Source organism: Cyprinodon tularosa, unplaced genomic scaffold (assembly GCF_016077235.1).
Source record: "Cyprinodon tularosa strain WSP-4 unplaced genomic scaffold, ASM1607723v1 ctg753, whole genome shotgun sequence".
NCBI classification, from domain to species: Eukaryota; Metazoa; Chordata; class Actinopteri; order Cyprinodontiformes; family Cyprinodontidae; genus Cyprinodon; species Cyprinodon tularosa.
This window is the reverse complement of record NW_024039511.1, coordinates 181,237-253,325: the sequence shown is the minus strand read 5'-3', so window position 1 is coordinate 253,325 and position 72,089 is coordinate 181,237. Positions and strand designations below refer to the sequence as shown.

General features: G+C 38.5%; 1 protein-coding gene across 1 annotated transcript; it reads right to left on the bottom strand.

Annotated features, from left to right (window-relative positions):
* Positions 1–25,158: 25,158 nt before the first annotated feature.
* On the bottom strand, positions 25,159–62,726 carry LOC119773256 (vasorin-like). Its single transcript, XM_038270172.1, has 2 exons — positions 62,503–62,726; positions 25,159–31,281 (listed from the first exon to the last, which is right to left on the bottom strand). Exon 2 carries the CDS (start codon positions 31,262–31,264, stop codon positions 29,141–29,143), a length of 2,124 nt encoding a protein of 707 aa, XP_038126100.1. The 5' UTR covers positions 31,265–31,281; positions 62,503–62,726; the 3' UTR covers positions 25,159–29,140.
* Positions 62,727–72,089: the final 9,363 nt, after the last annotated feature.

Here is a 72,089-nt window from a genome sequence, read left to right as displayed (position 1 = left end):
CAACTTGCAGCAGCCAGAGCACGCAGAGGAACCGAAGGATCCAGGAGGGTAAATCCAAGCCGTGGTCAGAAGACAGGTCCAAGGTTGGCAACAGGCGAAACCCAGGTAACAGCGTGGGAAACAAAGGACAGGCAAAACTGAGCGGAACAGGGGCATCCAATATTCAGTAGTCCGTGGGCAGAAATAGGTCGTGAACAGGCAGAACAAAACACAGGGAATGCAAGAGTTACTCTTGCTAGACGCTTGAATAATGTGGCACCAATGACTGGGATCCGGAGGCTTAAATAGCGGGCCAGACAGCTTACCAGAACGGGCGATTTTTGCCAATGGAAAGGGACTCCAAGGCAGTTGTTAGCGGGTCGACAAATGTATGAATAACCCTGTTAATCCACCTGACAACCCCTCTTTATGTTTTAAAAAACATTTTTAACTGTTGGTTATTTTTCATGTGACTGTAAAATTTATCACGGACACTGATTATGACTGAAGGCAGAAACACATTGATATGTTTTTTATTTGAAACATTTCAAATCAACTTGGTTTGATATCAGGTTTCATGAATTTTGTTTTGTTTTGTTAAAAGTTGACATTGTCTTCCATAAAACCTACATCTTCTTTGACCTTAAATGCATCTTTCTCTGATTTCTACATTGTATATTTTATCCCTAAATACCGACTTTGCAACTGCAATTTCCTAGACAACCTACCAAACATATGTTGAGATTTTTATGGCATTTTACATCTACAGAATAATGGCTGATCTTCTTTTACAGAGAAGAGGAGCTAGACAGGTTAAATAAGCACAGCCCTGAAAGAGAGACCAGGAGAGTGGGAAAGGAAAGTTACGATAGCTTTGGACTTGTGATGTTATTTTCAAAGGGGAGTTTGATTTCATCTTACAAGTATTTGGAAAGTAGAGAGAGGCAGGCTCCGGGGATAAATGCTCTCCTTTGTGTAAACTTTCCGCTGTATGAAAAAAGGGCTTTAAAAGTGCTTTAATTCGTTTCTGGGCACACGGGAGGAGCTGCGGTGAAAAGTCTGGGGCAAGTCCCAAGCATGGTTTTGATTAAAAGTTACGAGGTACTTGTAGGAAAGGTTGCCAGAGTTTTTGCACATTCATAATTCCGGCCGTCACTCAGCTCTCTGCTTGCTCATTCCTCCAAGGGGGAAAACACAAAGACACAAAATGAGAAAAGCATATCTGAAATTAGGTGCAGAAACACCATGCAGTAATTTAATCTTGGTGAATTTAAAAAGCTCTGTGAGAAGCACATGTTAAACAGAGGTTCTCGATACGCCTTAAAAATGCCTGACAGGTTCTGTAAGTCTGCATAAGATGTCTACAGTTTAACGCTTGAGAAGTCTTTCACATAGACATCTTAGGGAAAAAAATTAAGTTCTGCTTTCCTCTATTGAGGCAAAACCCTGTGACCTGGAGTATCAAGAGTCAGGGTGCCAGTATTCGAGAAAGCAGACATGAACTATATAGTAAAAAAGGCAAGAATTTATTATTAATTTTAAAGTTTGTTTGTTCCAGGTTATGCAAGAACCTGATCCGAAGCTCATAAAGACAGCTGAATTTCAGCTTTTTTTGATAATAGTTTCAAAATAATGTGTATTTGTTTTGAAGAGCAAGATTTCTAACCAAGTTATACAGAAAAAAAAAAATCTAATATGCAAGTTTTGAGAAAGCATCTATCTCACACAACCAAAAACAGGGTATATTCTTTAAGACATTTTCTTCACATATTAATCACATTTTGATCTGTTTTATTTGGATTTGATGTGAGAGGTTGACAAAAACTTGCAAAAGGGACATAATAGTTTTTTTCAATCAAAATCAGAAAATTTAATGTTAAGAATTGCCTTCAGACGTCACCTTTTGAGTTCCTTTTGTTGAATTTAATAAGAGTACAAACCCAGCTGTTCTGTAAAGGCATCAGTGGTTTGTTAAAGAACTTTAATATGAAAAAAACAGCATCATGATGAAATATGTATTATATGTTTTTGGAGAAGGGGTTTAAACCAGTAACTAGGTAAGTAATGTTTATTTATATAGCACCTTTCACATGCATAGAAGTTACAAAGTGCCTGAAAAAATGGCAATACAAATAAAAATACATTTACAGTCAAAAAAAGACATGATACTAAAACAACCCTTAATCTACTAGAATTAAACTGGGTCTAGGTTCTATAGCAATATCTCAAGCTTTTCACAAAGCACTGATAAATCCATCATCTGAAAATGTGAAGATCATGGCGCAAATGTGACCCTACCCAATTCCATGTGCTTAAACTGACTGGGAATGGAAACATTCATCAGATAAACAACCAACAGGACCATTGTAGCCGTGAAGGAGCTGCAGAGATTAAGGTGGGAGAACCTTAAGCATGACAGCATGAATGTGGCTTTAATGCAGGAGTGGGAAAAGACAAGTGTGGAACAAGAAACCATAATTTGCTGTTTTCCATAAACCATAAAGAATACACAGCAAATAGAGGATGTTTATGAAGGCACTTTGATCAGATAAGACCAAAACTAACCATAATTTGCTACTTCTATATACAAAATGCAATACCTGGTGGAAAATGTGGGATGTACTGTAAACACAATATGACAGGAAAACATGGTGGTAGGAGCATCTTGCTACAAGTAAGCTCTCCCTAATGGATATGCATCTAGGTGTACCGATACATGAAAAGTATGATGTAGGTCTAGAGTTACCGCATCATTAAGTTCTCAAACTTTTCAGGTTGTCTGCCTCAGATAAAATCTCTTATCTGATCTATTTTCAAGACTCAAGCAATTAAGCAACTTTCTTCACAAAGTAAGTTAAATTTATCAGCATGGAAATTAAGAAGTTTATTTGTCTTTTATTTATTAGTTTTATTTGACTTTAGATAGGCTTATATTGCTGCAGTCTCTTGTTTCGCCTTAAGCCACCCACCTTGTCTCAAATATTTCCTCATATGTAATCAGTTGACTTTGTGTGCAGAATGAAACAAAACTAATATCTGCAGTCATCAATGAACATGCAAATCAGAAATTAAATTTTTTGGGGGTGGGCATACATGCAAGAAGATATGAGAAAACAAAAATGAATGCATGACTTCTTGAGCAAATAGCTAGTTTTATAAATTTTGAATGATTGATATTAGTTCAGATTCAAGGGAGCCAATATAGGACAGCATGATGACAGCAGACTATTTAATTTCATCACAATATGCAGCCACACTTCAATAAATCCTTAAAAAATCTATGTATTAGGGAATTACAACCAATGAAACTGAATGAAAAATGGAAGCTGGGAAAGAGTAAATGAAGTGACTCATTATAAACATTTTCTACCATAGCATATTATAAGGAAAAAATTCCTTTGTCTTGTTCTTCTGTCCTTTTTGTTAAACTAAATGCGTTTTGTAAAATCAAATTGTTCTGTGTTACTTAAACACAGTTGTGTTGCCATGAGTTTTGTTATAACTGTGGAAACATCCTAATAAATGATATTGCTTTTGCTCAGTATGAAGCTCTTTTATTTCTCTTCTCTGCTGGGGTCTGTTTCACAAAGAAAATTGTCCAAGCCTAGAATCAGGGAAAATCTTGAGTTTTTCCATTTCACAAAGAGAGTGTACTCAACCTCTGTTTCAATTACCATAGTAACATTCTCCCAACAGCCCACCTGGTAGGGAGCAGGTTTTTCTCGGTAAACTTTCCTTAAAGTCATTCATGTTGTTTTATTTGCTGATAGACACTCGGTATTCCCTATATAATGTAAAACTGATGAGATTATGTACAAGTTCTACCTGTTTGAACAATGTTTTCATATTTCATCTTCACCTGCTGACAGGTGCATATGGTATATTTCTAAGTGTAATTGGTCAAACCATTTCAGATTTAATCTTCACCTTGTGAGATTGCATCAGAATTCTCAGGAGGTGTTACCAGCATATCTCACTGTGAGGAGGCCCAGGGTACAGACCAGGAAACACTGGAGACTATTTCTCTGTGTTGGCCTGAGGACCTTGATCAGGTGTCTGAGAAGATCGAAGTCTTGGAATCTCTGATGGGAATGCTGCCCTCACAACCAAGCCCCGGACAAGCTGAAGATGACAACGATGACCATAAAGGATCAATATTTGACTTTGATCTAAAATAAAATAATTCAGACCAGTTACAAATCCCTTTGCATGGATTTTACTTTTAGGGGGGCTTCACGAACTAATTTAGATCAATGATTAAAAAAAGAAGAGCAATGGACAAAATATAAATTAGTGACCCTAATGTGGTCCTTTGTGATCTCCAAAATACATTGCCTCGCTCATGAACAGAAATCTCCTTACATCTAACTGTATATTTTTTCCTAAGTTTCTAGATAAATCCCCTTGAATCACTAAATTCTACAACCAGCTCTTGCTTATTTTTTATGTAAAACACACTGCTTACTAAAACCCTTTTGTGTGCTTGTCTGATTAATGGGCTCTTGAAGGGGGTTACTAGTTTCGGTGGACATCATTGTGTTGGTAGGTTTGTAGTTGTGTCAAACTCAGTTATCTTTAATATAATAAAGTCTAGTTCAGTACTTGATTGTTTCCACCATGACCGTTTGTTTTTATAATTTATATGTTTTTTTGGTATATTTATAAGTGTAATTCATTAAACCATTTCAAAACTTTTAGGCAGAGATGGCAAAAGTACTCACTTTCCGTACTTGAGTAAAAGTACAGATACTTGTGTTAAAAAATACTCTGGCAAAAGTGGAAGTACTGATTAAACTTCTTTACTCAAGTAAAAGTAACAAAGTACAGGCTTGTAAATTTACTTAAAGTATAAAAGTTAAAGTAGAAACCACTTTTTTCATGCCGTTGCCTACATTTTAAATAGATGTCTGCCAATAGGACTAGATCTCCGTTGTGTTCATTTTCAATCATCTCGTCGTCCATACTACTATGCTAACGCCACCGCCACCAAGCTGCAATGATTTGCTACGAATGAATACCGCCGAATCTGTCGATTCATCTTGTAGTGGTGCGTCAAATGCAACGTAGATTCTCATCAAATTAGATTGAATTTGGTATTGATGACGTGAAAAATAATAACGGTAACTCCATTGAAATGATTGAAAACTAAAGTAACGAGCCAATTTTTTAAAATGTAAGGAGTAGAAAGTACAGATATTTGTGTAAAAAGGTAAGGAGTAGAAAAGTCACCATAAAAATAAGTAGTAAAGTAAAGTAAAAATATCAGAAAAATCTACTTGAGTACAGTAACAAAGTATTTGTACTTCGTTACTTCCCATTTCTGCTTTTAGGAAATAGATATCTTATATTCAGTATATTGCCAGACATATGGCAAAAACTGCCAGACATATTATATATGTCTGGTTGTTTAAAATCTAAGGAAGTTTAGTTTGCCCGCAGCAAAACGACTTTAAAAAGCAAAATAGTGCTTATGAGAAAAATCAGCACTCACTGCAATCTAAGAAAGAAATACTGTACACGTATCTACTAAACTTTGAGTTATCCTTTTTAAAGCTTTGCGCTGTTATTAAACTCGGACACATACTGAGGGAATAAGGAACTACTTTGACAAGAATCTATTCATTCAGCACCAGACCATCTGTGTGTTTCCCTCACATAGCTGACCTTGCGTTTTTGGTCTCCGAGGTAAACCCGTTATGCCCTCTTCAAACTGCACCTGCTAGCAAGTCTTTTCTGCAAAGAGTCTAACAAGATTAAACATTTCATCACAATCATTCCTTAGGAGACAGATACAAAGTCTCTTTGTCTCTTTGTAGAGGTAAAATCTCATGTTTGCAAGGGAAGGTCACTTCATTATTTTGGGGGCCCTGCTGGATCAGTTTATGTGAAAGGAAATGAAATTGTGTCTGTCTGTCAGCAAGCTTAAAGTATCCTATTAAAACTGAAGTGCAGATGTTTAAAAATGAGTGAAGTCGAAGAAAATTATATGCTAATAAAATGAAGGAAACAGTATTGGTGTCACTAAATATTGCAGACACGAGACGGACTCCACCCAATCAGAATATATAATTGATATATTTCTTTTCATAACTGCTAAAAGGGAACTTCTGTCTGCACTTAGTCTGGCACACTGAGCAATGATTCATGCAGATCTTTTATTCCCCTGAACTTTGCAAAAATTTCACTGAGCAAGTTTCCTTTCTCCACCCACTCCACTCACCATCAACAAGGAAAAATAATCCAAACCATCTTTAGGAAAAGAAGAATATACTTTTAAAAAACGACAGTCCAAACCACAGTGAAAATGCATAATCCTTTCTCAGTCAAAAACAAATATGATTGTGTTGAATGCCCATTGCAAAAGCTGCTGGAAAGTCCAAAGTATATAAAATAAACTGACAGTTCTTCGTATGCTTATCTTGCTTAAACAATTAATTTCTGTGTATGATACATGGACACAATGGATTTGGTTATGAAAAGGAAGATTTTGGTTTGACCCCTTGTCTTAAACTTTTTTTCTCCAGTCTCCATTTTTGTTGGGAGCTGGAGAAGTACCACCTTCCTCCAGCAGATTCCGCCGTGGATCCTCCTGAGCCGAGCCTCCTGCACAGCTGAGGCTCATTCCATCATCAGAGGATCCACAGTATTTAAGCTGTCTTCAGACCTTGCCTCAACGCCGCAGTGTTGATCCAGTTGGTTAGCACCTAAGCCTAGTATCTCTGAGAACCTTTGTTGACTTTTGAATCCAGACTGGATTCTAACCTTTGTCTCTGTTTTCCAGGAAACCTGTTTTTCTCCTGTGAAGCTCAGGAAGAGCTTAACCTGCCGAGCCTGCCCTCTGAGCCAAACCTGAAGTCTCTCTCTGGATTCCCATGCAGCTCTGGACTAAGAGCTGGAAACTCAAAAGCCAAGGTCAGCTCACTCTCAAGAAGTAAGACGCTGAAGCAGCTAACGGACTCTGCTGAACAAACTATCTCCGGACCCAACAGTTTCCCTCTCAAGGCTTTAACCAAGAACCCTCAAGGTACGAATCTGAAACTGTCTGAATCAAACTCCTCTGAGCAAACGCTAACTGAACTGTCTCCCACGCAGACTCCAGTGAACCAGTTCCCTAGGCCTGAACCAGAACCAGTGGTTAACTCTGTGCTTGTGACAATAAACATTGTTAAACCTTTTTACTTCAGTTTCCGTCTCCGTGGTGTTCTGCATAACTGGGTCTCACTAGTGAACCCATCATGACAGAACACTGCGGCCTAACACAAGGCCCAGCAGATCACCTCCGCCGTCGATTGGAGGAGCAAGATGCCCAAATCCAGGGACAAACTCAAACCCTCCGTGAGTTATATCGTTTGGTTGAAACTCACAATCATATGCTTCAGAGTTATGCTAATTTTATGAGCAATGCTAATGCCACGTCGGCAGCGCAACCATTTCCGGGTCCAGTTCCACCTCCGAGGTCACCAGCAGTGACGTCATCAGAGTTCTGCCCAAGCCTACCTGAAAAATTCTCTGGTAATATGAAAGACTGCAAGGGATTTTTGTTTCAATGCCGTTTAATCTTTCAGAACTCTCCTGGCAGTTTTTTCACGGATTATGAAAAGATAACTTTCATTCTTTCCCAATTGACAGGAAGAGCCCTGGAGTGGGCTCAGGCAAGGTTTGCCTCTGATGAAAGCCTCGATTGCCGATACTCTGAGTTTATTTCTGAATTTTCTCAGGTATTCAATCAAGAAACTGATCAAACCATTGACTCCCGTGCTCTTTTCAACATTAAACAGGGAAATTCCTCAGTGGCGGAGTTCTCCATCAACTTTCGGATGGAATCAAAGCGCTCTGAAGGGGGCTTATTTTATGGCTTTGAATGAAAGCATCAAGGATGAACTAGCAACCCTCGACGAACCTGCTACACTTGAAGAATTAATCCGTCTGACGATAAAGTTGGACAACAGAATCCGAGCTAGAAACAGTTCCAAGTCTAAAAATCTGGGTTCTTTTTCCTCTGCCCCTGCGTCTAATAATGTGACTGTTTTTTCTGCTCCCACAGAACAGTTGTCTAAACCGAGATCTAAAGCCCAGTCTCTCCCTTTGCCTGTTCAGGCCTCTCATTCCGGAGAAATGGATGCTGAACCCATGCAGGTGGGCATGACAAAGACGTTTTTTGAGCAAACTATGCATCTACTGTGGTGAGAGTGGTCACTTCACCGCTTCTTGCCCAGCTAAATCAAAAGCCTGGGCCCGCCAGAGGTTCTGAGGAGTCTGGTGGGCCATGATAACTCTAAAAAATCTCCTCGACTGATGCTCCCTGCCACTTTGTTTTGCTCTAATCAAAGCCTCTCTTTCTCTGCCTTCATCGATTCGGGCTGTGAACGGAATTTTATTGATTCAAACCTTGTCCAGCAGCTTCAAATTGAAACTATTCCCCTGACCCAGCCTCTTAGTGTCTCAGCTATTGATGGGAAAAAACTCCACCAGGTTACCCATCAAACCCAACCTCTCGAGCTACTTTTCTCAGGTAATCATCGTGAAACCATAACATTTTTTGTTTTTCCCTCTGCATGCTCTCCCCTGGTGCTTGGATTCGAATGGTTGGAGAAACATAATCCACATATTAACTGGACTGATCGTCATGTGGAATCGTGGTCAACGTTATGTCACGAAACATGCCTCCGTTCGGCAGCCCCCGTGGTGGGGTTTCCTAGAGGTGGGGGGGAGATGGACTCTCCTGACCTTTCTTCTGTCCCTTCTGAGTACCATGATTTGGCTCCTGTCTTCAGTAAGGTCAGTGCTACGTCCCTTCCACCACACAGACCATATGACTGTGCTATCGAGCTATTACCTGGAGCACCTCTACCCAGCAGCAGACTGTACAATATTTCCAAACCTGAACGAGAAACTATGGAAAAATACATAAACGAGTCTTTAGCTGCTGGGATAATTCGCCCATCTTCTTCTCCGTTGGGTGCAGGGTTCTTTTTCGTAGGCAAGAAGGACGGTTCTTTAAGACCATGTATTGATTACAGAGGCCTGAACCAAATAACTATTAAAAACAAGTACCCTCTTCCACTACTCGCCTCAGCTTTTGAACCTGTACAAGTGGCAACTGTTTTCACCAAACTAGATCTGAGGAACGCTTATCATCTTCTTAGGATCCGTGATGGAGATGAGTGGAAAACAGCCTTTGAGACCCCCTTGGGCCAGTTCGAATATTTGGTCATGCCCTTTGGTCTAACGAATGCTCCTGCCTGTTTTCAAGCTCTAGTGAATGACGTTCTCAGAGACTTTTTAAATGTTTTCGTGTTCGTCTACATAGATGACATACTCATTTACTCTAAAGACCTCTCTGAGCATAAGAAACATGTCCGCCTTGTGTTACAAAGATTACTGGAGAACAAACTTTTTGTCAAGGCCGAGAAATGTGAGTTTCATCAGCCTTCAGTCACCTTTTTGGGGTTTGTGCTCGAGGGCGGGCAGGTTAAGCCTTCTGAGGATAAAATAAAGGCAGTTTTGGAGTGGCCGGTTCCTGAAAACCGCAAGCAGCTGCAGAGATTCCTGGGTTTCGCCAATTTTTATCGCCGATTCATCAGGAACTATAGTCAGACAGCTCTTCCACTAACCTCCTTAACCTCAGTCAAACGAACCTTTCAATGGACCCCTGAGGCACAAACCGCATTTGAGAAACTGAAATCTTTGTTTTCCAAAGCACCCGTGTTAATCCAGCCTGATCCTTCTAAACAATTTATCCTCGAAGTAGACGCTTCCGACTCTGGTGTTGGAGCAGTCTTATCCCAAAGACTCGACACTGATCAAAAGATTCCTCCTTGTGCCTTTTTCTCTAGAAGACTTTCCTCCACAGAGCAAAACTACGATGTTGGAGACCGAGAACTATTGGCCATCAAGTTGGCACTGGAGGAATGGAGACACTGGCTGGAGGGAGCTGAGCACCCGGTTCTCGTTTGGACGGATCACAAGAACCTTGCTTACATCCAGTCAGCTAAACAAGCCAATCCCCGTCAATCAAGGTGGTCCATATTCTTCTCTCGTTTCAACCTCATTATCTCCTACCGACCCGGATCCAAGAATGTCAAACCCGATTCTCTCTCTCGTCTATACTCCGTTGATCAACCCGAGACGCCTGAACCTGTCCTTCCCGCATCATGCACTGTTGGAGTGGTTACCCGGGAGATCACCGATCTAATTAATTCCGCCCTAGCTTCAGAACCTGACCCAGGTAATGGTCCTGCTAACCGAACCTATGTACCTTCTTCTGTCAGATCTCGCCTAATACAGTGGATGCATGCTGCTAAGTTCTCTGCCCATCCGGGGGTGAGCAGAACCGTCGCTTTGATTTCAAGACGTTTCTGGTGGCCAACTCTTCACAGAGATGTCAAGGAGTATGTGTTGGCCTGTTCCACCTGTGCAAGAAATAAAGCCTCACACCAACCTCCCTCTGGCCTGTTACAACCTCTTCCAGTTCCCTCGCGTCCATGGTCCCATATAGCTATCGACTTCGTCACTGGTCTTCCCATCTCCCGAGGTATGTCCACAATCTTCACCATCGTTGATCGATTCTCGAAATCCTGTCATCTCATCCCTCTCAGGAAACTTCCCACAGCTTTTCAAACCGCCCAGCTCCTGGTGAAACACGTCTTCCGTCTACATGGCATTCCCCAAGAGATCCTCTGAGACCGTGGTCCCCAGTTCATATCCCAAGTTTGGAAGGCTTTCTGCTCCGCTCTCGACTGTAAGTCCTCTCTAACTTCCGGTTATCACCCTCAGTCCAACGGCCAAACTGAGAGGATGAACCAACAACTACAGGTGCTGGTCATAAAATTAGAATATCATGAAAAAGTAGATTGATTTCAGTAATTCCATTTAAAAAGTGAAACTTGTATATTATATTCATACATTACATACAAACTCATATATTTCAGATGTTTATTTTGTTTAATTTTGATGATTACAAATGACAACAAATGAAAATCTCAAATTCATCATATCAGAAAATTAGAATATTGTGAAAAAGTTCAAAATTGATGGCCCCTGGTGCCACACTCTAATCAGCTAATTAACTCAAACCACCTGCAAAAGCCTTTAAATGGTCTTTCAGTCTAGTTCTATAGGCTACACAATCATGGGGAAGACTGCTGACTTGACAGTTGTCCAAAAGACGACCATCGACACCTTGCACAAGGAGGGCAAGACACAAAAGGTCATCGCTAAAGAGGCTGGCTGTTCACAGAGCTCAGTGTCCAAGCACATTAATAGAGAGGCGAAGGGAAGGAAAAGATGTGGTCGAAAAAAGTGTACAAGCAAGAGAGATAACCGCACCCTGGAGAGGATTGTGAAACAAAACCCATTCAAAAATGTGGGGGAGATTCACAAAGAGTGGACTGCAGCTGGAGTGAGTGCTTCAAGAACCACCACACACAGACGTATGAAAGACATGGGTTTCTGCTGTCGCACTCCTTGTGTCAAGCCACTCTTGAACCACAGACAGCGTCAGAAGCGTCTTGCCTGGGCTAAAGAGAAACAGGACTGGACTGCTGGTGAGTGGTCCAAAGTCATGTTCTCTGATGAAAGTAAATTTTGCATTTCCTTTGGAAATCAAGGTCCCAGAGTCTGGAGGAAAAGAAGAGAGGCACTTCATCCACGTTGCTTGAAGTCCAGTGTAAAGTTTCCACAGTCAGTGATGGTTTGGGGTGCCATGTCATCTGCTGGTGTTGGTCCATTGTGTTTTCTGAGGTCCAGGGTCAACGCAGCCACATACCAGGAAGTTTTAGAGCACTTCATGCTTCCTGCAGCTGACCAACTTTTTGGAGATGCAGATTTCATTTTCCAACAGGACTTGGCACCTGCACACAGTGCCAAAGCTACCAGTACCTGGTTGAAGGACCATGGTATCCCTGTTCTTAATTGGCCAGCAAACTCTCCTGACCTTAACCCCATAGAAAATCTATGGGGTATTGTGAAGAAGAAGATGCAATACACCAGACCCAACAATTCAGAAGAGCTAAAAGCCACTATTAGAGCAACCTGGGCTATCATAACACCTGAGCAGTGCCACAGACTGATCGACTCCATGCCACGCCGCATTGCTGCAGTAATACAGGCCAAAGGAGGCCCAACTAAATACTGAGTGCTGTACATGCTCATACTTTCCATGTTCATACTTTTCAGTTGGCCAACATTTCTATAAATCCTTTGTTTTTATTGGTCTTCAGTAATATTCTAATTTTCTGATATGATGAATTTGAGATTTTCATTTGTTGTCATTTGTAATCATCAAAATTAAACAAAATAAACATCTGAAATATATGAGTTTGTATGTAATGTATGAATATAATATACAAGTTTCACTTTTTAAATGGAATTACTGAAATCAATCTACTTTTTCATGATATTCTAATTTTATGACCAGCACCTGTAGAGTCAACCCTCCGTTGTCTGACATCAAGCAATCCCACCGACTGGAGCCAGTATCTAACTTGGATAGAATACGCACACAATTCTCTCAAATCTGCTTCCACCGGCCAGTCACCGTTTCAGGTCAGTCTCGGCTACCAACCTCCTCTTTTTCCCACAGACGAGAGAGAGATATCGGTCCAGTCAGTCAACCAGCACATCAGAAGGTGCCAACGCATATGGAAAGAGACCATCACAACCCTCAATCGTTCTTCCGAGACTACCAAGCGTTTCGCCGACTCCAGAAGACGTCCCGCCCCTGAGTACTCCGTGGGCCAAGAGGTATGGCTATCCACTCGAGATATCCCCCTCAAGGGGATGTCTCGTAAACTTTCTCCAAGATTCATTGGTCCATATAAGATTTCTCAGGTCATCAACCCATCAGCCATACGCCTTCAACTTCCCCCGACTCTTCGTATTCATCCCACGTTCCACGTCTCCCAAGTGAAACCACTAGTCTCAAGTCCTCTGTGCCCACCATCCGACTCCCCTCCACCCGCCCTGGAAGTCGATGGTCATCCCGCCTTCACCGTCCGCCGGATTGTGGACTCCCGTCGGCGAGGTCGCGGCTGGCAGTACCTCGTCGACTGGGAGGGCTACGGCCCGGAGGATCGCCAGTGGGTTCCTGGCTCTTACATCCTTGATCCATCACTCATCAAGGAGTACGAGCATTCCTGTCCATTGACATCTTACGGACCGCCAAGGGGCGGTTGTTGAGGGGGGGTACTGTTGGGAGCTGGAGAAGTACCACCTTCCTCCAGCAGAGTCCGCCGTGGATCCTCCTGAGCCGAGCCTCCTGCACAGCTGAGGCTCATTCCATCATCAGAGGATCCACAGTATTTAAGCTGTCTTCAGACCTTGCCTCAACGCCGCAGTGTTGATCCAGTTGGTTAGCACCTAAGCCTAGTATCTCTGAGAACCTTTGTTGACTTTTGAATCCAGACTGGATTCTAACCTTTGTCTCTGTTTTCCAGGAAACCTGTTTTTCTCCTGTGAAGCTCAGGAAGAGCTTAACCTGCCGAGCCTGCCCTCTGAGCCAAACCTGAAGTCTCTCTCTGGATTCCCATGCAGCTCTGGACTAAGAGCTGGAAACTCAAAAGCCAAGGTCAGCTCACTCTCAAGAAGTAAGACGCTGAAGCAGCTAACGGACTCTGCTGAACAAACTATCTCCGGACCCAACAGTTTCCCTCTCAAGGCTTTAACCAAGAACCCTCAAGGTACGAATCTGAAACTGTCTGAATCAAACTCCTCTGAGCAAACGCTAACTGAACTGTCTCCCACGCAGACTCCAGTGAACCAGTTCCCCAGGCCTGAACCAGAACCAGTGGTTACCTCTGTGCTTGTGACAATAAACATTGTTAAACCTTTTTACTTCAGTTTCCGTCTCCGTGGTGTTCTGCATAATTGGGTCTCACTAGTGAACCCATCATGACAATTTTATATTCAACTGTGCACCCATTATAACCTAAAGGTTGTATCTAAGTATAAAATATAAGATTTGCATAACAATTATATAAAAAAGACAGAAAACATAAAGATATTAAAATATTTGAACAAAAAGCAGCCATAATCATTATTTCAATCATTTTTAAGGTAAATATATCATTCTGGAATGCATAATCTCTATAACAGACATAATCTTCGTTAAACTGAAATTAATTTGGAGCCATACTGCTTCCCACATTGCAGAGAGGTCTGGGCTAGATCTGGCCTCAAACTGGCACTGCTAGGTATCTGCTGGCATGTCAACTGATATTCCAGCCAGAACTGGGCCAGGTCTGGAAACTATGTTACCAATTACCGTGGCTTACCACATGTTTCCTGAAAGTGGTTTGGTATATGTGACCCAGACTTTTACATGCCATGAATTGGGCTATTGGGGTTGAGCTTATGTTAACCAATAGCGAGTATGTGCTTCATGTAAACCTCTCATTATATATCTTTACCTATGTACTTTCTACCTTTTGTTTGAGGAGAACTTAGATGCATTTTATCCATGTTTAATTCAGTTCAATTCATCTCAAAATTTGTTTACTGATTCTAAAGGGAAACTAATATTGTCCTAACTCACAGGTTCAATTTTAATGAGCTGTTCCAGATATTACTTGCTGTAGGCTAGTGACATTGGCTGTAGAGATCACACTGTTCACAAAGTACCTGCTGCTGTCAATTCAAGGAGTAATGCCTTCTGAAGTAAGAAGGTTAGGGCTAGAACTAGAGATATACCGATTCATCAGCCAACCAATAGTTTTGGTCAATAATTGCATTTTTTTTTTTTCTTGGATCAGTATCGGCCGATAGGTAAATGCGACAGCAGATTCTTTAGCATATTTAAGAGCCACGACTTTATGGTTCTTAAATGATCATGTAAGGCACCTGATTTTCTGCTTACTCCATTTGGTATTCATTATTAATATTCTCTTTGATTTGCGACTAATATTTTTCAACTGAAACCTTTGTAAAATCTACTGTCACTGGGTCATTTTTATCATCAAGCCTAGGTGAAAGGTCAACTGAAAAAACTAAATTACCCGCCCTCATCATCAGAGGCTCCTGCCTCTGACGCAAACCAATCAGCTTTGAACCGTACCTCCATGAAGCCCAATCAGCATCCAGAGTTTATTTTATAAGGTCTTCATATCCACCACCCAGCCTGCCACTCAGCCAAACGCAAGCAGTGGTTGCGCCATGTCTGATTTTCACTCAGATGGCCCCGATTAAACCCACCTTCATCCTCCACCATTGTAGCTAAGCTCCATCTGGCTTATCCATGGTGCTTCTTCAACCTTGTCCCTATAAAAGTGTAATTCCTCCTTGACTCTTACTGCATTCCCTGTCTCATCTCAACTGGTACGGCAGAAGACCGCCATGTTGAGCCTGGTACTGCCAGAGGTTCCTTCCCAAAGGTGGGGTTTTTCCCTCTCCACTGCCACTTCATGCTTGCTCATCATGCAACATGTCTTTATCCAAGCAGGAAACGTCTTCCAGGTCCCAAGTGAAGCACTAGTATCAGCTCCCACAGTCTACTGAATCTCAGCAATACAGTTCAAGCAGATCGTCTCACCAACCAGCAGTCTATGGACAGAACCAACCATCTCCACTCCACAACCAGTTTCAGGCCTGAGTGGAAGCATCCCTGTTCTCATACACCTGCTTATGCATATTAAAGTAAAACTCAGCACTAACGTTTCCTTCCAATGTCTTAGCGCCAAAGTCTTAAAATAATTGTATCAACAAAAAATCTTCTAATTGTCCTTTCTTTCAGTATGATTTTTTTCAAATTGAAATATAAATGGTGGAAGAGCACACCATATCAATGTTCAGGGATCGATTGGACTGATCAAAACATAAGGCATACTGTAAGGCTAGAAAACCCTTTATCAGTTGGTCTGTTGTTATAAAGTGTTAAAATGAAGCAATCTTTCATGAATTGACAAATGGAACCTAAAGAGGCAACTGCAATAAATAGAGGAAAGCTCATTTTAAAGGTTTGGTAACTGTAAAGCTGTGTATAGGAAAGATAAAATATACCTATGTAACCTTAATACTTATTAAGGTTCTTTGCAGGTTCTTTGAGTATGATTAGTGGCAATCCAATAGGCCATCTGTAAATTCTTTCGTGGTGTAGTGGTGTTTCTTTGACGTTAACATAGGGCACATGGGTTTGATTCCCGGTTGCATCCGAGGGGTAAAAATATGCCAAAAACTATGTTGTAATGACATTCTTTTGTGGCTACTGAATAAAGAAACAGCAAAAAAGGACTCATCATTTACTCATCCGATTAGGACTATAAGATTATTTGAGTAAATTAAATTATTACCTGTTTTTCTTAAGTTGGGAATCTTTGCTGACTCTGGTGCCAGTGCGGAAATGGTCTGGGGCCAGCACAGGTCAAACAGTTGGTCCACAGCTGGCCCATGTTTGGGGCGACATCTAGCAAAGTAGATATGGGTCACCAAAGGGCCGTTTTTCTTTGTGGCATGTGGGCAGAATGTAAGCGCAGTGTCTGAGCCACAACTGGGACAGACCAATCTTGTTATCTTAGATATTGATGTAAATAGAAAAATATACCCAATGCCTTTATTAAAAAAACTCTCTACATTTAAATGACTATATTTAAATAATCGTAGCAGCAATGAAAAGAAATTGAGTTAGTAGGTTCTCAAAACATTTAAGCAAAATTGCGGACTAGGAAACATTTTTCCATTGAAGGTTATTGCCCCATTTACACTAACCCTCTGAAACCGAACCGTCGAGCTTGGTTCTTATGAGCATTTATGCATCACGCTAGCATGGTTCCTCGCTTCTTATCAGTACTACAATGCTACAGCTCTCAAAGTGGGAATTACACAAAAAAATTGCGGCGCCCATAACATTCAGGAACTTCTGTCTCGCGTCAATGAGATCCTTGGCATCTTCTCAGGTCGCACCATGCTCTTCTGATGCCATGTATTGGTAATAGTCTGAGAAAAGTTTGTTGTGTGAAAAGATCTGTGAATTGAAAAGCTGGACACGCCAGAGAACTCTGAAAATGAGTCTGCTGACTGTAAATAGGAGATGATGTGGTTTGCTCATATCTCCTGATATCTATGAGTAATTGTAGCCTGTCAATAAATTCCTGTCTCCAAATCATCTTTATATATGTTACATCTAAATTTAGTGTTGATATAAAGTTTGAGTTGTATGGTTGATGGTGTCCTTTAACTATTATTTAAACAGTTGCATTATCAAAATTCAGTTTTAAGCAGAGGAAAAAAGTTTGGTAGTGGAAAAGTAGTGAGGCCTAAGATGGGTTTTTACTGTACCATCGTCAGTTGCCACGAAATCTGTGGTTGAGGAAGAAAATCTCTAGTTATCAACTTGAAATTTATCCTGTGGTTGTTTCGTGCAACAGATGCATTTTTTGATGATTTATCATTCCAAATACTCGATAAAACTTTGTAAAGTGACGTCTCCTGGAAGCCTATGCTTGACCTTTGTCATCTTTGCCCATCTATCAGCTCATGTATATCAACCAGTAAAAGAGAAGTTACTTTTAATGTTTTATATCATCCACCTTGCTTGATGTGGCTTGCTCAGTCATAAAGTGTGTACTGGGCTTTAAGCAATCATGCTGACAAATTGACTTTAAAAGGTTGATCTGGAAGAAAAAACTCTTGTTGGGAAGAACCTGGTGATGTGCATAATGTGCTGTAACATCTTTTGTCAAAGTAGTAGTAATGAAATCTTCTGCCTAAATGCTGCTAGAGTGTTTGTTATTTATTTATTTATTTATAATGTTGATTTCTTAAGAGGTAATTCTTCATTGCGGTTGATTATAGTCACACTAGATGTGCAACTTTTAATTTTCTGGGCTTGGTGCTGATCTATTAGATCCCCAAACTAGTCTCACATTCAGTCATTCTCATAATGTTGTCTCTCCGTCTGGATAAACCACTTTGTTGTTATGTTTTGTTGATAATGTGTAGCACTCGGGTTTAGTTCTGCATTATTATCTGGGACTGCTCCAATTGAACATGTTTACCTCCAGGTGGGCTGATCAGCAGAACCTTTCGAAGTGATTGGGTGAAGAGATACCCAGTACCCTCCTACCGAAGATTGGGTTTTCAGGGTGACAAGTTTAAATGGCAGCAGATACCATGGAAAGCAACAATAACTTACACTTTTAAACTCTTTCAGTTTCTCTTTCACAGATGAAAGCAGTAGCTACTTATAAGTCCTCCTGCGTTGCCATGTTTATTTCGTTTCAGCTGTTGGCTTGGTTGCTCTTTTTTTTTTCACATCCTTTAACCATTACATTACAACGTGATTGTCTGACCAGGTCAGACTCCAATGATTTAAGCTGGAAAGGGAACAGAATGATTCTTGTCTTGAGCTTCATTGAGGTCAGAGGTCAAAATGGCTTTGGCTTCTTAACATTTTTTTTTGTTTCTCAGTAGTTCAAATTGTAATAAAGGACATTTGTTACGTCTTCATTCACCATGGATGTTCTTGAAGTTGTGCTGAAACTTTAAAATCCTCGAGAATATTTATACTTTCATGCATTTTTTTTTTTTGCATATTTCTTAACCTCAGATATAGAAATGGAAATATCAATAATTGACTATAAAATCCAAATACAGCTAAAAAACAACCACTAAATCAAAACTATTGCATTTTGTTGTATCGACTGTAAGATTTTGGACTCAAAATATGTTTTTTCTTTTGGTGCATCTTGCATCTTCTTGATAATACATCAAAAAATGATACATCACTTTAACACTATGTGAAGTTTTATAAAGATCTAAAACAAACATGTCATAAAACGAACAAACACGTTTATACTTGTCTTTGTAGTAAAACACCTCCCACTCATCTTATTTTCCCCTCCAGTTTATCCCCCCGTTTCCTGTTTGCCTTCCTGCTGGTCTGTGTTAAAACCTGCTCCACATCTGCACACTTAAAAAAAATGAAACAAGGCTCTTTGTTATTGGAAGCACTTCAACAACTCCATTGGAATCGATTTGACAGGAGGGGAAAAAAACCTGAGGCTTAAAAGATGTTTGTTCGCTCTGTGGAGGAACAGGTTGAATGAGAACATAGAAATTTAATGGGCATGAATTATGATAAATGCTATGATACTAAAAAATCACTTGGATTCAACCTCAAAGCTGGAACATGGTTTATAGCTTGAAAGACAAAGGATGAAACTGATTTAAACTCTCAAAAAATGAAACTGAAACATACTGAAATGAGGCCTGTGAGGGCAAATTAAAAGCAGTAAAGGCTGAGATGTGAGAAAACAAGAGAAGCCATGTAATTGAAGCTGACAAGAACGTGAGATGTGTTACCCAAAATAGTCCAATATTCCAAACAGACCCTTTCTAGTATTAGTGGGCATAAAGAGGGTGGTCACAGCCTGTTCCTGCAGGGTTAAAGGTCACATGTTAAAGAGGTGAAAGGTCAGGATGAAAAAAGGCCTGCAGCTGTGAAAGGATACAAGAAAAATGAGAATCAGTATTCAAAGTACATGTTGTGAAGCAGTCATATGGAAAATCAAACAAGAACTACAAAACTCAGTAGATTTGTTTTCTTTTCACAATGAGATAAATTCAGGTGGATTTTACCTTGAAGGTTTAAACTTAAAAGACCCATTTTACACCGACACAATAAACAGGGCAAATTACACTATTTTATTTGGAACTATCTAAATTTTTTAATAAATAAAACTTAAAGATATAGAGGACGATTTCCAGGTGGATCGTCTAAATAAGTTGTCCTTCTAATTGCCAAACATTCTTGTGATATGTTTACGTAAGGCGGTTTTCCATGCTCATCTACAGTTAGCTATCTTTTTCTGCGCATGCGCACTTTCAGGCATATATGTGTGGTGAGCTACAGTTTCAGACAGTCGTTAAAGCTCACCTTTCTCACCACGGTTCTTTGAAAATGGCTGAGGGTGGTAAGATAAAAAGTGTCTACTAAGTGTATAAGAAGAAAAGAAAGGCCTCAGAAGAGGGAGATAAATCCCAGAATGCTTTGAGCTCTCCTCGCAAAGCATTATGGGATTTTCTGTCACCTGGTCCCGCTTTCACCATAGCTGCAGTGACTATTAGCAAAGATGGCACAGGTACCACGTAGTGGCGGAGGGGTTACGTGACCAACGAGGAGAAAAAAGTACTGGTCATCTGTCCGAACACTAAGTTCAGGCTACATAGTGATTGAGGGTTTAGGGTAGACTTTGGACACAGCAACCTTGTATGAGCTATAAGAACAGCAACTTTTAAACAGAGAGTGGACAAGGAGAGATGGGCTTGTGCACGCTCTCGCCTGCATTTAATAGGCGTTCCCTCTCGGGAGCGGGGACAGGGTTGTGCATGTGCATTTCTTTTTAAAGGGGAGTGGGTGGATCTTTTCAAAAATTCACGAAAATCCTCCACTATATCATTAAGCTCTGTTCCTATTCTGCCTTAGAGACACCCAGTATCTCTGTTACAAGAAAAAAAAGCCCACTTCAATACCCTCAAAGAAACACCAAAGCAGCTTTTAAGGACAAATTATCTATTGATCAATATATCCATTTGTTTCAGTTTTTACCTTGTCTTTTTAACCAGTTTATTCCACAGAGTGTTTTGTTTTATCTTTTTTAATGTGAAATTGTTTTTATTTTGTGTTGGGCAAAGCCAGTGGGGAAAACAATCACTAAACTACACACAGAGAACAAAAAAAGCTGACTGATTTCAGGAATGCAAAGTGTTAAACTATTTTCCTCACAACTCCCAGAGAGGAGGAGTTCCTTTTAGCTAAAATCCCCAAGATTTCACAAAGCTGCACATATTTGTGTCATGAACCACGGACAGATGGACCCAGTATTCAAGGAGAGACAGTCAGTAGGAAAGTTCAAACGTTTATTAAATATAAACAAAAGCGGAGCTGTGGCTCACGGACACTGCAGGCAGGGGGGCAGGGCACCGCCCAATCTCATACACTCTAGGGGAGAAACACAGGTAAGTGACCACGATCATCTGACAGAAGATGATGTTCTCAGTGAGTCACTTACCTGGTTTAGCAGTCCAGACCAAGAATGTCCCAGTGCTGCAGTTCCAGAGGTCACACTGGAAGCCGGTCCTGGTCAGGGATCCAGAACAGACAGAAACAGACAGGAACAGGCAGGATCCAGATCAGGCAGGAGCAGAAACAGGGGGCAGGATCCAGACTTCTAGGCATCCACAGGCTCCCAGGAGGGTTCAGAGTCAGACTGGGACCAGAAGCATGACCAGGTGGTCACGCACAGGAGCAGACAGGATCAGGTGCAGATGAGCAGGCTCAGTGGAAGAGGGTAGCCGAGACAGAACGTAGGAACCAGAACTTGAAGCAGGACTTTAAACTGGTCTCCTCACTGGAGCCAGGCTTACTGGATAAAAACTGAACCTCCCCCCATAATGAGCCAAAACCCATAGGACTCTGTGGGGGAGGAACAGTGGACGATCAGGAGACAAGACAAACACTAAAACCCTCTTTCCACTGGCTGCTATTATCCAGGACATGAACCATCAAAACAAACTGAACAGAAAGACTAACAAAAAGACAAGCAATGATCTGGCACTGAATGCTCAGGCTGAACTGAATATAACCCAGAGGAAACAGGTGAGAGGAATAAATTATATTTGAGGCAGGGAAGGAAGAGGGCAGGTGAGAGGAATAACTAATTAGGGGAAAGCAAACAGGCCTGATCATGACAATTTGTGCACGGCTATGTTCCTCCTGTTTGCTCACAGTTCTAATCTTATTTGTTCCTTATGTATACAGTTTTCCCATAGCTTAGTAGTTGTGCTGGTACTGGCTAAGTTGAAGGATTTCTTGATTTCAGTGTTTAATTGGGGGGGGGGGGGGTTATTTGGGTGGATTTTGGATTGGCTATTCTGAAAATGTGAGCAGTACTTCCATACTTTCTTATAATGTCCTATAACATCACACCTTGTCCTGCAGTTATGCTACTCATAAAACTATAATTGGTCATTTTAATTAAAAAAACTATTTTTGTTAGTAATCACTTTGCAACTCATTACTGGTTTTTAATAGCCAAACCAACAGCTTTTTAGGATTATGTGACACAAACACAGTATAAATGTGTTTGCTTCACATACCAAGCATGAATGTAATTGGAAGACTCCTACCTGCGCCGGCCTATCAGTGGAGCTCCTCGCCCTCGCTTCATCCTATCATCATTCAAGACTTTGAATCTAAAGTGCAGATCCACAGATGCTCTTGACAGATGCTCACACATATCAACTGCGTTCCTTATTAACGTCTACTGCCAGGGTCTAAGCACCAAAGACTATTTTATTTCAATACATTGGTACATATGCACTTGGTTTGCAGCTATTCGCCATATGAGTTCCTACAGATTAAAATGTTTTCAAACTTCTGAAAGACAAAGAACTTGCTTTGAGCTAAATTTTGAACAGTTACTTTGATGTGTATTAGTATTGGATCAATGTACGCTTACATGAAAAAAATAAATCAAAAACTTATATCGGGGCTTCTTCACCATTTATGCATTTCTACTAGAGCTTTTAATATTGTATAAAAAGCTTATATTTGCTGCTATTCCATTTGAATTTACTTTTATGCTTTCCCTTTTTAGTTACAAGAGCAACAGCGAACCTCTTTCATGTTAAATTGACACAATTAGGTGTCATAATTTGGGGTTAATAAGCATCCTAAAAGTCCTCAGTGGGGTGTAAGATATGCCATGGCTGTTTTTGTAACGGCGGCCTAAAAATGTAGACTTAGTTGGTAATCCCTGCATCCCTGCACAAGTCATCTCCTATCATAACATTATTCTGCCTGGCCTGAAGGTTGTTGAGCTGCAAAGACAACACAACCCTGTGAGCCAATAACTGCTGTCATTTCGGTCCCTATTTCTCCGTCTCTTCACATCTATATTGTTCATTCTTTTTTGCCTTTTATTCAAAGTTTTCTTGTTTTTAAATCTCTAAGCATAGCTAAAAATAAATCAAGTCATAGATAGTTTAAACCTATTGAAATTAACGATCAAAATTAATGACCAAATCTACATTTCTTCTATTCTCTTTTCTGCTTTGGCTGAAATTAGATTTTGACTTCCATTTAAAATTTGAATGTCACAAATTATGGTTTAGATGAAGACAAATTATAATTATTTACTGGGAGATATAAAAATAACTAAAATCTTAGAAGGATGGTGTGTGTAGGCTCCTCTCCTGTGGAACCAACTGCCAGTTTTAGTCCGTGAGACTCTGTCTACATTTAAGGGTAGGCTCAAAACTTTCCTTTTTTGATAAAGTTTATAGTTAGAGTGGCTCAGGTTATCCTGACCTATCTCTATAGTTATGCTGCTATAGGCTTAGACTGCTGGAGGACATTTTTTATCATTGCATTTCCGTCTCAATCTCTATTCTCCTACTCTGCAGAATCTGTTAACGCCATGCTCTTTCTGCTTTTTCTCATAGTAGCTTCATCTGGTAAGTTCCTGTTTGGCTGTGGCACCATCCTGAAGAGAAATATCAGCTGCGCTGCTGCGATGTTTATGCTCGGCCTGTTTTTCGGTGTAGTCCTGTTTCTGTGACTGGCTGGATGTGCTCTCTTTGTCTTCTGACGTGCGAGCTGGCTCGGAGCTTGTCTGCCTGGCTGCGTGTTTCCTGGACCGGGCCACCTGTGGAGCTGGTTGACAGTTGCCTTTTGTATCGCTGCTTCTTTCTGTATTTCTGCTTCAGTCTCTTTTGAAATAAGACACAGAAATAAATTTTTTTTTTTTATGTAAATTGTCTTGTTCCATTGGTAAAATGTCTCTTTTATCTCAATAAAAAAAAAAAATACTTATTTTCAGAAAAAATGACTTATCTAGATTTCGATTTTTTCCAGTATAGGTATGAACATGTAACGGTTATGTTTAAGGTAAGGTTTATGGTTAGGCTGTAGAAATGAATGGAAGTCAATGGAAAAGCCCTGCAACTAGAAAAGGTTGACAAAGCATACAGTAGCTGATATTTGTTATCATGAGTGTTAATCATAATAAGTCCAGATGAATAGTATATATTTTATTTTTACCTTACACAAGGCTTTATTTACACCATAAATGCTCACCATTTTAAATTCATTTGGTTTAATAGGACCAAGCAGTAACAAGACATGGACAAGGATCTTTTTGTTATTACAGTCATTCACACGGTTTTCTCTTGTCTCTGTTCTGCAATTCAAGGTTTCACAAACCCTGAGACACATGAGTAAAAAATTATTTTGATTATTTCAATCATTGAAATTGTTTGCACAGCATTTCAAACATTTAGCATTTCAAACACATTTAAGGACTGTGCATTCTTATAAGAAACAAAAAATGTAAAGGTGTTGCTGCTACTTTGTTTGATGTAACACAGTTTAACAGCATCATGTCACTTACCTATAAAATATCTTTGGGGTCAGCACATTTCTTTTAAGGGATGAAAAAAACCCTCAGTTTTCTGTTTAAACATTTTTATTTCCAATGCCTGTGTCTTCTTCTGTGTTTTCTTTAGTTTTGTTGGCAACACAGCCAACAATTATGTATTCAGATAAAAATGATTTGCACATGTGATATATAGACATCGTAAAGTATGTCTATATACATACTCATAATTTTGAGCCTTCTTCCAGGGTTAATTTAAATGAATATCAAGTATGCATTTGAATTTAGACCCATCATCCATCCATCCATCCATCCATCCATCCATCCATCCATCCATCCATCCATCCATCCATCCATCCATCCATCCATCCATCCATCCATCCATCCATCCATCCATCCATCCATCCATCCATCCAATTTCAACTTTTATTTTCTTTTAGAAAATTTAACCTCACTCTCAGTATTTATTTGCTTTTCTTTATGTTTTCTCTCAGCAGTGACAGTAGTCTATGGGGAGCAAAGTCTCTAAATAAAAGGGACAGCTGTTCTTGACTGACTGTTGAGATTCAAGTGAAAAGCGATTCATATTTTCATGCCGTTATTTTTTTAGATTTGGGATTTTTTTAAATGGTTTAATTTTGATTCATTGTGTGTAATGTGTATAAATAGTTACAAAAGTAAAAACACTTGGTTTATACTATCTGGTCAAATATTGTGTTCTACCCACAGACCCAAATACTCTCTTTAAACCACAATTAAGTCACTAAACATTTAAGTAAAAGTGCTTCAATGAAAAACAAGACAGGAAATTACAATAATAAAGCATTTTAATACTGTTCTCAACATTGGCAAAAGAATACAGGAATGCTACAACTGAAACTAACAGACAACATAAGAAACAAACTGGGAAGGTAGTGTTAAAAACATTTTATAAACATAACCTGCTATTTTCACTGACCAAAGAAGTATAGAGAATCTTCCAGTTAAATGAATGAGTAGGAGAGAAACCTGGCTCTATGGCCATCTATGACAGTACAAAAGAGGACTGGGAGAACAGGCTGATGATGGACGGTCTTGATGCATAAAACAAAGAAAGAAAAATTTACAACTGGACAAAACAATGCAATGTAGTTCATGTTTCTTCACGTACAACATTGTAATAAAACAGTGGGAAAATAAAAGAGCCTTTATATATTGAAATGCTGATCAGCATGTATACGAAATAGAGGTAGACCATCCTGCATTACCTAAAATGTCCATGCATTCACCCGTTTATTAGTGCATTCAGCAGGCATGCCTTGAGATCTCCTCAAGTGCATTGCCGCTACCTCTATTTTCTATCTATTTTTAATGCTTTGTTTGATTTGTAAGTATATGTTAATTCTTTGTTCATATTGAGACTGGCATAATATTTATCACTATATCATTTTTTTCATGTAGATAAAGAGAAAGCAAAATCATCTTCAAACATTAGACAGAAAGATCGGCAGAAAAAATCGGGGATAGGTTAGATTAATATCAAAATCATCTGATGTCTTTTTTAAGGTAGTCAATATCTAATGCAAAACCACTACAAATGAGTCCAAGTCTTTAGCAGTGTCACAACGGCAGCTCTTTAAAACTACAAAAAATGTCTTCAGTAATCTTCCAACGGGGAAAATAGGTCAAGAAGAAAGACAGACACCAGAAGGTGTGAGTGTGCTCTGCTGTGAAAAACATGTTTCTTATTAAGTCAATATATGACATATATCTGTAAAAGAGAACACATATTAATTACACTTCTCTGTTGCAGTTTTTACCATGGTTTTACCAACTGTTTTTTTTTTTTTTCATGTGATGTATAATTCTAACTCTCTCAAGCCCATTTGATTATTAAACAGTGGAAGATATAGAGGATGATATTTTATTTCCGGGTGGATTATCTAAATAAGTGGTCCTCCTAATTGTCAATCATTGTGGTGATATGTTTATGTAACTCCAAGACAATATGTTGGATGCAGCTGTCTCCCAATCCTTAAGTGCGTTAGGGAGTTTCCTGTGTGCATACAGAACTAGATATCCTCCACCTGAAGTAGTTTATCTTACTTACTAAAAACTATTTAGAATGTGTTATTCCTAATGGGTGTGTTTGCATGAGATTTTGAGAGAAATAACTTGTATTTATTTCCTGCTACTCAGGAAATTTTACTGATGTTAACAAAAAAATAAATATAAAAGTAAGAAAGAAAACATTGTTCTGTAAAAAATGTAAAAAAAATAAAACAACATGTAAATATTGTATGTAAATACATAATCACTATCTCCATTGATACTGTAATTTTAAAAGCACTTCTTGACACTTTCTCTTAAAAAAAAGGAATAAGCACCATATTAATAGGACTGAAGACATGTCATCTCTACCCATAGTGTTTGATGCACTTTTTTTTTTTTTTACATAGGACAAGGACAGTTATTTCACACACACACAAAAAAAAAATTTAAATGGGAATATGTCAAATGGTCATGTGACTGTCTAATGGCAACACGTGTAAAAGGATATATATGAGGACATTTGTTAATAAAATGATCTATGCAGAAAATGGTTTTCACTTACAATGTAGAAAACAGAAAACAATACTAATTTCCTACAAATTTATCCAAAACCTCCTAAATTAGTTTGATAGAAGCAGAATTTCACAGGACTATGATCTACAGAGGATCCTTCAGCATGAGATGGTTCAATAATTAGCTTTCCACTGCAACTCATTTTCTTTCTGTGCATCCTAAATGAAGTTGGTATAAAACTGGACTATTAGAATTCATCATAGTATTTCACCTTCTTTCCAATCCTCCACATGTGCAATATTAGTTTAATGTGACTTTATCATGGTCAAACATTATGCTGTTACCGGGGTGATAACTGTCTGCTAAGACAGACAATATTCTATATGTAAAACGTTGGCAGCTGGATGCTGTAGTGAATTAAAAAACTTACAACTGAAACTGGACTGATTACAGTAAGAAAACTGAAATCTGCACAGGCACTTGTCTTGCTTAATATTGCTACGCTGTATGATTTGATGACAGTTATTGGAAGGGACTCTGATGCATTCTGATGTATTCAGCCTGTATGAATGGCGGTCGGAACTAAAACAGGAATTGAAACTTTTATCTCGATGTTCCTATATTTCAATTTGTTTTTGTTGTTGTTGTAAGCTAATTTGCCACTCTGACAGATTACAGAAAATTTGGCCCATGATAAAAGTTTTTAAATTCTTTAGTCCTGGTTTGCAAGGTCCCCAGGCTATTGCTCACAGGCAATATTTCTCCCCTTAATAGATTTCAAAATTATCCTTTAAATTAGTGTTTTCCAAGGTGTGTGGCCAGCCCCTTGGAGGGTGGCAGGGGAGGAGGGTTATGGAAGAATAAATTAATTTATTATTATCATTATTGATGTTGAATATGGTTACACAGTAAAACAAACAAATAAAATAAAAAATACACTTTTTAAATATGTTATTTATGTTCAAAGTGTATAATTTATTAAATTAAAATATGTAATTTACTATAGTGAATTTTCCTGGGTGTGGGATAATGGTAATTCCTTTATTATAATTCATATAAACAGAATGGGGACCCAGCAATAAAGTGTGTCAACAATTGTTCTAAATCTTTATGTGTTAAACTGTCATTTCAGTTGGAGAGATACTGACGGCACTTATGTCTTGGGTGAGCATTGCATATGTACCGTTACCCAAGTTTACATTTTTATACATGGACATTTTTCTATATCTTTCAACTGCAATATCACCTATATTCGTGGTTTGTTTTTTTGTTTTGTTTTCCTTATTAGCTCTCTTTTAAGGAAATGTCAGGCATTACATATGCCCATTAAGGAGACAATAATATTACTCAAAAGCTATTTACAACAGAGACATGGTAAAAATACTAAAATTCACAAAGTAAAAGCAGAAAATCAACAGCTGATCTAGAATAACAAAAAAGCAGCTAACAACAGTTGTACTAATCTTTCACAGTAAATTAAATTCCATAAACTCCAAAGGCTCTGCGGTGTAGGAAACTGTGGTGGTTGAGTAGAGACAGCAGACTCCCAAATCTGAATTCAAATGAACTTTTTTTTCCCCTTAAGTATCAATTTCGAAAATTAATTTTAGACCTTGGATGCACTGATAGTCTGTAATGTCCAAACGTGTATTTATTTTTGCTTATTCAAATTACTGTAAGCCTTGTGGAAGTCACCACAAAATGTGGTTTTCAGTGCAATTTTTTTATACACAATTCAGGTATGCAAAAGTTTGTGATTAAAAAGTCTTCATGTCTTTGAGCCTCTGGCGCTTTTCCAGTTCAAGGCTTTTTTTGTTTCAAATTCCCATATCCAGCAACAGGATTAAAGTGTTTTTCTTTCATATAAAAAGAAAAAAAACAGCAAAGAGTTCTAGTAGGTCACTGCAAGCAGGCTTTGTCCAAAACTGAGACCCTCCTAATTGATTGCACTTGATTTTTTGATTGGATTAGATGTTCCACTGTCAAACCCTGTTACATGAATTTAAATCACATATTTTTCACTGTCACGTAGTTGTTAAGCATATTTTGAATACGCTGTGGTCTGAAATCCATAAAGATGAGTCTCTTAAATAGATTATCTGCTCTGTTATTCCATCATGTGCACAACAGAAGACAGTAAGTGCCCTTTTCAAACAGTGGAAATCTGATATGGGTATAAAAAGAAAAAAAAATATAAAGAGAACTGCAGCATAGTCCTGACGGGAACTCCATTTTTATCCTGCTTAGCATTAGAAATAAGACGGCTTCACTGTTGATATATTGTTATTTGATGGGTAGTGTCCTTGTATCAAGGGAGCCTCATGTTCCAAACTACCGTTTTGTTGCAATAATGGAGGTGGTTGTGGTGTTTGGCAACGATCTCCCTGAGGCTGTTTGATAGGAAGTTTAGCATGGACTCCATTTTCCATACAAACTTTAACTTCCTCAAAGTCCATTGCCTCAGGATCTGTTGGGCCAAGCTCTAACTCCAATCCTGCAGTTGCCTGCCTTTTCTTCTGTACACAGACTATAGCTCCAGCCACAGCAGCCAACAACAGAACTAATGCTAGGACCCCAAGGGCTGCAATGAGAGTCTTTGTCATAGGGGTCTCTGGATTTACCAAAGGCTCTACAGACACAGTAGGACTAGTGCGAGCCTCTGTACAGGGACCCATTTCTACAGAGCTGTTGCCTTTAAAACGGATCTTTTCTCCAAGGGGACTGGCACAGACTAAATAGGTGCAGTTTGGTCTCAAACCACGCAAAGTGTATTCAGGGTAGGATGTTGGTAAACTCAGAATCATAGGACGACGGTCAGGACCTGAAAGGTTACGGTAGGTCAGCCTGATACCACGGATGTTGGGCCGGGTCTCAATGAAGCTGTGCAGGTCAAGAAGTATTGATGTTGATGTAACTTCCCGTGAGCTGATCTCGTCAAGTTTATAGGCCAACACCGAGGTTACCACAGAAACCTCTGTTGCGGAAGGCTGCAGGAACTCCGTTTTTTCTCTTACAGTTTCACAGTAGAGGCCTGATGTTCCTGATGAGCACAAACAGGTGATTGTTCCGCTTAAATCAAAATAGCAAGTCCCGCCATTGAGACAAATGTTTTGCGGGCAGAAATGTAGCTCATTTTCCACACCTGAAAAACTCGGGGAAACTGGAGGTTCTGATCCAAAGCGAGGATTGTCTGTTACGAAGGACAAACTTTCATCACTAGGAGGTGGAGGAGGAGGAATGGCGTTGGTATAGGTGGTTTCTGAAGACGTTGTAGGGATTTGGGGAACATGAGTATTTTCTAGAGGATAGCCAATAGATTCCGTTGTGGTAAGAGGACATCCAAAATCTTTGTGCTCCAATGCAGAAAGCTTCTTCCCAGCATTAACTAGAGGAAAATGGCATCTGGTTTCCTCAGGTCTCATCATCATGATGGGTTTTTTTTCTTTTAGCCAAACAGGGAACCAGGCTAACGGACAGAGGCAATTAAAAGGGTTCTCAGCTATGGTCAGTTTTGTCAACTTGGGAAAGTTTTCAAAAAAACCTTCAGGAAATCCCTGGAGATTAATTCCGCTTAGATCCAGTTCTTGAATTGCGACCAGCTGCTTAAGATCACTAACTTTCACTTCGAAAAGTGGGTTAGCAGCCAGGCTTAGTTTGGTAAGGCCCTTTAGAGATTCCTGCTTTAGAGCTTGAGGGACTTCTTGTAACTTATTCGATGATAAGTCAAGCTCATGAAGGTTTCTCATGGAGGCTACGAGAGCTTCATCCAAAGAGGAGAGGCCCAATGAGGATAGTTTTAGGGTTTCTAGATGGGGAGTATGGAAGTTTGGGGATTCAAGTGTTGGGATTTTATTGTTGCTAAGATCTATAAGAAGTAGTCTGGGAAAATCGATCGAAGGCAGAGATGTAAGCTTGTTTTCTTGCAGTTTCAGCTCCAACAGCATCTCTAAACCCTCAAAAGCCTCCGGGTGAATGCTCTGTATGAGGTTTCCATGGAGATACAGCCTCTCTAACTGGACCAACCCTGAGAAACTTTCCTTGGAAATGTGAGTTATATGATTTGCAGAAAGGTCTAAGTTATTCAGTTTTGAGAGTGATTCAAATGCATTGTCAGGAATTTCTGTTAACTTATTTTGGCTCAAATCTATTGATTTCAACTCAGTGATGTCTTTAAAGTCATCCCGGGTTAAGGTGACAATGTCATTTTGGAAGATGTATAGGTTTTCAGTGGAGATAGGGACACGGGGTACACTGGTGGCCCCACTTTGAACACAAAATACTGTGCTTGGAGATTTGCAGTCACAGATTTCTGGGCAATCACTGGAGAACACCGCTTCACAGGAGAGTAGGAAAAAGGCAATGTGAAGGAACATGATGACAGACCAGCGCTCTGAAACAGAAAAATGGGAGAGAAAATACTTGTATTATTGATTTATTAGTTTAACTGGTCATATAGATATATTTCAACAAAAGCCTGAGGGTATATTGACTTTGAGTTTTTCAACACTTTAACAACAAATTGATGGAAAATAATGGGGGGTTGTTACAACTTATGAATTTTTATAGATCTGACAAATGAAATCTAAACATGTTAGCAGGATAAGCTATGCATCCAGTAGAACTACTTTTGTTTTTTGCTTTCTTTCCAAGCTTTCTGACCTCCGAATTGCACTGAGCTGAGATCAGCAACCTGATTATCTAACTTTTACAATCAGTTTACATCTTAACATGATCAAATTCAAACAAGCAGATGCTGTAAGGACAGTTTTGGTCCTAATGTAATATCACAGTAATGTAAGCATTTTGACATATTGTATTCATAAAAAAAACCTCATTTAATTGATATAAGTTAACAAAACTAAACTAAATACATACATTTCAATATTTAGAGTTACATCCAGGGAGAACTGTTACACCTTTGAATGGGTTAAACTAGATGCAGTGCATTACAAAGGATGGACATGTTATAAACCTTTTTTCTTTTATGAAGAAATTTTGCCCTGTTCAAAGGGCTACCCCTCCTGACCTATTTAGTGAAAGTGATACGATGGCATGATTGCAAGGGCTGCATGAAAGAAAAAATAAAACACTGAACTGTATGAATGTGTGACATCTGGATAATAGTCTGCAAGTGGAGGATATTTGATACAATCGTGGGTACACCAGGGCCGGAGCTTTAAGCAAGTTCCCCTTCAATGTAGCTCACAACATGTTAAAGAATGTCTCTTAAAAAATCTAATATCATCATAGGTCAGGTCCTTTAGCAGGACGGAAAAGTTTAACTAACAGCAGGGGGTGTTACTAAGGAAAATGTCAGATCATCTTTAAAAAAAAAAAAGAAGCTAAAACTGATTGGTTTCAAACATACCAACATAGAGCAGCAGGTAAAAGTACAGTAAGAGGTCTTGACTTTCACTTGGACATTCGAACAAACATTTAAATGTTTCCACTAAACCACTAAAGAGTTTTTTGTTTTTTTTTAGCACAAACTGTCATGTTGAAAGGATAATCTTTGTCCCACAGGCAGACTGGCCGGATTTCACTCAAGAATATTCCTGTATTTGAACAATCCATTTTCCCTAGACTTGGACCAACTTCCCAATTTCTGCTGCTGCAAATCATCCCCAACGCTGGATGTTGCTACCACCAAGTTTTACAGTGGGGGTGGTGTTTTGGGGATGATGGGATGTGCTGGGCTTGCACCAGACATATATTCGTTCCTTGGGTGTAAAAATATGCAGTAAAATGGTGGTGCTACAAAGGAGCCAGCCATTGAAATTTAGATTTAAACTCGAAATGTGTTTTTTTTTTTTCATTAATACACGATTTTACCTCACTTGATGAGTCAGACAAACAGACCACTGGTTTCATACCAAAAGACAGAACTGCCAAGATGGAAATAAAACTTTCATTATGCAGAATCAGAGACTGTTAATGGAACATTGAAACTGTTTGCCAATGTTTTCGGGATTCCAGATTACTGCTGGCATGCAGCCTCAGCGAGTAATTTGATGACAGGAAAGGAGAGGAAAGATAATTGTATGTTAGTATCAAAACAGGAAGAGTAAGAGTAGAAACTGGGACATAATGTTATGATAGATGGGTGCATGGAATAATAAAAAAATGTCTTTATATATCCATTTCTTATTGTGGTGTTAATAAATAGGCCAATAACTTATTTTAAGGCAGGCTTTTAGACATACTCCTCAGACATACAAAATAGAAGATTATACTAAAAATAAAACACTAACAAGCATATGTTTTTTAATTCAGCTTTGGAAGGAAGATATTTGTGATTTTTGAGGAAAAAGTTGTATGATTGGGTGAATTTATAAAAGTTATTTACTTCTGCATACTCCTATTCGGATATGTAATTTTATTAGGCAAGTGCATTGGATGTATTTATGTTTGTCCAAAATGTGAGTAAAAAACTGAAGTTATGATCAAAAACATTAGACATCATAATAAAATATAAGGAACAAATTTTACTATATTAAGAAAAAGCCATGAAATCAAGCATGATTCTTTACGTACAGACTTAGTTGCCAGTTTCATTAATTAGTTCAGTTCAGCGCAAATTCACAACACGTCATCTCAAGGCACTTTATTGTTTAACTGATCATATAGTGCAAGCTTGCCAAAAGAATTGGTGTAAGCATAAACAAATACGTTGAATTAGTATCGTGGAAAAGGATTTTCTGTTAATAATATTACTCTGGACCCTTTTCAATAATGAAGTAAATATACCATATGTAGCAACTTTTAGACTTTTTTTAAATGTATAAGACTGCATTATAAGGCAGAAAGTAGATAAATTTCACAGTTATACCTTCCCACCTGCTTTCGATTGGTAACTTTCTACTCTGGTAATTGTTTTGTTGTCATCCTCGTAGCTGCAGCTGCTGAAACATCACATAATTCCTGGAAAAGGATCTTGCAGTGTGTTTTTTCATTGTTCTATAATCCATCTATAAAACACATGAATTTTTGACTTAGTTCACATTACGCTGAGAACAAGTATTCTTAAAAAGTAGTTTTTACGCCCACCAAGGACACAACATATTTGAGGACACGAGACGAAAATGAGGGTTCAAAAAAAGATATTTTATTAATAAATTCTCTCCGCTTTAGTTGTTCTTGGTTCGGCTTCTTCAAATGTTCTGCGGAGAGAAAAATAATTAACGGCCCTCAAATCCCGTGCCCCAAAAAAATAAAAAAAGAAACCCAAAGTAACAACAGAAAGTTGGACCTGGCAGGCCGATCAAACAGAATAAAACGGTACAGCAGGGGGCCAACCCTATACAGGGCCGTCGAAGCCCCTACTGGTACCGGACTAAAGGCAAAAAATAACCTAAGCAAAAGAAAAATCGAAAACAGGACTACCGGTCCCGCCAGGCCAAAAACCTCAAGAAAAAAGTAAGAAAAAGGTAACAAAAATACCACATGGCAGGCTGGAACGTCCGCTGCAGGCCGCAGTGACAAGACAAGTGCGCACCGCGCACGATGGAGCAAATGAAGCAGGTGGGAAGTGGCGTCCAAACGAGGTTGGAAAGGAACGCGAAAGGAACGCGCAAGGAACACGCAAGGAACACACCAACGTGCTGAAGGCCAGCCTATTTATAGGCGGACGACAGCACCACAAATTAACATAATTAATTTACTAAAAGAATCCTAAAATATATTAACAAAAAGATCCTTCAACTAAAGTTTATAAGCAAACGAAGAAAAGAAATGGACAAAAATCATAATGTGCCTGGGGCACATAACACCCCCACCCAAAGACTCTGAATGGGGTCCGAAGCAAAGCTCAACCCATTCAGAGAAAAAAAAAAAGGAAAGCGGGACTACAGTCGTGAGTGTGCGTCGGCCACTACATTGTCCTATCTTCACATAATAAAAACACGTTAAAAGGAAAGCGGGACTAGAGTCAGGAGAGTGCGTCAGCCACTACGTTGTCCCCTCTTCCTACAAGAAAAAACGCGTTAAAAGCTGTCACATCAAGACATAATCCAATGCGCTCTCAATGCCACCGAGCTCGCAAACACAGCCGATCCACCAACTCCAGTCTGCGTTCTTCCAAAAACAGCTCCTTTTCCATCAAAGCCAGCTGTCCTAATTCGATCTGAAGTTCCTCTAAACGACACGGATCAGCTGCAAGTGAGGTTTTATTCGGCGATTCATCAAGACTCTGTGCTAAAACTGCAGCAGGAAAAATATCCTTCGTGCACTCACTAAAGACATCTAATGTGGCTCCTCGAGCACTCATCCAGGTCAGACTCCATGTCCACCCCTGGAATCTAGCCACACTAAACAGGAACACTCCATCCAATGTAGGCTCTCGAGCAAACTCATCCAGGTCAGACTCCATGTCCACCCCTGGAATCTAGCCACACAAACTGTCAAGCACACACACAAAGCCACAAAAACACCAGAGTCAAATCGTCCAATCCACAATAACCTCAAAATGCTCGGCTTCCCGTGCATCTGCAGCTGCCCCGACACCTGCGTCATCTCGTTCACTGGAAACAACCGATAGATTTATGCAGAGCGGGCGCACGTTCATTACCAGCAACAGATCGTTTGTGCATTTCTGCAAAGTGTCCAATGTGGGCCCTCGAACAAACTCATCCAGGTCAAACTCCATGTCTACCCCTGGAATCAAGCCACACCAAATCAGGAACACCTCTGCACAAACAAAGCTACAGCACCACCAGAACCGAATGCTCTAACTAATCAGCGCAACGCGCGTCAGCTGCGCAAAAATACACACAAACCCAGCACAACCGCCAACAAACAAGAACCAACCGTAGGACACGACCTGTCTCTAAAAGGCACACTTTGTTTAAACAAGCCCCCAAAAATATGTTACGTCCACCAAGGACACAACATATCGGAGGGCACTAAAGGCAAACTTTGTTTTGACAAGCCCCCAAAAATATGTTACGCCCACCAAGGACACAACATATTTGAGGACACGAGACGAAAATGAGGGTTCAAAAAAAGATATTTTATTAATAAATTCTCTCCGCTTTAGTTGTTCTTGGTTCGGCTTCTTCAAATGTTCTGCGGAGAGAAAAATAATTAACGGCCCTCAAATCCCGTGCCCCAAAAAAATAAAAAAAGAAACCCAAAGTAACAACAGAAAGTTGGACCTGGCAGGCCGATCAAACAGAATAAAACGGTACAGCAGGGGGCCAACCATATACAGGGCCGTCGAAGCCCCTACTGGTACCGGACTAAAGGCAAAAAATAACCTAAGCGAAAGAAAAATCGAAAACAGGACTACCGGTCCCGCCAGGCCAAAAACCTCAAGAAAAAAGTAAGAAAAAGGTAACAAAAATACCACATGGCAGGCTGGAACGTCCGCTGCAGGCCGCAGCGACAAGACAAGTGCGCACCGCGCACGATGGAGCAAATGAAGCAGGTGGGAAGTGGCGTCCAAACGAGGTTGGAAAGGAACGCGCAAGGAACACGCAAGGAACACACCAACGTGCTGAAGGCCAGCCTATTTATAGGCGGACGACAGCACCACAAATTAACATAATTAATTTACTAAAAGAATCCTAAAATATATTAACAAAAAGATCCTTCAACTAAAGTTTATAAGCAAACGACGAAAAGAAATGGACAAAAATCATAATGTGCCTGGGGCACATAACAGTAGTAAAGGAGTTTTCTTTACTATGGCGTAATATTATTTCTCTTCAAAGTGACATTTGTCTTATTGTGGAATTGCTGTGATCTCTTCTACTGAATGAAGCAACAGGTATTATCATAAGCCCTATCTATCAATGTCTTTGCTTTAAACCTGACAGTGTGTGTCTATGTTCTTTTTTGAAAAACAGTAAAATGTAATAAATTAGTTGCACAAAAAGATTAACACTGGATACCTACCAAACTCTTCTTTTAATGTGTGCAACATAAAAGAGAAGTATTGCAGTCTAAATAACCAGATTGATGAGGTTTCACAACCTGCAAAGCAACACAGAGACACACAAATGCATCTGGTATGAACATGCATATCTCAAGATGCGTTTTGGACACACCATCATGGTGACGGCACCAAGGATCACATTGGATCTTCTTTCAACTCATAACTCTCACACGCATGTTCCTGCACATGCTTGCAATAGCACATACATCAACTCAGTCCACTACACAGCTGGATTCTGTTACCCAAAATGCACTGCAGCAATCCCTCACTGCGAGGCAGAATGAGAGACCCACATAAACCTTCATCCTCCCCTTGTGAAAAGACAGAGGTAGTGGGAGAACAGAGAATGAAATCTCCATCTGTGGTTCTGTTCTTTAAAGTGGGAGAAGAGGTAAACTAGGATAACAAAAGACTAAAGGAAAGAGCTTAGAGGGGCTCCAAATGTGAAAGCAGCACAGCGAATAGGAGATACTTGCCAAGAATTGGGTTTTATTGCAAGCTAGAGGTATTACAAACATTTTAAAAGTCACAACAAAAAAATTGCAGTAATATAACTTCACAGCATTACTAGAGAAGTAGAAAAAAAAACAGCTATTTAAGACTTTTAGAATTACAAGTATGGGAAACTACAGAGGATAAACGTAGAGGACGGACACCCAGAGACAAAGAAGCAGGCTGGGATCATAAATTGTGTTAGAGAGTTTACTGGGAGGTTACTTCATTTTCTTCCAGGGAGAAAAAGGACTTGAATTATTGGTACCAAGGTGAAAATATCCTGTTACCTCATGCCAGAAAAGCTTAATCTGTTTAAAAACTTCAATCTTCCTTAAACCCTTAGTGTGTGACTGGTGTGTAAGGAGATCAAGTGTTTCCAGCATGTGCATGTTGTTGCCCAGAAATGTTTACACATAAGCGGTCAGAAGTATGTGAACTAATGTCACATTAGTGCATAAATTCCCAAAAATAACTAATATATATTTGAAAAGCTTTTAGACACAAAAAATGCTAATTTAACCTTTTTAGTTATTGCTTCAAAATGGAAACACTGGTAGATAATTTCTAACAATCCTGCAAAAACTTGTTATAATGTTTAAGAACATCATATGGAATAGAACAGAAGTCCAAGGGTTGACAATATCAGTGTACTAGTATAGTCAATATACCATTCAATGAGATCTCAGAGAAAATACCATTTTTTTTTCAACCTATTTCAAATATAAATTAATGTAGTGCCCCCCTCCCCATCAATTGCTGTGAATTCCTATTCTGTGGTCTGAGGGGAGGGGGGGATAATTTCACTTTTAGGCTTGTTTGTTGCAAGGGATTATTTTCTACGTGATACAAGCTAATCTATTGATTATGTATTTACAGATATTTACCTGACGACTACATAAAAAGGCATATTTAGAAGTGGAGTACTGTCAGGTAGATGAGATGTTAGAAGTTAGTAAGGTTTATCAATTAAATGGTAAAATGGTAAATAGCCTATACTTATAGTGCTTTTAAAGTAAGGAGACTTGATTGAAAATCTTTACTACGTTCATTCATTCACCCATATACTCACACACTGATGGTGGCAAGCTACAGTGTAGCCACAGCTGCCCTAAAGCTTGCTGATACTGTAGAAGCGAGGCTGCCGTACACCATCAGTAGACAATGCAAGTCTTGCTCAAGGACACAACAACACTAAAAGCCACTGAAAGCTGGAGCTTGAACCAACAACCCTCTGGTTGCAGGTCAAACTCTTTAATCCTTTCCTCAGTCGTCACTCCCAAAGACATGCTCACTAGCACTCCGGCACGGAGGAGATACAGCTGCTGTGTGTTCCAAGATATATTTGATAATGAAGATGATGTTTTTTAAGACTTTGGTATAAAAAAATTAATGATTGATGGTAGTAAACCAAATAAGTTGTTTTTTGGTAAACTGCTTGTGAAGGCTGAGCGCCTTCAGGCTGGTACATTAGTTTTGCTACTATGTGGTGATTGGCTTAGATTGTTACCAAGCCAGTGGAACCTGTAGGGTAGGTGTGGTTGGTTATAAAGGCTTCAGTGCAGAACTTAAAGAGTTTTTCTCTCTGTCTCCTTCAGGGAGATTGGCTTACAAAAATTGGTAGTATTTTTGGTTATATGGTACCATTTTCTTAACAGAATGTAGACGGAATGATCTTTAAGTCTGTTATTTAAATACCCTACTTATTTTCACTATGAAAGGGTTTTTGTTTTGTTTGTTTGAGTTTCGATAAAACTGGGCAAGCTGAGTTTAGGTCCTAAGAATACTCTGGCTCACAAAGCCAAAATATAAATAATTTTTAACTTCATAGGAAAGGTTTGCAGAATAAGTATTTCACAATCTGTTTGCATCGTTCATGTCTTCAGCTCCATCAATAAATTAAGCTTTAATTTTTTCTATTGCCAAAGCACCTATTTAAAGAGATTTAGAAGTAATCCTTAGCATTAATGTTTCATCACCTGACTCATCATGATCTAAAACGAGTCGTGGTCTTTTCTAACAATCTTAACTTTCTTTTGTTTTTCCTCCAGGTTTTTTATTATAGACCTCACAGACTCTAAAACACACCAGCTATTGTGCTTTAACAGGTAGGAGAGAGGAGCCCACGGTCATACTTTACACAATTGCTCCCAAATTGTTCAGTTGAAACCAGAAATCTTACATAAAAGATTTAATGGCAACAACATCAAACTGGATTGTCTACTAATCTGTCATCATTTGACCTTGGTTCAGCCAGCAACTGTGACGCTGTGGTTTATTTCTTTTGTCTAACTCCGGTATGCCAGCTTTGCTTCTGCTCTTGCTATGATGAAAATGCAGACGGGCTTTCAGGTGAGCTGCTGCTCCTTGTCAGACTGCAGTGTTTACCTAAACCTTCTGCCCCACAGAGTGAATGTGGTGACAGCTGGAAAGTTTGTTTTGCTATAGCTTTATTTGTAAGGACTTGTTCTTTGAAACATCTCACATTCTGAGAGGAAGGCTAAGAGTCAAATGTAAGGCCTGTCTTTAAATGCCTGTTTGACACAGACTACAGTTTTTTATTGTGTTAAAAATCCTTTATGCAATAACATTTTTAATGCTGATATATTCATAATAGAGTGTAAGTTAATCCATATCAGACAAAAACAGTTTCTGTGCTCTCGAAATATGGTTGCAGTGAAGAGTGCCTGTGCGTATGCATGTGTGGGTGTCTTCTCATTTCATCTGTCTGTCAGCAGCTGGATATGAACAAGTCACCTGCGTTAAAGCTGCACACAGGTGTGCTGGCAGCAGACACAACCCTGTCAAATGAGCCCACCTCACCCTAAACATGTACTGTCTGTATCAGATTCTTCCCTAGGAATTGGCCAGTCCTAAAAGGTGTTTTGTGTTTCATATGTGATACTTATAGCAAAATATTCCGTTGCATTTTACACTGCAAAAACAATCTCGAAATAAGTAAAAAAAATAAAAAATTATTACGTTTATTTACCCTTAATTTGAGTAGTTAAATAAGATGGTTTGCCAATGGAATTAGATTTTTTACCCTTAAAATAAGATAATTAGATAATATGCCCTTGAAATAAGACAATATAATTGTTTTTTTCTTATTTTAAATGTAAATTGTCTTGTTCAATTGGGAAAGTGTCTCACTTAAGTCCTTAATTCATGAAAAATGCATTTAAGAAAAAATTACTTATTTAGATCTACTTTTTTGCAGTGTAGAAGTAATGACACCCTTATCTATCAAACATAAAATTTACATATGTGAAAAACTTGTTAATTCCCATCTGTTCAATAAGCATGGGAATATGTTTTAGATTTCATCTTACATCTTACTGCATGATAAAACTTCCACAAGTAATGTGCGTTTGTTACACCCAGTATTTAAAAAACTTTAAGGACGTAGAAAAGCATGTCTTTATGTTAACATTTGCATCCCATTAATATTAATATTATAATTATTCCCAAATACTACACCATGTAATTTGAAAATATACAGTAAATAATACAGTCAATTTTTTTTACGTTTTAAATACGAGTGGGAAAATGTTCCCTTTGTCAGAAGTTTTCCCACGTTTCCTATTTTATTATGAGATGTTCTTTTTACATGTGAAACACATGGGAAACATATTACATGTGGACAGTATTCCCACATGTCCCCCCATGTTATTACAAGAAATAATCTTCGCATGTGTTTCACTTTTCTCACCTTATTTTATCATTTGTTGTTTTCTTTTTAATTCATATTATCTTTATTTTCCTGTATGTGATCTCAGATTGGCCCTCTTCAGTTTTTTCTTACCCTCTTTCTCTGATAAAACTGGAATATGGTGACATTTCCCCCTGAAATACGGCAGCCTGATAATGACCCCTTTTGGCCTCCTCAGGTCTGTCAGTTTCTGACCTGTCAACACCTCGTGTAATAAACTATTCCCATCTGGGAAAGGCATCTCCTCTGAAGACACTGAAGCAAAAGTTCACCACAGCTTTGTATGCTTGCTTTTATTTTAGTCCTATATACATACAGGCCTACAGCTGTCACCACCATGTATTTATCTTTTACACCTCTCCATCTATCTGTCTATTCTACTACCTTCAGGTGATTACCCCTGGGATGCTAAGCCAATTGGACACCTCCTTGTATAAACCAAGCTTTAATTTCCAAGTCCTGGCCTCTGGCATGATAACGAATATTTCTGACTGAAGGGGATGCATGAGGGTACATGAGACACTCCCTCTGGGTTTAAACAAGTCTAGACAGGTAATGGTAATGTTTCTTTAAACACGGAGTAAGGTGCCAAAAATAGACATTTTACCTAATATGGAGTTTAAAATTACAGAAGAAAAAAAAATGGATGGATGGATGGATGGATGGATGGATGGATGGATGGATGGATGGATGGATGGATGGATGGATGGATGGATGGATGGATGGATGGAAGGATGGATGGATGGATGGATGGATGGATGGATGGATGGATGGATGGATGGACGGAATGAGAAAAACAGCTTTACACTATAGATGACCAGTTAAAAGTAAGCGACATAAAAATTCTCAGCTTTACATTTCCAGTTGAAATAACACATCAACACATATAGTAATTATATTAAAGCATTATTTTGATGTTGAAAAAACAAAATTAGAAAGATTTCCTTGAGGAAACCCAAATAGAACAAACTTTAATCTAATTTGGCTTTAAAAGGCGTATTTCACTGTTTATTCATGGGACTTGAAATCTTTCAACGCGCCTGGTTCTGCTGGATGTTTGTTCCTTTTAAAGGCAGGTATCCTTTATACACTATCTTATACCTGCATTATAAGTATATGAAGGATTGCTGCAGAGTTGAAAATACAAATGAAAATCCTCTGTTCACTACAGAGTTACTGTAACGTGCCTTAAAATGACATGTGTGGTGAATTTGCGCTATAGAAATAAAGTGAATTGAATTGAAATTAAATGCTTGTTTAAACCTGACTGTTTAGGTAATTATTTAATATAATTGGCTAGGATTATGTATATACAATGTGAAACTAATGAATCTAATATATTTCTGTACATATATTTTATTTTTAGAAAGTAACTTGAGATGGCATTTGTTGTGAATTTGCACTATTATGTAAATGGGGAGTAACTAGAGGTTACCTCACAGAGCATACGTTCTAATGAGGCTGCAAATACCTAGTTTAAATACCCCAGCCTGTCATGCTGTGTCCCTGAGCATAGATCTAAATGGGCGCTTCAAGCTGCCAATCACTCCCTTTAAAGTGATAACAGGATACTGATTTAATAATAATAATAATAATAATACATTTTATTTAACAGCGCCTTTCTGTTCTGCAGCAGGACATACCAAGTGGTTCTGAGCACATTTGAATCAAACAGGCTTATTTTTACACAAATATCTTACATATAGTAGCTCCAGAACAACTCTCTGATTCACAGCTATTAGAAACCAATCTCTGTGATGTAACGTCAGAGGGAGAACTGTTGTGTGGTTAAACCATCAGCCATTTTAAGCTCAGGAGAGGGTAGTGATGCTGAGGAACATGGAGGCATCACACCTTACAGGTCAGAGCCATCCAGAGTGGACCTCTAGCCAACAGAGTCAGAGTCTGATACAGAGGATGATGGCTAATATGACCGCAGCAGGTCGGTCAGAAACACACAGCTAGGCCTCTGTTACCTTAAAATTATCACATTGATCATTAGTACTAACGCTTTGGTGCACAAAAAATACTGGAAAATGTCAATATTGTGTCACCAACATTTAAAGGGTAAATGCAGTGGTTACGAAATGTGAAAACTTTATCCTTTGGAAATATTTCCATATTTTCATAACATCTTTAGCAAAAAAAAAAAAACAATTCTCTAATTTTATGCACTTTGATCAGGATAATCTGCCAGCTGTGGGCATCTTTTTCAGAGAGGCTTCATCTAAGAGATATTTGCATGCCCACTGCAGATCCACAATACTGTCTAAAATGTTTTTTACTATAATAATCATTGCAATCTTTACAGTATTAACAGTTCGCACTTTGATATTTGACAATATTGTAATAAATAATCATTGTGTGCCTATTATGAAGTAATTCCTTATAAGCTGATTTATGTTGTTTTTTCTGTTTTACTTTATTTATTTGCATGTGCAGATCAGGTTCCAGGAGTTCACATGCTGTTTGTTGTTCTCATAATAGAATTCCATGAAATTTCCTCAGAACTGCTTTCTAATTTTACTGGTGACTCATCGCTTGCCCCATATGTTAGGGTTTGCAAAATTTGCAGGTTTGTCACTAAAACCTACCAAGTAATTTGTACTGGAATTTTACACGCATGGGAGACTTGCACTGGAAAATCAGGAACAGTCTGAGCTGTTATTCACAATCACACGTCTCCAAATTCAATTTGTCCGCCGCAAATGAGACTTTACACAATAACGAATACTGCTGAGCTCCCTTAATCTCCTGCATGCACCCACACACACACCCACATACACAGAGAAACTGAAACAGTCCCAGAGATCTTTACCAACCGTCCCCTGCAGCTGGAACACCTCATTAACCCAATGTGTGGATGGATTTACTGCTGGGAGACCAGCGGTAAGGTCCACACACACAAATATGCACACAATCATGATTGAAATGCAGCTACAAAAGAAACCAAACTTTTAAAAAAGTGAGAACAGTTAAAAGGGCAGAGCCATATTTACGCTGAAGGATGTTGTTTTGTCGTGTGTGTGATTTGGCTGTTTACTTTGTCACTTATCTGTTTGCTCTGACTCCTGACAGATCCCTTTAAGTAAACACATGCACTAACACACATGCTCATTCTTGTCTCTGCTGGAAGGCGAATCAATTAGCGCAAAGTGAACTGCGTTGTGTTTGTTTGGTTCTGTTGAAGCCAGTGACCTTGACTGGTTCATGACCCAGAGACAAAGGCTGTATTATTCACAGCAACAGAAGAAAAAAAATCAGATTTTTAACTCTTTGCAGTGTTGCTTTAGAGCTGTGCCGCGCCGCCTGCTTCCTCAGGTTTACGAGACCAGGCATGTTTCCTGACATTATTTTTCCCAGTTTTCAAGCGGCTGCCAACATGTGAAATGTGTCTCTTGGAGGGTGACTATGGCGGGAAACCTTTGTGTATTAAAGAAAGGGAAAATATAGAGCCAATTGAAGTTTGAGCAGTTTATCCATTGAGAGATGTTTTACAGCCAAAACATAAAAAATAGCATATGCTATGTAGTATGTGCAGTTTACATGTAGATTAACAATGACCTCATTTCCAAATCACACACATATACTTAAACATCAATCACACCTTATCTCTGATAAAGATTGTTAATCATGACAGAAGGCAGGCACTCCCTGTTAGGCACTTACTTTACTATCTGCTGATTAACTGATATGTGTTTCACTTAAAAAAACAAAAAAGCAATCTTACATCTCTAAAGTACTGTTAAAGGAGCAATAAGCACTCATTTATCATTTTAGACAGAAAGAGCTAAAAAAAATGGTGATATGAAGAACTAAAGATCTGTTTTTAGATTAAACAGTGTAACGTCCTACACAGTCTCTCTATGTCATAATCATCAGAACACATCTTGGTTTAACAGTTGCCAGGATAAAGGAACCTGCTTTTGGTCAAATACAATGTTTGCTACAGATTTGATCATTGTGTCTAGCTGCTTGTCAGGAGTTGGATTCGTCTGATTTAAAGTAACTCTTAACTTTTTAGCATACTAAGATATTTCGGATCATTTCATGTTACTTTATGCGAACAGTTCAAGGAGTGCCCTCTCATGTCCCAACATGGCTGCTCATCAAACGCTAATCTCAATAAGCTAAGGCACGTTTGGGAGCATTGTTAAAGCATAGTCAGAATAACGCTATTGATCAGTTCTACCCTTTAATGTAAGCATGGCTTAAAGGATGGCTGTGGTCCCTAAGTTTATGTTTGTTTTTTTTGGGTAAATATAAAACTAAAAAGTTGTTCCTCAATCAGGTGGGACAAACAGTGACAATAATACAGTTATTGTCTATTTTGTTCTTTGTTTGATCATATTTGCAATGTGTTTATAAGGACATTAGGGCTACTACTCGCGACTCAATCTGTTGATTATTTTTTTGACTAATGGATTAATAATTGGATAACAAAAGGTCCCTTGAAGAAGACTGAAAATAATAAACTTTCCACTTGAGGAGTTCTGAATGGAGTAAATTTACAGACGAAAAAGATTTTTATCTTAAATGCAAAATGTGCAGACATTTTCTTACAAATTTGGTAGAGTTCCTGCTCAGGGTGGGTCGCTCTGTCAGTTAAAAGTACATTTTAGAGTCTCTATACTCCAGTTACCGATTAATCAATTACTAAATTAGTTGACGATTATTTAAATCGATTAATCACAATTAATTAAATTATTGTTTCAGCCCTAAAGGACATCCTTTTTTGGTTTTAACATAAACCACAAACATATTTGCTATTGAAACAAAATTCAATAACAACTTTATAGTTGAATTTCTTAAGCAAGTATTGCTTATGGTATTTAGTTTTAGCTTTACAACTTTTTCATTTGGGTAAAGATTGAAAAAACTTTGATGCACAAATAGCATAGTATATATATATTTAATTAATTTGAAAACTAAAACTACTATTAAAGAACCTGGTACACATTTTTTAAGGACAGTGTCTTAATTCATTCCCCAGATTACAAGGTCCACCCAGGTAGGTTTCTATTTTCCACCATACTCCTTAAAAAGAAACTGGGAATCAAAAATCTTTCACCCAGAAAGAAAATGGGAAAATCAACATTAGCAGGAAAACAAACTGATCAGAGTATCTCTTGCTTTTTTTACTAAGAAGGAAACAGTGCAGATATCTCTGTGTTCATTGAGGCCATGGGAGAGGGAATCTTTCAGAAGGTAACACTAAGTTAGGTTTCTTAGGCTCAACATGTCACAGCAGACTGCTTGTTAAGTAATAGGCTGGCTTTTTAACTGCTGGTGGTCTTTTAGGAAATATCAGCATTGAGGTGCAGCTCTATTTGTTTGGGAATAAGAGACAGATGTTATTGTAATGCAATTGTGTTTATGTCTGATAATAATGCTAAATCCACTTAATGGAAAATCAATAGTTGTCAGTATCAGCAGATCAAAAATTGGAAAGTCAGAAATTGGACAGAAATTCAGATTAGAGTGTCTCTATACAGTTAAAATAATATAAACAGCCACATTTTTTTGCTCATTATTTGTACACAGATGCTGTCCTGTCAAATCCACCAAGGGTGAATTTTTATCAGCAGTACAAAATTAATACAATTTAAAATAATGAGTCTCAGCTAAAAATAATCAAACTGCAGCCAGGCCTCATATAACCCTAAAGACAAAAATCCCCGAGCGGAGTAACTAGATAGTAACAAACCAAAAACTAGCACTTTTCCATCTCCCCTTATCCAGTGCTGTCTGTGATAAAGCTCTAACCCATGTCGACTTTGATCCAAAACATGCCATTCCACATGCTTGTGGTTAAATCACAGGCTTCGCTGCACTCTGTGGGGTGAAACCGGACTCCGAAGTAGAGACACGTGAAGGAATGGCGACGACACGCTTGACTGCAGACCAGGCGCTGACACACGACTATGAAAAGGGCCTCGGGGGCTTTGCAGGGATTTTGGACAGGCGGGATGGGGAGAAAACAGGGTTGTGTTTGTATAGATAAGGAGGGCAGTATACACACATACAGATACACATTCAGCTAAAAACCAGACAAGCAGAAAAAAATATAGGACCAGACGTATGACGTCAAAAATATAAACGCATTCTTCTTTTTTTTAAAGCTGAAGAGCACCGCTTATGCTCTCCAAATAAAACAGAAACACAACAAGTATGACAAACAAGACTTAATCAGTCCTGTTGATTTACGCTGATACTTTTTAAAGACTTTGAAAAGTCAGTGTGAACTAATCCAATGCATTAAAGTCTCTGTATATCTGTAGTTTAGCCAGTTTTGCTTAAACTAGCGTATCTGTGACAAAGCAGGCCAGTGTTCCTAAGAAGAGCAAATATAAACGGAGCAAAGATGCATTTACAAAATAACATAACATCCAACAAATCAGTCCCATTGTTTGTGCTGCAGATCTTTTATCAATACCGATTTCTACTTATTTTCTTTGCAGACAGCTTGGATCTGCACTTGGCGAAAGTATGAGTTCACAATGTTCTTTCAAATCAGGACCACATCTGCTAGAGATTTGCTTTGGAAACTGCAAACAATTACCAATAAAACACTGCATGAACATGATTGGAACAACTCTGTGGATTTGGATGACTTTCAAGATGGGAATATGAAGCATTTTCTCAGGTCAAAGGGATATAATATAGCAGATTGCTGGATTTCCTTATATTAAAACCTATTCTTTTTTATTAAGCAAAAGGTGTTTATTAGAAAATATAATAAGCACCTCTTTCTTTCCTTATATTTTTATTTGGTAATCAAAAATATCATTAGCTGCAGCCCCAGTTTTATTGATTGACTTTTAAAGCAGGTTGCAGATATCTAAAAACCAGATAAGATCTATCATAGCTAGGGTGGAACGGTTCACAAAATCCACGGTTTGGTTCGGTTTACGGTTTCGTGCTCTTGGTGTACGGTTCGGAATATGTTGATTGTTAGGAAAATCTATTATGTCTTGTATAGTACAACACACGTTGCACAATGCTTGCACACTGTTGCACTTTTATCCACAGCTTTCTTTCCGCCGTCATCGTAGGTCACTCTAAATGCAAAGTGGTCCCATACAGCAGACCTATAAAGTGCTGCTGGCGCATCATCCAACTCCTGTTCTTTCCCACTCGCCATACCCACACAATTCTCCAAAACAACTGATTTTTTTCTGCTACACCCGGCTACGTTGCTTCGCTTCTTCTTCTTGTTCACTACTGGGGGCTGGCTTTGGTCGCAGTACCGCCACCTTCTGCTCTGGAAAGTACACGCTTCCCCTATGAGAAAAAGGAGCAGCGCATGAACCGAACGCAACACACGCGAACCGAACCGAGACAGTCTAACCGAACGGTTGGGACGGTTTTCATCAACTTTCATAGCTGACACTAACCTTTCCTACCTTTTCTTTTATACAAAACTACAAAACAGACAGAGAGCGAAACAACCAGGAAAATTTTGAGCTGCTAGAAAATTATAAACATTTTTATAGCACTTTTTTTTTTCTAATTGTTCAATTACCATAGTTTCTTACCAAGCTAGACATTTTTTCATATCATTCAAGATAAATGTTTTAACAACATTTTTTAACAAGTAGATATATCTTTTTCCAGAAGGTCTGAACTCCTACATTTCCAAGTAAGGTCAACACATTTTTTAAGAAAATTATGATACAGCCGTTGACCAGGAACCTCTTCCAGTCACTTTGAAAAATGGCAGCAGTTAAATTTTTAATCAGCTGGAAGTACATAATTAGCTATCAGCCCAATCAAAACTCAACACAGATGCAATAAGTTCCTTTTCCACATTAATCGAGGCTGGAAAATTGCTCACTTTATCTGCGCTGCATCAATTTGTTTGATATGTCTCATCTGTCATACTTTGAGCAGCCTGGTGTGTTTTGGCTCTATTAGAGGTATGGAGTAATGTTTCTGCAGCTTACTGACCTGCTGACTGCTTGGTTTGGACCTACTCTAGTCTGGTTTTGTTTGTGGAGTGTCTAGCATTAGCCAAGAGGGATTACAATGTCCTGATGAAATACACATGACGGACACATATTAGCAAACACTGCTCGCTCTTTGGAAGCTGACACAGACCTGGCAGGTATCTGAGCTTTTATGATAACTTGGCTTTGGTAAGACATTCAGTTTTGCCTGTGGCAACAATGTTCAAAACTGCCGTGGATTCTGAAACAAAGATTAGATTAATGGCTAAGTCTCTGATGGATCTCTGGCAACCGTTGAGTGAAGATCTGGCTATCAATGTGGGAAAAACAGGTTTGCAACCAAGTTTTAGTTTTGAATCAAGGTCATGGCAATACCATTACATAAACTGCAAATGGCTTAAAGATGTCCACATTTTATTTCATTCAGACAGATAATCAAGTTGCTTACTCATAAAATAAGACATAAACAAATGAGCAAATCTGTATCTTAAAGTCAGCAGCAGTTACTGTGATTTTCTTTCAGAAGGAAGATATAGCTGATTAAGTGGACTTTTTGTTATTTTGCAACACAGATAATTTATGCCAATTAGTTTATCACGAAGCAAATCTACCATCCTTTAACAATATTGGGGTTATAGTCATTCTAAAATATTGATCATATGTTAATTTGACATGTCTGAAGCAGATTACAGTAGTTCTATTATATCTTGTATTTTCAAATACTGTTTTAATTTACGGGCCAACCCATTCAGGATTTAACCTGCTTCCTACTCAAGGGCTGCTTAAGATAGTGAATAGCTCCATTGCATCCCTGCTTGGACAAGCTGGTATGGAAAATATTTTTTATTTTAATTTCTTATGATAATCCGTTGATCTGGAATCGTACCATATGCTGCTGTTTTTTCTTTTGGATCATGCTAGTCATTTTGCCCTTTGAATTACACTCTGCTCTTTTCTTTCCTGCTCTATTTAAATGAAGTGTGTTTATTAAGGGGTGGCATTTATAAGAAAATTTAAAGATACTGTATTGTAGGACCAGTGCCAAGTACTATATAATGTCTTCCATTAAGTCATAATAGAAACTTTTTGTTCTTCTATAATAGTATAGATCATCATCATATATACATGAAGGATCCCTGTGGATCATCGGAGTTATTCCAAACATGTTGGTGTCCAAACTAAATCCAATTGCAGAGAAAATGCTTCAGTGGGTGGAAACTATTTTTTTTATATATATTTCCACTGGTTTTAAGAGGAGAAACTTGATACCAAATATATATAGTCAAGGTCCATTTGAATAATGCCATTTTTGTCAATGTACATTATTTATTACAGTTACATTAACAACATTAATTAGCTGTCTAATTAGCCTTCTTATCAGCTCGGTTAGCTAGCACGCTGTCTACAACTCTAATGGCAGGCCTGTTAACATACAATACTTTGGAAAACGATTGTTAAAACAACAATGAGCGGCGTTCTTACTTCTTGTCTATCTGGTTTCCAGGCCATGACTAATTGCTGAAATGGGTTAAAAAAATGGAGAGTGGGTGGTAATTTACTAAGGTAAAGGTTAAGCAGAGGATATAAACTAATCTAGTTTTTCTCTGTCCAGACCTATACTGAGGCAAAGCATATCAGTCGATACCTGATACTGATCTAATACTACTGTCGAAGGAACAGTAGTTTTCCAGGTGAGTGAGAGCATCAGGCTTGACATGATTATTTAAAACAAGTAACAAATTAATATCTATACAAATCATCACTAGCTGCAATACAAATAAAGAACTGAGGTGACTAGATCCATGTAACTATTCTAATCCAATCCAATCCAACTTTATTTATAAACCAATTTAATATTTCTCAAATGACCAAAGTGCTGTACAGTGAACAACATAACACCCTTACATATTAACTAATTGCTTTGTATCACATCAATAATAAAAGAAATGGCTGGATCGGAACGCCGGATTGGTGTTATTCAAATATCTGATCCAGCTATTAGTCAATGCCCTGTTCTTTAAAGGGCGGATTATACTTCTGCAAATACACACATCAAATGTAGCTTGGGTCTGGTCGTGAACCAGTTTTGCTGGTACAGTATGCTTCTGCAAAGTCTGTCTGGAATTTCTGGGGATGCACAGCAGCTTCCCGCCAAAGCGCTAAGGGGAGCCTATTCGATAACTTGCGAGAACTCCGGCGGATGGTGTTGAGAACTTCTTCAGCGGCGCCGGCGGGAGTGTTTATTTTCCAAAACAACGTGTCTCAGGCATCGTACAAGTGGTTGTACTTCCGAACCTCCTCCATTAACCTTCATCATAGTGATCCATTGTTCCTCGGTTTTTAAAAATGGCGTGCCCCGGCACGGAATCGAGATGGACGACCACACAGACAGCCGGAAAGGCATATCAAGGACCAATGACAGCTGTTTTTTGTCTGCGCACTTCCGCCTCAGGTCTGCACGGGTTTGCGACCGTCCAACGTGTAGTCAGGATTTTTTTGAGGTGCGCGACCACGCCCCCTGTGCAGAGGCTCTGCAACTGTGGTCGCACAGAGACAGATTTGACGGTTGCAGAGGCTATGCGTCATAAGTATAAATTGGCCTTTAGGCTGAAGAACTCGGTTCAGCATTGGTGACAGAAAATCCCCACTGTTCTAATATGTGTCTAATTTGGGATTAAACTCAAGGTAATGAATACGTAAAAAATGGTTCAATTTCAGTTTCATAATATAAAGCTGTCAAAACTATAACTTTTTTTCATCAACGCTCCTTCCTGATAACTGTAACAGGGACTTTCTGCAAGTTCATGTTTTTCATTTTCATCACTTCTGATATTCAGTTCTCCCCTCTACCCTAATGTTCTTTTAATGCTGTTGTTGTCTAACTTTTGACCATGTCAAAACTCTCTGAAGTGGCATTTGGTTCTCATCTGTGAACAAGATGTTCAAATTAAAACCACCACAGACATGCCCGCCACCACAGCTCTGTGCACTGGCTGCAAGAAGAACAATGGCTTCTCAAACCCACTCAGATTAAAGCGGTACGTCTAACACCACAAATGTAGGAAGAACAGTAATGAAAAGCTGTGTAATACTTTTTTTTCAGAATTTATCACAGAAAAGTAGGAAGTCAGGGAGACCTAAACATGTTTTCAAATTCTCTGATTTTGCTAGACAAGGTTTTTAAGTCTGCAAATACATTTGGTAGTAATAAGGAGGAAATAAACATTGTTTTGTTTACATAAATCTGGCTGTTTTGCATGCAATAAGTATTTATACCTTTGAAGTTTTCCTTATTTTTTATAGTATCTTACAGTAGTATCATGTAGTATCTTTAATCTTACATGATGCAAATTTCATTTGGCAGAACAGTTGAAAGTATAATAGTTGTATGGTGCAAACAGTGTATTAAGTATTTCAAGTCTTTAGGTTCTTACTGTTGCTGACATTGATTTGACCATTTAAACATATAAAGCAAATATGGCTTATATTATAGCTTTTGCTGTGTGTTTAATGTCATTTTCATGCTAGAATTTTGAACATCTAACTCTCGAAACACTTGCTAGCTCAAATTTGTGTTCTCAGTAATGTAATGCATCAAGTCAATTTCATGGGTTTAAAACAATTCCACTGGGGAAAAAAATAAGATGGGGCATAAATTCTAACTCTTTATATAGGTTACCTAAGGTATTAAATTGTCTGTATGGTAGAGTATGTGTGTTTGAATCTTATGAACCAAACTGCTTCTAATCTGCAAAAAGATAATGACTTATCTTTAACTTTTCACCACTTTTTCTGGCATTTCAGAAAAGAGAAAAGGGGAAAAAAAGCTGTTTTATTGGTCCAAAATTGTTTCAGGCTTACTTGTCTGCTCTCACCAGGCTTTGGATCTTGTTGGTTCCATTACCTAGAGCTTTTTGCTTTGTTCTGTTTATCTTCATGCCATCATCTGTTGACTGACTTCTAGCCAAATCTAAACATGGCAAATCACTAAAATGCTATTTTATTAAACAGTCAGAAACAATTTGTTTTCAGCTTTGGATGGTAAGTTTGACTGATTGTAAACCTCCTTCTCTATCTGTGTTTCTTCTGCTTCACTGGCTTCTCTGCTGGCTGACTCATTCACCCTTTGACCTCTGACCTTTTAATCCACAACCAGCTGCAGCGAGGCCTCGAAGGAGGACTAAGTGATTCTACAGCGAGTGTTTGAGTGGGAAGAAAAAACATGAGTGCCAAAAAAAGTTAGTATTTTTTTTTTTCCATGCTCTTATAGGAGCAGAAAAACATTTTTTAAAATGTCTAAATTCGGAATTTCATAACTCATGCACTAGAAGATTAAGTAGTAGAAGCAATTTGCAAGGTAATGTTTAAAGTGAAATCAAACAGAAATGTATACGTGAGCCTTTCTAACTGCACCCACAAGATTACTAACATAACTGTTACAATGTGAGAATATCAAGTCAACCTTAATTTTTTGTAAGTAACTGATTGATCGAATCTGTCTGAACAAATTCCAGGCAGTGATCTCGGACATATTGCGATATGACTTTAAGACTCTTTCCTCATTCTTGCCCTACAACGTTATGGTCAAACACCTAGCAGTCAATCATTTAACTAAACCATAGTTTTGCTTATTTAATCTTTTGTATTAAATAAAATGGAAAAACACTTTATGGATTTCCAAATTTTCTTTTTAATTATTAAACTTTTCAATTTTTGTCAAGGTACAGCCACAGATTTTAATGTTTTCATTTGGATTTCTTGTTTTAAAGACACACTGAATTACTTTTAGCCACTAGGGGCACTAAACATGTAACTTTCTGGCTTAGCTCCCTTTAAAGTAACAGGCAACACTGCACTCCCGCAAAATGAAAGCTTCCCATGGTGCTTTAGAATCTGATAACAGTCCACTTTAGACCAGCCAGTTAAGAAGCCTTGGGGTTACTTTTAAAGACAAGACCACATTCATCCCCTTTTCAACATCATTTATTGGACTAAAGCAGGACAAAGTCAAACTGACCAAACAGATCAATTTTCAACAACTATTTCTGGACTTAAAGCTACAGTGTGTAATATTTACAGGGATATACAGTCAGAAATGTAATATATTACACATAACTATGTTATTTATCATCATCTACGAGCTCAGCCTCTTAACCTTAATATTTGCATTGCCTTAGAATTCGTTATTTATAATTACATAGGAGCGGGTCTCGCAGCCATGGAGGCAGACTTTTTTGCGCTACGGCAGCGCAGAGCCAACAAACTAGCGATTGCGAGATCGCCCATTACGCTCGAAAGTAACTACAGCAAGTTGAGAGAGATGAACTGAGACGGTACTGAACAATAGATGGCAGTATTAAAATTATCTATGTAAACAAACCTCATCACTTGAGAAGGTAGGTGATGCGGGGTCGTGGAAGACATTTTGTCCCGTAACGCTCGCCGTACTGTTGGGGGGGAGAAGCGGTGGGGGGGGGAGATGTTCATGTTGCTGCGGTCTGCAGTCTGAACGTTAGATGTCGCTGAAAATTACACACTGTAGCTTTAATGAAGACTATGATGGACCGACCAAATTTAGCCCAAAGACCAATGTCTAAATGACGTATGGTGTTGGGGGGGGTAAACTGCATCCTTTCAACTGAGGAACAAGTAAAGTTCCTGAAGAAAGTTGTGGAGAAATTTAAAGAGCTAGTTTATTAAGGAACACCCTGAGCTTCCAGCACACTAATGAGTCCAATATCAGAACATGGTAAGAGTATGCCACATTTCCAACCTCCTATAACATGAACACTCATCTGGAAACATGGATCTTGTCTTGTTCTGTTGCTGTGTGATCTGTATAGATGGACTACAAATTTGCTCTAGCATCATGCAAAAATAGAAGCAGATTTTATTAGATATTTAAGAGTCTGCTGAAAGGACAGCTAGTAGCTAAGCAAATTGACATTGATATATCTGAAATCAGTCCTTTATCAGATAAACAACAAATGTCTGAATATCTTGGCCTATATCTATAAACCCCAAAAATAATCAAGCTGATGCTTTTAAAATAAGAAAAAACATAAAACGATTCATAAAACTGAAGCATGGACCTTGTATTATTTGATCTAAAAAAAAAAAAAGATAATAATAAAACACCTAGTTTAAGTTAATTAGTTAGCTAATTAAAGGAAAAACATCTCTAAAAACATATCTCTGGTGCTTTTCAATATATTTTATACAACCCACAAATGTGTCTAAGACTGGTATTTGTTCTAATAGTACATTATTTAGTTCTTTATATCATTTTTAGCCTCTAATAAGAGCCATTGTAGATGGTCCAAAGAGCCATAGGTGGCTCCGGAGCCGGAGGTTGCAGACCACTGGCCTAGAGTAATATTACTTAATCAAGTATATAAAAACAATCACTAGAATAGTAAAGAATGTATGAGTCATGCTGATATTGTATCTAATCAATATTGGTCAATTGCTAAAGCAGCAATATTAGCATCATATCAGAAATGAAAAAGTTGTTTTGAGACATCTCTATGAAGCAGCTAAATAAATCTGACCATTCTAATACATTGATGGGAACAAAACTGTTGTAAAAAGCATTGTAGGGGACAAAACCTGCAATATAGAATATAGAAGAAAGAGGTTTTGCTCAACTTTGACCAAATATAAACTTTTTTGGACCCAAATGAAAATACCTATGTTTTGAAAAGTAACATCAACAACAGCCTGAACCCACTGTGTCTCATTAACATATCACACTCGCTGTCAGCAAGAAAGTCTAACAGAACCAAATCTCTCTTAGCGTGCCTGTAAGAGGTTTCCAGCACAGCGGGTTATCTTCTGTCCCACTGCCTCTCATCTTTCCTTTCAGGTCTTTGGGTTTGCAGGAATATCATAGGCTCAGACCTCTGTCTTCTGAAGTGCCTGTTGTCAATGCCCTGCAGCCCCTAGGGGGCTGTCTGTTTAAAACCTGTATGTGTGTGTTTATATGCACAAAGGTGTGCTTAGGGGGACCCTGCCTATTGAATGAGGATGAAAGAGTCTATGTGCATACCGCCTAAGTATCCGCCCCTAGGACAAAAAGATAGTGGGGCTCAGAAGAGGTGAGGGTGAAAGGTGGGGTTCCTGTAATCTGTCAAAGCTTTTCCATCTCAGACCCACACGCCCTCCAGCACTACTGTTCCTCTCTACACCTAAATATGGTGTTTTCTTTCACACAAAGAAGGATAAACTCCTACTTCTGATTCATACTAAAAAGACAACTGGTTCTCTTAAATTCATAATTTTAATACTTCTATTCCTTTATAATCAAATCAATTAAAATAAATGTAATAAAAAGCTACTAAAGTAAAGTAAACCTGATCCGCCTTTAAAGGCATATTTCTTTCTGCATTGTTCTTACTGGAATCACACAGAAATTGAATTATGTTCTTTACATTACTCCAGACCCAACATGTTTATAGAAGAAGCTGTGAGGGAAAACTTAAGGAAATGTACTCAAAGACATGTTTCATGGGTTAGTAAAGGAGCGACAACCCCTTAACCATTCCGGCAAAGGCGAGGAAGCAGGGTGTGAGCTCTGACATAGCAGAGGTTCCAATCCAGTGAGCGTGTTAAGCCTCAAGTTTGAGTCTGAAATTCCTATGGTGTCAGGGAGGCTTGTAATGATGTTATGTGAGGCATTTTATGACTTAGAAAACAGAAACCAAATTAGGTTATCATTAAATAGACACTATAATAGAGCAAATTCATTTCAGAAGGGGTTTCTGTATAGAGAAAAACAAAGAGCTGAGGATTTTGGGTTGCATCAAAACTCCCTGCTTTATTAATTTTCATTCACTAAGGTTTGTGGATTAAAAAAAAAACAAAAAAGTGCAATCTAAATATTGTAAAGGTACCTTCTATAATGTATGTTAGAAATCAGCTGGAGAAGCTAAGTAGCCGCTATTTACAATGCACTGAGTAAGGGGAGGGTTACTTCCTGGTAAAGTCCCTTTGTTTAAATGCTAAAACCAAAAGACAACTTAAAGATACCAATTAAGTGTATTTTTTTGACTGTTTAAGAAAGCTTTACTATAGGAAACTTTCCTGCATTGGACATGCCAGTGCCAAACAGAAGACATCAGTGGCTTTCTGCTGCAAAGCAATAGTGTTAACAAGTGTCCCACCATGCAGCAACCTCCTCTCCAATATCTGATGACTGCTTTCAGTAGGAAGGGAAGGATAAAAAGATGTAAACACTGGTTATTATTGTTGCTAGAAAGAAATCAGAACCAACAAAAGACTCTTGGGATTGGAGACTTGCCTCAATAATTTAATCTGATCATCTCTAATCATTTTAGAATAATTACAGTTGATACATTTCAATCTGAAAAACTCAAAAGGAGAGAAACGACAATTAGAAGAAATGTATTGATACAATTAAAGAACAAGGTTGTTTAACAACAAGGCTGTGGTGGAGTGGAGATAGATGAAGTTGGTCAGTCTGTAGACTGCTGGTTAGCGAGACGGTATGCTGAGCTTTATGGGGAGATCCACTGGATTGCATGAGCTGATACTAGAGCTTCACTCAGGGACCTGGAAGATTCAAGTCCAGTTGGATAACACAGGTTGAGAGAACCTGTCCATGATGTGCAAGCCTGAAGCAACAGTGGAGAGGAAAAACTCCCCATTGTGAAGAAACCTCTGGCAGAACCAGGCTCACCATGGCTGTCTTCTGCCAGACCGGTTGAGATGAGACAGGGAACGCAGTAAGAGTCCGGGAGGAATTACACTCTGATGAAGTTTTAGCTACGATGGTGGAGGAGGGGCTGGAGGTGGGTTGAAAAGGGGTCATCTGAATGAAGTCACACGGCGCAACCACCGCCTGCGCACAGGAGCAGACGAGTTGCGGATCAGAGGCCTTTTAAGATGAACTTTGATGCTGATTGGCTTTCGTAGAGGCATGGTTCAAAGCCGATTGGCTGTGACGCAGGCAAATGAAGGCGAATAATCAGTTTATTCAGTTGAACTTCCGCCTAGGCTCCATATCTCTATACACTTTTTTTATATATTTTTTTGCAGTGTTGATTATGAATAAAACTTTTCTCCTTGCTTCTTATAAATATAATTATGCTCTAAAAATATGTCATTATGTTTATATTACTGTATTATGGATGACATCATTGTCTTGCATTTGCAATGGTCTTTCGCAGTATTTTCTTTTTGATAAATTCTTTTAATTTGTATGTTAGCATTAAGCATACTTTTCTACATTGTTTTCCAGAAGGAAAAATAATAATTGAAGTTTGGTAATATTTTAAAGTGTGGCTTTTAAGTTCAATAAATCCTAATCCAGGCAACATCATATCTTATGGGAATTAAAAACAGAACATCTGCTGCTAGCCTAGTTTGGCCATAGGTGTATGGTAGTTAGAGATAAAGAAGGAATTTTCTGAATAGATTAAGTTGCAGCTTGTCTCTGCTGTTCCTGCAAACCAATATTTAGACAATCTGCCTGCAGCAGGCTTTAAAACAGCAACAGTCAAGCCAGTTTATAGGAAAAACAGACACCATTCCTGTCAGTTTTTATGGTAAGGGCATGAGTTTTAAAGTGAGAGGTGAGGCAATCATTATGCTGTGCAGGCACCAGGAGTGAAACAAGGTGTCTAACAGAAACTCATAACCTGCTCAGCTGTCACAAGATTCTGGCCTTTGAGGATAAGGAAAAGTAAATGTGGGCACTCCCTCTTTTCAGTGTCTGGATAGAATTATTTAGGAACCAATGAGAGAGCGGACAACCACTAATTAATATATTGCTGATAAATCTTTCACCCATATTCAGGTGACTGTGCTGCTTAGGGTTTATTCCCAGAGTTCCCTCTTTGTTTTGAAATACAAAATGGAGCCTAGGTGGAAGTTCAACTGAATAAACTGATTATTCGCCTTCATTCGCCTACGACACAGCCAATCAGCTTTGAACTATGCTTCCATGAAAGCCAATCGGCATCCAAAGTTCATCTTAAAAGGCCTCTGATCCGCAACTCGTCTGCTCCTGTGCGCAGGCGGTGGTTGCGCCGTGTGACTTCATTCAGATGACCCCTTTTCAACCCACCTCCAGCCCGTCCTCCACCATCGTAGCTAAAGCTTCATCCGTGTAATTCCTCCCGGACTCTTACTGCGTTCCCTGTTTTATCTCAACCGGTCTGGCAGAAGACAGCCATGTTGAGCCTGGTTCTGCCAGAGGTTTTTTCACAATGGAGAGTTTTTCCTCTCCACTGTCACCTCATGCTTGCTCATCATGGACAGGTTTCAGGCCTGGGGGGAAACAGCCCTGTTCTTTAATCCTGTTCATGCATATCTATCAAAATTCAGTGCTAAGTTTCCTGCCAAGTTTCTGAGCGCCAAAAACCAAGTATTGTATCAATACATTTCTTCTAATTGTCTTTTCTCTCCATGTGAGTTTGTCAGATTGAAATATTGTTAACAGACAAAATCTGTTTTTATCCATATCAAACCTGTCAAACTCCCTAAACCCCACTATAAAATGTAACTGTTGGTTCTCTAATGTGAAAAAAGAAAAATAACTTCTGCTCTGTAGTGGAAAGTATATGATCATTCATGATTTTGTATTATTTTTAGTTTGACAAAAAATAGAACCTTTGTCTATTTTCTAACAATCTAATATCTAAACGAGCACGAAACGTTTTTTGACATTCTGTTCCCCCTAAAAAGGCACATGCTTAACCAGAACAGGATATTGGAGCAATAAAGCTGGAAAAGGGGTTTGGAAGTTAATAGCATTTTAAAATCCTAAGAGGCAAAAAAAAAATCTTTGTGCACAAGATGTAATGGAAATAGGGTCAAGCCAAAGTTAAGTTTATGGGTTTTAGAAAAACATTCCCCCATTACTCACTGATTTTATTTCCCATTAAGAAAAATTGGTACAGTGACCAGAATGTGACCTGAGCAGGGGAGCCAGCTTGTGTGTATCAGTGTGTTTTTCCCCCTAATGTGACTGATAGCAAATAAAGCAACAAGCACCACTCAGTGCAGAGCCCCATCTTCTTTACCTCATAGCTCCTTAACTTTACTTGTGTGGTTATTAACTCCCTGGTTGGTGAGTTTTCCTTTCTGCTCCTCACTGTTTAGTTGTCATGGTAGCATGACACCAAACACTTATTATCTGACCCTCTGGGGTTAGTCAAACTTCTAAAACTTGGAGGGTGAGGGGCTAGTTTTGGGTTAAGCCTTCACCTCGAGGTGTTCACTGCTGCATCTAACAGGACCTTAATTAAATTGCTGAGACACCGAAGCAGGAATGTTTGCTGTGCTCTCTGCCTCTACCTTTGACATCCCTCTCCCTCCACCTTTCTTTGCTTTTCCCATCCTCATGGTCCCCTTCAGGCTTTTAGGGCCTCACACTTCCTACAGATTAGACAATGAGGGCAGAAAGTTTCAATAAGATGTAATGACGCCAGCTTGATATTAAAATAAGGCTCTTGGTTCTTATTAAATGCACAACTCATTTAAGGATTACAGACATTATTTACTACCATTAAATCATCATGCAGGGTACACTGAAGGGCTTGAAATAGTAATAAGGTATTTAATATATAGACTATGGTACAAAGGGTTCAATTATTTTAAAGGAACAGAATAGACCTAAAAAATAAAACTTAGTATTTATCATTTATTAATATTTTAAACAGTTGAAAACAAAGAATATTCCTACAAAATGTTCCAATTCACAAAGATATCATATATTTACATTTCTTTCTCTCTTTCTTTCTTGATATATTGATTGGTGGGTTTTTGCACAATCAGAAGTTTAAATTAGAGCAGGAAATACTAAATCACAGTCATTAACAAAATATTTTTATGCACAAAAAAAAAATAATCCAAAGGACTGCATGCATGCAATTTCCTGTACACTGGATTTGGTTGTGAACTACTTTGTTTTCAGATTCAGCAAGCATTGCAGGTTAATGCTCAGTGAGACGAGGGAGAACATAATAAGGTTGAAACAGAAGAGGAAAAAGGAGAGGAAAATAGGAAAATGGAAGTTACTCTTGGCTCATATTCCAAATATTGATTTGGAATAGCCTACTCAAAAATAATATTGCAATTTAGCTGTTTAAATTATGGTTTGTTTGTTTTTTTATAAATTAACTTGCCAGATACAGATTAATTTCAAGGTTTTACAGCTAGGTATAAGTCATTGTTTAAAAACTGCAAATAAAAGCAAGATTATGAGCTCTGTATGAAAATAAAGTCACATTTAGTTTATAATTAGTGTTAGCTACTGCATTACAAATTGGTTTTGTTATTTATATTCCATTTTATGTCATTTGAATATTTCAGAATTGTAATAAAGACATTTACAATTAAGCTTTTGTATCTTTTTCCAACATTTTCCTCTAGGTTTTCTATTACTATTTTCTATTACTATGACCCACAAAATATAAGATGTGGGCATTATGTTCATAATCAATGCACAGACCATAAATATATAAAAATGTAGCATTTAACCAAAGATTATTTTACAATCTCTATATTGCAAAGATGCATATTGCTGTTGATTGTTAGTAAATAGCTTTTTCAGCTCCAGTATAAAGATATAACTGAGACATTCTGACAAAAACATCCCAGGACACCTGTCCTGCGGGTATACATGTTTTTCTTTATAAACTGTTTTGGTCTTAAATTTAGCTTTATGTATGAATCATTACAAGTTTTACTTTTTGAACCGAATAAGTGAAGTGATTCTTTTTTTTTTTTTTTTTTTGTAATAATCTAATTAATTGATATCCCTTTAAATTTTATCACAGTCGAAAAATGTTAATAGAAAATAGGCCCATATTGATATGTCAAAGCAATTCTCTATTTTTCTTTTAAAGCCTGACATTAGTCAACTCCAACAACACACACCATTTTCAGAGAAGGAATTGCTGATGGATAAAACCTGCTAGAGTCTGACAGGGCAGACAGACTCCCTCAGTTCCTCCCCTGGGCATCACAAACTCATGGTGCAAATAAAATGGGATGATAAAACAGGCAGAGGTCAGGCTGGAGCCGTGGAGAGGGAGCAGATAACAACCTCTAATCCGAAAAATCCAACACTAGCAGGTCTGAAGAAGCGACAGAAAGATAAGAACTAATCCTGTTTCCACATATCTCTGCGGGGAACCCTCCTATCTCGGTCTCTCTCCTCCTCCCCCTGAGAGCGCGCACTGGACCAGCTTTTGACCCGTGGTCCTGACCTGCGCACCGGGTGCGGAGGAATGCGAGTCACTGCTGCTGCAGAACAAGGCTGAAGGACTGTCTTTGGCATGTTAAGCGCAATGTTTGCGCACACAGATCCGAATCCAGCACTTATTTTAAAACAATGAATTGATTACCTCCAAATTGCATCAACATCACAGCATCCCCACTGATCTGGTGCATTTCTTTTGAACTTGAAGCGTTATTAAAAAAAAAAAAAAGTCTGAAATGTTCAACTAATAAAGAAGAGAGGTGTGCGCTCAATAGAAGCGCTATAGGAAAGTTTACCTTGGCGCAGTATAATCCAGAGCCTGTTGGAATGCAGCTTCAGATCAAAGTCCTTATCCACTTTATGAGCGTGTTTCTCAATGAAAACCCCGAAAAAGAAGGGCTGGGAAAAGTTGTCTTACAGCAAAGAAGACTTTTAGCCGGAACACATCGTTTAGGCTGAGCTGGGAATCACTGCAGCGCACTGAAGACTCGCTCCAAGTCTGCCACACTTCAACTGAAGCGCTCAGTAAGGAGAGGGAGGAGGAGAGCGGATCAACCAGCTGCGGACAAGTGGGAGGTGCGAGCAGGCGGGGCGCGCGTCCGCGGCGCGCAGCGCACCTGAAGCACACAGGCTCAGAAAAAGGTTTTATTCGCTCTGACCTAACAGCATTATGGAAGAAACGCACAGAAACCTCTCTTAAAAGTTTTGGCAGACTATTCCTTATAAGTTTATTCAATTCAATTTTCAATTCAATTAATTTCTATAGCGCCAATTCACAATACAAGTCATCTCAAGGCACTTTTTACAGTTCACCATCATACAATGAAATTGATTCAAAGTTTTCTATCTAAGGAAAAACAGTTGATTGCATGGACTCTTGACTCAAATGCAATCCCTCACACTAAGCATACTTATGGCAATAGTGGGGAGGAAAAACTCCCTTTTAACAGAAGGAAACCTCCAGCAGAACCAGGCTCAGTGTCAGCTGCCATTTGCTGAGACCAACTGGGGTTCAAGGAGACAGAAGCAGATATACAAAAAGCAACTGTAAAAGGCAGCCCCGTCCAGGAAACACACAGCCAGGCAGACCAGCTCCGAGCCAGCTCCCATGTCAGAAGATGAAGAGAGCACATCCAGCCAGTCACAGCCAGAGAAACAGGACTACACTGAAAAACAGGCAGAACTCCAACGTCTATAAACAAAGATGTTGATGGCAGCAGCATAGCTGATATTTCTCTCCAGGGTGGTGTTAAGGTGTTATAATTAACATCACCTTATTTTGCAATAAATCCCAGCATTGGCGGTTTTAGATGAAGTTAACCGTGGGGGGGAGCCGCACAGATAGGGTGACCAAACGTCCGTATTTCCCGGGACATATCCGTATTTCACGTCCTGTCCCGGGCGTCCCGGGTTTTTTTTAGAAAGTGAGGAAATGTCCTGATTTCACTGAGCACGATGCTCCGTGTGACGTAATCCCTGAGCCGCGTCAGTGCGGGCAGCCCTGTTCTTAATCAGAGGCTCTGTTCGAAAACCTGGGCTGCATCATCCAAGGACGCGGTCTACCTAGACTGGATCCTTCGAAGTCTTTGAAAATAAGGAGGCCGGAAGAGTTTTGTCTGTAAATTCGAACAGGTCTACCCTTCGGCGGGTTTTTACCGCCGTATGCTCTGTTGCTAAGCAACCGCGAAAGTTGACACACAAAGCAGGAAAAGAATGAATACCGAGGTTTTCAAAACGGTTTGTTTATTTATTTATTTTTTAAAAAGTTAAAGTGGACAAAGACTACACTCAGAAGAATCCAGAGTGGAATAAAGGTTCCAGCCACCGGGAGCAGGAACAAATCAAATCAAATGTAATGATAGAAACCTTAGTCAGTTAAATAACCTGCTGCTGTCATTCTGCACATCTCTGATGTTGCTGCTATTTTCAAATATCCATTACTGTAAAAATGTCCATAGCTGCATATTGGTTATTAATTCTCCAGTTTTAAATTGTTAAAACACTTTACAGGATTGTATTGTTTATATTTTAACTCTTCCCTATTATGTTATTCTTATACATTTTTCTAAGGTCCTCATTTGTGTGACCATTTTCATTAATCTTTCTGCTGCTGTAAATTTGCCCATTGTGGGACAATAAAGGGATTTTCTATTCTATTCTATAAAAGGGTTAGAAATATATAAGTAAATCTAAACAATGTATCTACAAAATATATCTGCAAAATCTCTAATATTCAACAACAAAAAATACTTAGTTAAGCATATTGTGCAAAACAACAATAAAAAAATTAAAGTCCTATCAGATTTATAGTCCCCCCTGCAGATCTATTAGAATCTGTCCTTAAATTACAGCCAAACCCATTTACACAGTAACAGAGTAAAACCAAACACTACCTCCACATATCTGACTCTATAACCATTAAAACAACTATTTTCATTAATTTCAGACGGAACTATTCACAGAGTTGTATTATATTAAACTGAACTTCCAATATTCACCACTGTTCTGCGCCAAGTAACATTTCCTCTGATCACGGAGCAAATCCCGATGATGAGACACAGATATACAGTTATTCATGGAGAATCTGAATATACAGAATATACAGGTGCTGGTCATAAAATTAGAATATCATGAAAAAGTAGATTGATTTCAGTAATTCCATTTAAAAAGTGAAACTTGTATATTATATTCATACATTACATACAAACTCATATATTTCAGATGTTTATTTTGTTTAATTTTGATGATTACAAATGACAACAAATGAAAATCTCAAATTCATCAGATCAGAAAATTAGAATATTACTGAAGACCAATAAAAACAAAGGATTTATAGAAATGTTGGCCAACTGAAAAGTATGAACATGAAAAGTATGAGCATGTACAGCACTCAGTATTTAGTTGGGCCTCCTTTGGCCTGTATTACTGCAGCAATGCGGCGTGGCATGGAGTCGATCAGTCTGTGGCACTGCTCAGGTGTTATGATAGCCCAGGTTGCTCTAATAGTGGCTTTTAGCTCTTCTGAATTGTTGGGTCTGGTGTATTGCATCTTCTTCTTCACAATACCCCATAGATTTTCTATGGGGTTAAGGTCAGGAGAGTTTGCTGGCCAATTAAGAACAGGGATACCATGGTCCTTCAACCAGGTACTGGTAGCTTTGGCACTGTGTGCAGGTGCCAAGTCCTGTTGGAAAATGAAATCTGCATCTCCAAAAAGTTGGTCAGCTGCAGGAAGCATGAAGTGCTCTAAAACTTCCTGGTATGTGGCTGCGTTGACCCTGGACCTCAGAAAACACAATGGACCAACACCAGCAGATGACATGGCACCCCAAACCATCACTGACTGTGGAAACTTTACACTGGACTTCAAGCAACGTGGATGAAGTGCCTCTCTTCTTTTCCTCCAGACTCTGGGACCTTGATTTCCAAAGGAAATGCAAAATTTACTTTCATCAGAGAACATGACTTTGGACCACTCACCAGCAGTCCAGTCCTGTTTCTCTTTAGCCCAGGCAAGACGCTTCTGACGCTGTCTGTGGTTCAAGAGTGGCTTGACACAAGGAATGCGACAGCAGAAACCCATGTCTTTCATACGTCTGTGTGTGGTGGTTCTTGAAGCACTCACTCCAGCTGCAGTCCACTCTTTGTGAATCTCCCCCACATTTTTGAATGGGTTTTGTTTCACAATCCTCTCCAGGGTGCGGTTATCTCTCTTGCTTGTACACTTTTTTCGACCACATCTTTTCCTTCCCTTCGCCTCTCTATTAATGTGCTTGGACACTGAGCTCTGTGAACAGCCAGCCTCTTTAGCGATGACCTTTTGTGTCTTGCCCTCCTTGTGCAAGGTGTCGATGGTCGTCTTTTGGACAACTGTCAAGTCAGCAGTCTTCCCCATGATTGTGTAGCCTATAGAACTAGACTGAAAGACCATTTAAAGGCTTTTGCAGGTGGTTTGAGTTAATTAGCTGATTAGAGTGTGGCACCAGGGGCCATCAATTTTGAACCTTTTCACAATATTCTAATTTTCTGATATGATGAATTTGAGATTTTCATTTGTAATCATCAAAATTAAACAAAATAAACATCTGAAATATATGAGTTTGTATGTAATGTATGAATATAATATACAAGTTTCACTTTTTAAATGGAATTACTGAAATCAATCTACTTTTTCATGATATTCTAATTTTATGACCAGCACCTGTACAGTTATTCATGGAGAATCTGCCAACATCTCAAATATTAGTTATGGAAAAAGGGTCTATGTGACAGAAGATTAACACCCAAAATCACCTTAAACACACACCATGCAGTCATATAAAGGGGGGTTATACTCCCCATGCACTTTGAGGAGGGCTTTTCTTCAGCAATCCTGGCAGAAACTTTTCAAAGGCTGCAAAAGACTCAAGACTGGAGGTTTTTACTTACCAGCAAGACAGCAACCCAAAATGTGAAGGATTAAAAAATATCACATGCATCTGTTAGAATGGGCCAGTTAAAGTCTAGATTAAATTATGATTGAGAATTTGGTTAAAATGAAAATCATATCAGTTTATTCATACAGTGGCAATTCACATCACATGTCATCTTGAGGTACTTTACAGAGCCAATAAAAAAAAAATGTAGACAGATTGGTTAAACAGTTTAATCTCAGAGGAAACCCAAAATGTTGCACCGAGTCATTGACTTGCAGAACCCAGTCCTGCTGGATAGGCATTTAGCAGCATTGGGCAGTCCCTTGGATTGTATCAGTCACTTTGCAGCAATGACATTATATGAAGCATGCATCTGCATGCAACAGTGGAAAGAAAAACTCCTTTTAAGAGCAAGAATCAGCAGAATTCATTGTTAACGATTATTCAACACCAATGACCAGGAATGGTAGCAGACAGAGCAGACACATAAAGAAACACAGAAGTACTTATCTTGAAATACTTTCTATATGAGATAACAGTAAAAGGTGATGTCTTTAGGTCCTGTCAGGACTTCTGAATTGATTTGTTCACTAACATTTTACATAAAACCTAAAAGAGCTTAAGATATTTACAGAGAAAAATTCCAATACATAACCTGCTTCTTAAATTTTGTCAGGATCTTAAAGTGTGTGGATCTAACATACATCAGCAACAGCTCAACAGTTAGAAATGCCTTCATGACATCAGGAATGATCTGCCTCAACAGTAAACTAATTTATACTGTGGACCAAAGTTGGTAGATTATGATGTCATTGGCTTTATGATATTAATTGCTAAATCCCCGCTGGCATCATCTGGAACCCCACAAGCTGTGTTAATATCATCAAATAATCACTATTTAAAAACCTACTTGTCTTTCACCTGTTTTTCTTTATCAGGCCTCTTGTGTCAGCTGTTTCAAAATTTACCCCACTGCTCATATTTCATTTTATTTCCATTGCAGTCTTCAAGTTTGCTTTTCCATTTTGAGCCAGTTTATTTATAAACAGTCTTGGGAAAGTTGCTGCAGTCGTCCTGCTAACCAAACATTTCCTTCTGTCATCTAAAGTTGACACATGCTGAATAGGGACACGGTGAAAACGTGCATGTGTGTGTGCAGGAACACAGTGAAATGTGAAACTCGCATCGCAAAAAGGTTCCATCAGCTTCATGACGGCCAGATATGTCGAAAGAAAGATATGCACATACAAACAGACTGGATCACCCAAACACATGCATTTAATCATAGTGTTTATAAGAGTAAATCAGTTAGCTCACAATTACTGACGCACATGTAAACAAGCCAAGGGATAAAATATTAGACTGTTAGTTAGGTCATAGCTTGCATGGATAGCTTCCAGAACACTTGAAATGAAAACCCAAACAAATTTCCTCTGTTAGCCACAAATTTAGATTTTTTTTACATGTTTTTTTTTTTTTTCATTTTGTTTTGTAACCCTATTTTTTTTTTTTTTTTTTTTTTTTTACGTTTTTTTGTTTTAACTTTAGATCATCCACATGGTTTTATCTGTATTATTCTAGTTTGCACTGGAATAAAACTTATCTCCACAGTAAGAAAGCCTAAGACCTTGGCTTTGTAACATAATAACGTTCAGATTTTTACTCTGGCATTCTCACAGACTGTCCTAATAAATAAATAAATAAAAAACAGTGTTGCCTAAAAACATCAATTTCTTCTGTGACACTGCCACTGAAACAGACCAAAAACAGTGGATAAAAACATAGGCCAGACACCTAATAATTCATCTGCAGTAATCACAAAAAAGTAGGAACTTATTTTTCAAAGAGATGCATGCAGGCTGCAGACAGAGGTGGAGCTATAGCATCTAAGTTTCTAAAAAGATGTTTTTTGCATGTAAAACGGGAAACAATCTAACTTTTTCCATGTTGGTGGAACCAAAGTACCTCTCGCTGAGAAGTCTACATAGTTTTAGTGATTATTAGTCCAAGCTTTTATTATTTAAAACAATCCTTTCAGACAATTTAATTTATTTATTGTTTTATCTACTAGTGCGAGCCTATAACTTAAACGATTGTTTGCTTCTCTAATATCAGCATAGTTCTTGTTAAAATGAATTTCTTCACACACCTTTGTGGCTTAGGTACTTTAGAAGACGTAGTCAGGGCTTGTAGGAAAATCTCTGCTGTCATTGTAAGAAAGTTGAGGGAAGTTCAGCCCAGGTTGGCTGAAGCACTGAATGGGGAAACTGGGCCTTCGTCTTTATAAAAAGTATCTTGAGAAACGATTGGCTTCAGGGAGGGTGCTTGAAATAACCATTAGAAATAAGGAGATCAATAATGATAGTTTAGTTATTGTTTGAATAAATTATATTTTATTTCTAAAAAGCTTAATCAGGAATCATTTTTATTTTACTCATATTTCTGACCAGGAAAAAAGTGTGAATATCTGTTCTTCTATATTTAATATTTGATTTTCTCAAATCTTTTAGTGCTTCATAGTAATTTTGTTAGCCCTTAAAAGATAAAAACCACTTGTCTTTTGATAGAAGGGGTGAAATCTTTCACTTGGAAGGTCATTGCTTTACTTCAGATTAATATACAGATTATGTTAATTTGTTAATTAAATCACATCAACTAATAATTCTGTATTAAAATGTCAATTTGTGGTAGTTTCATTTCCATCCTGGTATAAGATTAGTATATTTGTACAACAGATATGTCTAAATTTACTTTTTACTATTTTCAGAGTTTGACATTTCTCTACAAATGTAAATAAATATTTAAATCCTGTATAGCACTTCAGGATATATCCAAACTACATTTCGTTGCTTTGTACTTGTGACAATGTAATGACATTAAATTTGAATTCTATTCTATTTTACTCTGGAGTACCAAATAATGACAATACTCTAATAATTATGGAAATTAACAATAATCTTTTCTAGACATGCTTAAAAGAAGATCTTATTTTAAAATTAAAAGAGGAATTTTTGTCTTGCTAATCTGGAAGAAACAAATGACATCCACTGTAAGATTTTAGGTACAAATCATTGGGTTTTTACAAATGCTTTAAATTAGAGCTACCTTCTCAGTGTTTCATAACCATGGAGAGTTCTGGATTATCTTTCATGACAATTTCTCTTTAGCTCACAATCTAGTGGATTGAGGCCTCAAGACTAAGAAGGAAGAAAGTAGATTTTTGTGTCCTATAAAATATTTCTACAATGTTTAGGTGACTTCTTTTAGGGCATTGTCCTGTTTTTAAACCTAGAATGGCCCTTTTAGTTTTCAAGAAAAGTTTTCATTTTTACTTATATCTCAATGAACCAGGTAGATCTCCCGAAGACGTTTCAGGACATTTGAAAAAGAAAAGAAGGCCCACAGCATCACAGATCCTCCACCAAACTTATAAGTGAGCATAGCATTTTTACATATTAATTTCATCCAAGACCCACCTGGAGTGTTTTCTTCCAAAGAGCTCATTATCAGTCTTATCTGACCACGTTCTAATTAGTCAAAATGGTGTAATACTTCAAATAGATGTTTTGGTACCATTAGCATTTAAACTTGCTACAATTCACTTTAACTGTAAGATATTGGCAAGTTTCATCCAGGAATTATTTTCTTCTAAAAAGCTTAAAGCAATTTCCAATGCTATGTTGTTGTTGTTGTTTTCTAGAATAGGAAAGAGAAAAGTGTCTCCTTCACATCTTAAGCTAATGAAAGGAAAATAGTAAATCATAAACCAATAAGTAAAATTCTTTAGAAACTCTAATTATCTTTAAAAGTTCGAGTCTAAATTAAAATGAATCAAACGGTAACATCATCTAAATCCCACAGGTCAGCTCCTGTATGCTACAGAGCTTACAGTAGCTGCCTTCAGTCTCTATGGTCCCCTGATCTGCAGGTATCAGAGAAACCTGTAGCTATAATGTGTATGTTTGTGTTTCTGCATGAGTCTGCTAGTGTGAGAAAGAGGAACAGATTCTGACAGGACTGCGAGAAAACAAACACAGCTATCCAGATCACTTGCAGGTATGTTTGGTCGGCTGTTTGCGATGAAACTCTAAAGTGAGATTTTCTCATGGGAAGAAATCAATACAACACAATGATGCAGTGTTGAACTGTTGTCAAGTTTATTTTTAGATCAAATGAATAAAAAAAAGAAACAAAGTCTATTTTATTTTCAGGTAGACTCCTAAAATCAAATCAACAAATAGAAAGCTAATTTTAACATTAAAATACATAAAGGGTAAAAACCAAATAAGTGACTGAATTTAACAATGAAAAAAATAACATTATGAGAAGAAAAAAAGTTGTGTTTGATAGTTTAGTGGAGAAGGGCTGTTTAAAGTGGGCGGTTCCACTCAGTATTTATATGATTCACACAGTCAGGGTTGAGAAAGGCTTGACCCTTCACAGACTTCCCCAACATAACGGAAATTACTTCTGTTACATGTAGAACGTTCTCTTCTTCCAACCAACGCACAAAACACCTTAATTAGTAATTTAACAGTATAAAGACAGATTAAACTGAGGATGTAGCTGCAGAAGAAGAGCTTAACTGTGTATATTTCGAGCAGAGCATGATGGTTTTATGATTTTTTTATTCATTAAAGCTACTCAAAGTGTACTTATATAATGCCCATAGCTGCCATGCATGGGATTTTAAAACGTAAATAACGATTGAATAGTTTGTTTAATGAAAGCACAGAATGGCGAAAAATGCTGCTGCAGTAAGTAAACATGAAATAACGCAAAGGAATTCAAGCCTGGAGTAACTCTCCCCTAGGGAGGCAGTCAAATTTAGGGTTTGGGTCTGAGCCAGGAGAAATAAAGGAGGAATAAAACAGCATGCATGCTTTTTCCCTCAAATCCCTCATCCTCTGATATGCTTTGTACAGTATATGTGTTATGCAATTTCGTGGAAGTTCCATTAAGGAGATGATACTGTCTTATTATCATATACTCATAGATAGGTGATAATTTTCCCTGTTTCGTGGTGTAAAAATAGGCATGATGTTAAAGGCAAGAAAAGTTTTGCTCTTCAGCAATGTGCTTTTCCAAGTCAAGGCTGAGAGCATACAGTATTTCTTGGAGGCGCTAAAACAAGTCCTCAGCAGCATTAGATTGAATGCTCCTCTGCATATCTTTCTATCCTTTTTTCTTCAAGAGCTTATTAGGCTAATCCATATATTTATATTTTTTGACATTTTAAATGGAGTAGCCTATATTGTGCTGTTTTAAGGGTACAAAAATATCCTCCTTTCTTTCCTATTTCCTTCCCTCCATCCTTCCTATCCTATTTCCTTCCCTCCATCCTTCCTATCATATTTCCTTCCCTCCATCCATCCTTCCTTTCCTATTTCCTTCCCTCCCTCCATCCATCCTTCCTTCCTTCCTTCCTTCCTTCCATCCATCCATCCATCCATCCATCCATCCATCCA

What these genes read in the sequence shown, in the direction of transcription:
- LOC119773256 (XM_038270172.1), bottom strand. Translation starts at nt 31,264, where the DNA reads ATGTTCCTTCACATTGCCTTTTTCCTACTCTCCTGTGAAGCGGTGTTC.